The 60,319-nt window shown below is 37.6% G+C and overlaps 2 protein-coding genes across 2 annotated transcripts in view; one reads left to right on the top strand and one right to left on the bottom strand.

Annotated features, from left to right (window-relative positions):
• Window positions 1-10,439: 10,439 nt before the first annotated feature.
• On the bottom strand, window positions 10,440-50,230 carry LOC138306636 (serine-rich adhesin for platelets-like). Its single transcript, XM_069247077.1, has 3 exons — window positions 50,057-50,230; window positions 43,588-43,897; window positions 10,440-28,108 (listed from the first exon to the last, which is right to left on the bottom strand). The coding sequence occupies exons 1-3, from the start codon at window positions 50,228-50,230 to the stop codon at window positions 10,440-10,442; spliced, it is 18,153 nt and encodes a 6,050-aa protein (XP_069103178.1).
• Window positions 50,231-57,854: 7,624 nt separating this feature from the next.
• LOC138306635 (putative deoxyribonuclease TATDN2) overlaps window positions 57,855-60,319 on the top strand; it is a 7,399-nt gene continuing 4,934 nt past the window's right edge. Inside the window, exon 1 of the mRNA XM_069247076.1 lies at window positions 57,855-58,353. Coding sequence (XP_069103177.1) covers window positions 57,855-58,353 — 499 coding nt within the window. The remainder of the gene's footprint in view (window positions 58,354-60,319) is intronic.

Below are 60,319 nucleotides of genomic sequence, written 5' to 3'. Positions count from 1 at the left end.
AGTAATCCATAGCATATGCCAAATCAGTAACTATATAAATAACATCTTCATGTATTATCATTGATATTAGCTAGACACCCGATACCTGTTTCATGACACAACAACGGACGCTCAACACAATATATTTACGTCGGTTAAGATCGGCAGGAGTCGGAAGTATCAGTAATCAGGGGTTAGATCAATTTGGTATGATAACAGACAGATGATCAGCGCCAATCACTTAATTATTGGCTAATATTCTCGTCTCAGCAGTAGTCCGGGTAATGTTAGGACAAAGGGACTCGATGTAAACCTGTGAATTGGTAAGAGAAACAAACATCCCTGATGTCTATTTTTGCCATAATGATTTTTCATATATTTAACGATTGGGTGGTAATTGTTTAGTATATCGATATAAAGACCACAAACAGCACGTGTTGATTGGTGTGTTGATTCCGCCTAGCTTGCTATTAAGGTACATGTATGTCTATACTTTTGAAAAACCGCACCGGTTCGCATAACACTACACCGGAAGCTGTGGATTTTTTTTCGGTTTTCAGCAACGTTTCCGATACACTACAACATCCCACTTGGAATTTGCTTTTCAACGATTGCTTACATGGACATACATGTTTAAAATCGAATGTCCAAAAATATTAAGTAAATCAGATAAGTTAATTAAGTGAAAATTAGATTAAAAGACCGGAAGTCACGCTAGAAATGATAAAATGAGAACTAAAAGAAGGATACTGATTTCTTTTAAACCAAAAAATATGGAGAAAGTCATCAAAAATCAATAGACATTAACTAGATATAACAATACAAAAAATATTAACCGATGTGGAATGGGTTTTTTGTGCAGGTCGTTTTAAAAAGAAGTCAAATATGACCAATCTCAATGAAATGAGGATAGGGTAATAAGTTATGAGCAGATTTCAAGCTTGCCAAATTGTGAAAGTTTTATCGAGGACATTACGTCACATACAAATATACCTCCTCGGATATATCAAATGCAATTGTGAAATGGACTAAGGTTTTCATGCGGAAACAAGATAAGTAATATTCTTTATTTTAGAAATGGCCATGGAAAATTAGTTAGTATTTGTAAAAATACAATAGGTTTGTATTTTGTTCTATTGTTGGAAGAACAGGACAGACCTAACAGCATTGAGACTATATTAAACATTATATAACAGAAAATGTAATTTTATCAATGTTTCTATTTTCGGTTTGTAAATTTGCATAGATGGCATAGTTCAAGCTCAAATATCTTAAAAAGAAGTTAAAGAACCCCAACGTTAACTTATATATTTGAAAAAGATTAAAACTAGATTCACTTAGGGACCCAACCCTGTTAAAATGTGTTGTGTGTGTAATGTCGGTGTGTTTTGGGAGGCTGCAGTGTTGTGTGTGTAATGTCGGTGTGTTTTGGGAGGCTGCAGTGTTGTGTGTGTAATGTCGGTGTGTTTTAGGAGGCTGCAGTGTTGTGTGTGTAATGTCGGTGTGTTTTGGGAGGCTGCAGTGTTGTGTGTGTAATGTCGGTGTGTTTTGGGAGGCTGCAGTGTTGTGTGTGTAATGTCGGTGTGTTTTGGGAGGCTGCAGTGTTGTGTGTGTAATGTCGGTGTGTTTTGGGAGGCTGCAGTGTTGTGTGTGTAATGTCGGTGTGTTTTGGGAGGCTGCAGTGTTGTGTGTGTAATGTCGGTGTGTTTTAGGAGGCTTGCAGTGTTGTGTGTGTAATGTCGGTGTGTTTTAGGAGGCTGCAGTGTTGTGTGTGTAATGTCGGTGTGTTTTGGGAGGCTGCAGTGTTGTGTGTGTAATGTCGGTGTGTTTTGGGAGGCTGCAGTGTTGTGTGTGTAATGTCGGTGTGTTTTAGGAGGCTGCAGTGTTGTGTGTGTAATGTCGGTGTGTTTTAGGAGGCTGCAGTGTTGTGTGTGTAATGTCGGTGTGTTTTGGAGGCTGCAGTGTTGTGTGTGTAATGTCGGTGTGTTTTAGGAGGCTGCAGTGTTGTGTGTGTGTAATGTCGGTGTGTTTTGGGAGGCTGCAGTGTTGTGTGTGTAATGTCGGTGTGTTTTGGGAGGCTGCAGTGTTGTGTGTGTAATGTCGGTGTGTTTTGGGAGGCTGCAGTGTTGTGTGTGTAATGTCGGTAGTGTTTTGGGAGGCTGCAGTGTTGTGTGTGTAATGTCGGTGTGTTTTGGGAGGCTGCAGTGTTGTGTGTGTAATGTCGGTGTGTTTTGGGAGGCTGCAGTGTTGTGTGTGTAATGTCGGTGTGTTTTGGGAGGCTGCAGTGTTGTGTGTGTAATGTCGGTATGTTTAAGGAGGCTGCAGTGTTGTGTGTGTAATGTCGGTGTGTTTTGGGAGGCTGCAGTGTTGTGTGTGTAATGTCGGTGTGTTTTGGGAGGCTGCAGTGTTGTGTGTGTAATGTCGGTGTGTTTTGGGAGACTGCAGTGTTGTGGCTCCTAGTTGTATCAATGAAGCATGAAGCCAGCAGTGCACGTCTGTTTAGAGTTGATAAATCGATAAATCAATTTTTTATTTTGTAATTTAATTTCAAAACACCAATACAGCAACAAGAGAATATCTTTTACTTGTGGAATATCACTGTGCGATAATTATAACGTCAACATAAATGTTTCAAAAATAGAAATTATAATAAGTGTATCTCTATAAATCATCTCTTTCTTTCTTCTTTTCTATTTTTTCTGCTCGAAAATATCATCGCAATACTTTAGATTCTGAGTATAGTATCTGATAATAGTACACTCATTTTTATGTATTATATCTCCATAACAAAAAACTTATTTAAAAATTAATCCTTATTAACCAATTTATTAAATTTATTCTCTTCAATAGTCTTTGAAATCATTACGTCAATCAGAAGCGGCATTACAAATGGCGACGCCATTGTTTTCCTTTATAGGCTGATAAAGTAAAATTTTAAGCCAATGAGCATGCTCGTTACAAGCAAAGTATACTGGCATAATTTTTCACTTTTACAGTGAAACTCTTGTCCGTTTTATAGTGCTATTTCACGGAATCATGTCGCCAGAGACTGGTTGTAGGAACATTTTTTTAAGTTATAATATCTACTGAAGATTTTACCCCTCCTTCTGACAGGGGACTTGAGAGAAAAATGCGCGCATCCAATTGATAAATGAAGCATAATACAACTTATTATGTGTATGCTTGGTTTTACGATTTACCAACAAAATTATTTCTTTTCTTTTAGTTGTAGGTTTTAATCATACCCTCACGTACATGGAAAACAACAGCTATCGATTTGGATCTGTCGGAGATGCGAGATATTTAAATAAATAAAAGAAATATTGATATCAACTGTTTTCTTCTGATATGCACATTAATCAGTAAACCGCTTTGACTGAAAACCAGATATTTTAATTCTCGTGATTATATGAAGATGGGTGAAAATATATTATTTTCTTTATTACATGTACATAATTTTACATATAAATAAAAAAAAAAACATTTGTGCAAAATTACCCTTGTGTTTAAAAAATGGGAAACAGGTATTTTGAAAACGCTTTGAAGTCAACATTTCTTTTATAATTACATGTCATCGGTTTAAAACATTAAGCCGATCCCGTCCACAGATCACCGCGCCCCCAGTCGGCCTGTCAGGAGATTGATGTTGATAGATCCCGTGACAGAGCCTCGTTATGGTTTAACAAGGAATTTCGTAACCAGGCGAGAGAGGAGATTCACACTTCCGGTGAACGTAAATCACAGAATTTGTCGCGATTAACAAACACGTAAATATGACATCAAGTGGGTGACGTAGCAGAACCGCAATGGTGTATTGTAAGGAATGAATGTGGCCCAATAAAATATTGTGTTTTTGATATGAAATAAGTATGAGTTTAACTAATTCAAAATTTGTAATTATGAATAAGTTTATCTCAAAACACGTGTAAAGAGTTCTGGCTCCGATTTCTCGAAACAAAAGTACAGACTTAAGTAAAAACTTAAGGTTTTCTCCTAATGTAACTTATGTGAATAAAATTGACTTAAGTCAGTTTTTGACTTTAGTTTGTTTCGAGAAATCGGGGCCTGGTATGTGCACAAAATTGGTATAGACAATGGTTACGTAGTTTCAGCTTTGAAACTGTGACAATATTTTGACGCTCAAAAGATCCCTTGACACTTGTCCTCATATGACCCTTGGCTCTAAATGACCTTAGTTGTCGATGGGCCGTAAAACTAAAACTCAAACAAACACATGACCCTGGTGTTCGTTTGCCCTGACAACAGACACTACATACTAACTAGATGGCAAGCTTAGCACATACAAACTTTCCACTAATCCGTGATGAAAATGCCAAGCATTCATTCATTCGTTTTATTCCGTAGGCCTTTCGACCTATAGGTTCATTATACCAACACTTGATAAACAATCATTGTGTCCACTTTTATCTACGTAAATCTATTAACGTCAAATACAAACATGTAATAACCAAATTTAGATTATCATGTCACAACTTAAATATTGAGGTTGGTAGACACCATAACATTTTACGTAGAAATAGAATATGTATTAAGTGTAACCTAAGAGATGTAGAAGATGAATTTCATTTTATTCTGATGTGTCCTTTTTATAATGATTTAAGGTTGAAATACATAAAAAAATACTATTATAAAAGACCATCTGTTTTCAAATTAATACAGCTCCTAAGTATTAATAATGTAAGAGAATTATCCAATCTAGGTAAATATCTATATTTAGCATGCAAAAGGAGGAATTGAAAGCCTTATTAATATATATTTAGTATATAACAAATGTAATATATATATATAAGTGTCCTTGTTAATTATCTTTCATTTATTAGATTTGAGTTTGAAATCTGTCAACTGTCTCGCATTGAATTCATAATATATTATTTTACTATATGAATATTATTATTACTATTATGAATCTATGTAATATTCCAATATTTGTTGATCACTCTCCTTATATGGATTGGTACGTTGCAATTAATAAATACATGTTGTTATTTTCACCTATAGGTCGAAAGGCCTACGGAATAAAACGAATGAATGAGTGATGAAAATGCCAAGCAAATTTTCACAAAAAATATTTGAAATAGGCTAAATACTCCATTGCCTCGTTCACTTATTCTAATCAAGTCTAATAAAAACCACTCCGAATTTATAGATAACAAACTTTCCTTTTTTATACAACGAAATATTGTCATTTCAATACCGAATACTAAAATCCAGTTTTTGTTCAGCTAGACAATAGGATACACTGGGAAAGCAATATAAATGAACAATATTTACAACACACAAATCGGATAATTTTCAGTGGCGGTTAAAGCTTTACCAGGATATAAAGTTGGACTTTTTAACTGACATCACATCTTCCGTTCTGCCGTGTGATTTCTCTGGTACAAATAAACGCATCATACAGCGTTTACCTGACGTTTGCAGAAGGGAGGTTATTTGTACAGAAATTGTATCAGACTTAGATAGACCACGACTGAGGGACCTATATCGGTTAAAATCATAAATCATAACTCAAACCTATACAGAAGTGTAAGTATATGTTCCTGACAAAAATGACATGTACATGTATATGTACTTAATCGATAAGTTGATGAATGAATTAATTCTAGTTTTATTCTCTTCATACTCTTGATTTATTATACCTTTGCTGCTATTTCACAATATAAAGAGTAGAGAATAAAAATGCTGTTAAAATCTGCTCGTTTAAATCCGCTTTTTACGAGGTAAAAATGAGCTGTTACCTGCATTCAATTTTTTTCGGACTTTTGCTTAATCATGAATTCGATTTGATAACGCATTGTATTGACTTCATTCGTAACCTCTCTGCCTGTATATTAACTTCCATCGCAAAACACAATGTGCTTAGGTGATCCAGGTTTGACGCTGCATCCAGGGGATCACACTTCAGTTAATCCCATATATCCATGAAAACGTAACTTTCAACGAAAGCATAGGTATACGCGTACAGTGTCGTAGGAAGATGAAACGTAATGGCACGGGGGGTGGAGGAGGTGGCAAAGGTCCTCAATATTTCGTAACACCCCCCCCCCCTCGCGCGCCCCGCACCCACAGGAGATACTATATCATTACACATAGTCATTGTACACATCTATAGACAGTGGCGTCGCTAACAGAAAATTAATTTGGTGTTTAGGGGGTCCGAGGGTCTCCACCGGGAAAATATTTGACTATTTAGAATGGCTGAGATGAGTTTTACGATGCATTTTGTTGAATTTGCGAGCGCCTTAGGCGCGAGATTTTCGTGTTTGGGGGGGTCCGAGGGTTTCCCCCGGGAAATAAATTACGATTTAGAATGGGTGAGATGATTTTTACGGTGTATTGTGTTGAATTTGCGGTGAGATTTTTTTTTTTTTTTTTTTTTTTTGGGGGGGGGGGTCTCCCCAGGGAATTTTTTTTTTACGATTTTGTATTTTGATGATTTTTAAGCGTTCTTAACATGGTAATTTTTCGATTTAAAGTTGCCTGCATTTATAAATGATAAGTGTGAGTGTCGTCTTACCATTATGCAACCTAGCTCGATCAGAACATACCGGATTCACACCATCGGCACATTGTTGTGTAACTCAAAATGATAATTAACTGAGTGCCCTCCTGCCCCCGCTTCCTACGCCCCTAGGCCTGGTGTACATGTATGTGTGGGACAATCCTCGCTTGTGGGACAAAATGGCAGCCGAGTAGCCGACTAAGATGACTGAAGTGCAGATAATTATTTGATTGGTCGATTGATCAGTTTGATTGACAGGTCGGATCTATGTATTTGTTTACATATACAAGCAACATGGCTATTTCTCTCATAACGATTCAATAACTGTATATTATACTGTGTTTATCTCATTATGGGTGTTTTTTCAGAAGAACTATTACATAAATACTCGTTTAAACATAGAAAACATGTATTTGATTCTCCCACACATTATAAGAGGAATCATCAGGCCAATATTGTAAGGTTTTTAAAGACGCTCCACAGCCGACAGAGCATTAACGATACTCATCATTTGAACAATAATTAGTGTTTAATCGTGTTTATGTATGTGTAATGGACACAAAAAATGATATAAAATAATTCATTTTTCTTTTCGTGTAATGCTTTCTAGTATTATTAGTATCAGTGTATAATGATAGCACAACACGTGCGGTGATTCTATTGTTACGGAAATAGTCGATGGCGTAGCAACGTGGGGTCATGACCCCACTTTTGGTGGGAACATTCCACGTAGGACATAGTGCCACGGATTTTTTTTTCGGGACGCAATTAATTATTTTGAATAGTTATACCTTTACTTGTAAGTGAAATAAGAAGCACAAACTTTTAAATGGTGGTAAGGGGTTGAGTAAGTAACTATCATTGAAGAAAAATACAAATCCGTCTATCCCTACTTTTTGATAGAGTGAATAATACGATCTGTCATAGATGGAGCATCTTTATATAAAGTAGATATTTTGAGTTAAGACATTACATGAAACTATTGAATAAAACCTTAACAGAGTGCTGAAGAAAGAATAAAAACATGTCAAAATTTTCGCTCAGCTTTGACAAATATAACTTTAAGACTGCTAGAGTTATCCTTCTTTAATTGCTTTCGATCAATACCCACTTCCTAACAAGAGCAGCTCCCTTCCTTCGTCTTGCAGTCTGTAACGATACTACACTATATTCTCGTTGTAATTTGGTAAATCTGGAACCAAAAATCGAGTTACTACAGTGGAATGTTGGGTATTTGGAAAGCATTCCTCTATATACACGAGCCCTGTCAGGTTGTTAACGAGACAAGGCCTAGTTTCATCAGTATTTTAAGTTATCCATTACCTCAAAATTCTCCATAGATAAGCATTACAGTACAGTTGGTCAACAGATTGATTTCCCTTAACTTAAACAATACTTTGAAATAGAGACTTTTCAGTAAGAAAACAATCCTTAAAATTAAGAAATGACACGAGTCTTAACATCAGAAAATATTTAAACGAAATTCTTCGAAATTTGTATACATGTGTGTTGTAGGGATAATTTTTATCCCAATGTTGGTCATCGGCAGACCAATCAGTCCATTTTACCACTGATACTTGTGGCAAGTTTATCAATACATAATTGCTTATATCTAAATAATCTTATATTTCTGTCTGCTAATCTAGCGTATTTGAATATATATAAAGCAGAGTTTTCAGTTTACATTCTAAATTAACAATAACTGTCCTGAATAAAAATTAAGGTGCTTATAGTAACTGTGAGATTTTTTTTCAGATTCTTCCTTGTTGCTTAATGAACTTGTGAAAAAATCAGGGAAACGACGTCGTGCGACAACCCTAAAAACCATATATTTTAAAACACGGAATTCCATTGTTGAATGAGATATTTTGACAAATATGTGACTTTTTTATAATGAATTCAAACATCTTTTATAGTTTCTAAACTCTTATTTATCAAATCCAATTTAGGTGTACCATTTTGGGTACTCGCACCTTCTAAAACACAGTGCTGGACCGGGCATGCTTCAAAACTCCCTATTCATAAATACATGTAATGCTAGCAGTAAACAAATCATGAAATTAGAATTGCAGACATCTATTTGTTGAATGTTCAAAGAAAAACCTGGGTTCGAGCATACGTTAGAAAATTTTAACAATTATCTTCAAAAAGTGTACCAATTTATGCAGCGTCACGATATACAGCTTACGTGTACAAGAACAAATAAAGGAGGGGGACAATTACCAAATTCTTTGGCAATTAGTTTGAGTTAAGACCAAAAATAATGGCGTGAAAGTATTACTCAGCAATTAAGAATGTAAGAGTTGTCATTCTTTAACTGTTTTCGACCAATACCCAATTTGTAACAAGAGTTGTCTGTCTTCCTTCGGTTTATAACGATAATATAATGGAAGTATACTTAAGGAATGATTTTTATTGTTTGTTGTTTACTGGTGTGTAAACTTCATTTTTTGTACAGATATTTTAAATGACGCGCGTTAGCGCGTCATGTTGAAATATCTGTACAAAAAATGCAGTTTACACACCAGTAAACAACAAACAATAACAATCATTCCTTATATTTACATTTCGACCGACCATTTTATTAATAATTAAGTGTTCAAATAGATAAAACTCTGTTTTTTCAATGGTATACGATTGTGGGAACAGCCGGTCAATTGATGGAATCCCGGAACAGCTGCCTTCAATTTGGCGGGAAATGTTGTCAAATTCAGAGAGTACACAAAATATAGTTACACATTAACTTTATATTTTTTCATCCCATTTATACAATATTTGCTTAATATTTCATTTGCTGATATATAATTAAAGATTAACATTACATTCATACATGCAGTATATTGAATATTTTTCATACAGATACAATAGGCATAATCGGATGCGCATTCACACTACTTGCGGAAGTCAGTGTTATGGTGTGTGTATTCTTGCGCGGCAACCACTGCGTTTACGCAAGTGTAAACGATTTCGGAGTTGGTAAGGTTATATAGCAAAGAGAAAACGGAAATGTAAATATCTAACAATAACATGTGTTGTTTTGTTTTAAAGACATTTTTTTTTAATCTATCTTTATGTTCTAAAATACCCTAAATCACACAACGACTGTGTTTCGTGTATTAGAAAATTTACAAAAACACTTTATATGGAAAATAAATCATTTTAATGTAATAATATATGAAATATATATGTACATGTAGACATGTTAGTCAGAGTATATAATGTAAGAGGACAAAGTTAAAGGCATCTCTGGCATCAACTGTCTATAATAATATTAATGTTCGAATTTCCTCAAACACAAAATGCAACCTACACGACGAAAGGAAGGCAGCAGAAAAATTACAAAATGAAAAGTTTATGTGTCGTCTATCAAAAGTTCTCTTCTGTCCTTCATCGAACGCACATAACCTTCACGAAATAAGACGATATAACATGTTTATGATCCGTCTATCAAAAGTATATATTTTCTGTCTTTAATTGAACACACAACATGACTTTCACGAAATAAGGCCATATAAAATGTTCTTGACTCGTCTATTTTACACCTTCAATGTAGCAGACAACACACTATCTGATATTATCAGAGTTATTTTGTTATAGTAATATTTACAATCGCGCTGATATAAACAATGTAGTGATAATGGAAATTGTCCTTATTTCGAACATGTTAGCTCGTTTCAAACGTGACCAGATGGAGGCATAACTTCAATATCTTAGTTTCGCTGTCCTATCGTTCCGACACATACTGTTACGAAGCTTATGGTCATGTCGTTTTGGGCTCTAAATGACTTGAATAGTCGACGTCTCATTACACACATTTAACATTAACTAATCACAATAATATGTACTAGTATAATTTGATTTACGGCACCACTATAGGTACGAATGTCTTTTAATCGCAACAATAATAGGATGACATTTAAAGGCGTTGTAACGTCACTCAAGTCACATACGAACATTTACACGTGCTAGGATGGCATTTAACGTTCCCACTCATGGAACATTCAGTCTCGCACCAGGCCACCATGCCTGCTACCATCTCGAACGCGCCTCTGCCCCTACACACCATTTTCCTTCCAGTCGATGTCATTACTCCAGAGGATTTCTGATCTGTTATTACTGACGATGACGAGCCTACAAGCCGCGAGCCACTACTCGATCCACGTGAAGACGAACTTAGGACATTACTCCCGCTGAAGCCACTGTTGCTCCCGCCGAAGCCGTTACTTCTCCCACTAAAGCCGGTACTACTCCCGCTAAACCTATTACTCCCGCTGAAACCACTGTTACTCCCGCTCAACCCATTACTACTCCCGCTGAATCCGTTACTACTTCCACTGAAGCCGTTACTAAATCCAGTCTGTAGACCTGGGGATGTTTGGGTATTTCCTAAAGAATTGGTTGTCCTAATCGTCTTTGTCGTTCGCACAGAATTAACAGAATTAGAATTAGAGGTTCCCAAAGGAACAGCGGTACTGACGAATGTTCTTAGCGAATTAGTGTTCTGAAGTGGACTTAGAGTCTGGATTGTACCCGAAGATTGAAGTACTCTATTTCCGGTATTAAACAATCCATTTCCACCGGAAATGCCACCAATCTGCTGCAAGTATCTCATTGTAGGGGTGCAACTGCACTCACATTTAGCACTTCTACACATGCGGCGGTCGATGAGACAACTATTTATACACCAAAGATTAGACCCAATGGTGTTACTGAATTCACCTTTAGCGCCGCACATCAGACTTTGACCTGGACAAACAGACTGCGACTCCTGACCGGAAATGACCGTCGTGGAAGATGTTGTGAACCGGAAGCTGCTAGAGTCCAGACCTGCACTTGCTAGCGTGCCTCCCTTATGGAATGCAGCAGACCCTGGGACGCTATTTGTTCTAGTAGTAACAGTCGTTGTAGAACTGCTCCTACCCCCGGAGTTTCCGCCTCCAGTCTGTCGAGTAGTGGTCGTTGTTGTGGTTCCACCGACAGTTTCCTGTTTTGTAGTTTCTGTTAGTTTGTTGTTGCCAACTGTTAACACGTTTGTTTTAGTACCACCGGAGTTTTTGTTTGCTCCACTGAAGCCTTCCGCAGAATTCCAACTACCCCAAGCACTGGACTCCATTCCATTGCCTCTAGTAGTTTTACTACCACTGCTACTACTTGCAGTTTGTTGATTGACGGCATCAACCTTAGCCTTATTGATATCTGACAGCAACGAGTTCACCACATTTCTGACACTTTCAGATCTAGATGAAAGGCTAGCGCCGCTGATCTTGCTACCAGATCCAGATTGTCCTATCACACTTCCGCGGTGACCTTGGGCCGGGATTCCGGGACTGTTTGTCATCAGTGCTGTCATTAGAGAATTCACCCCGGACGTAATCGGGGGAAGGGTTGATTTTGTGAATCTGGATACAGTCTCTGAGGTTCTTACGACTGGAGATGGCGTCATAGTCTTGGTATATATTGAAGGAATGTTTGTTGTCATTCTTCCATTTAAGATACTTTCAAGTCGTTTCCTTTCGGCTGCAGATCTTGCTGCGCTGTTAAAGTTGTTGGTTGTTCTATGGGTTGTTACAAGTGATTTTACGGACCTTGGAGAATCAAGAGTCACAGCAGTAGATGCTGGATTTCGTCCAGACAGAAGTGTATTCGAGGTCCCAGCATCAGTAACACTTTTCAGGATGCTGTTTATATCGGCCGTGTTTCCTCGTAAGACGCCAATCTTTGCAAGAGTTCGGGCGTTAGATAGTAGCTGTCGACGGCTAATGAAATCCCTCAATAAGTCCGAGTTTGCACTTCCTATTGTATTATCTAGCCAGCTAGACCGTGAAGATGATGGCGATGACGTTTTAGTAATCTGGGTATTAATTTTCGATATTTTTTCAATATTTGACTGTTTTGATGCAGTTCCTGGATTATTATATATGTTATTTACATTATTGCTGCCGGAAGACGGATTGGAAGACGAAGAAGAGAAGGACGAAGATGAAGTGGAGGGTGAAGATGATCGGGTAGATGTTTTCTGAGTTTTTACCAATATGTGGTGTACTGGATCGGGAATCAGGAAACTATGTGGAGGAGGTGGCAGGTTTACAAATGGATCTGGCTCTGATGTCCTGGACGAAATGGTCCTTGTAACCACCCGACGGTCACCAGGTTGCGAGTCGCGCAGACTATTGCCTTGCACAGAATTCCATGCATTCGAAATAGGACCAGTAACTGGAAGGACATTGTTTCTTACAACCACATTGTCACTCGAGGAAATCTTTTGATTCACATTTGATGGATAAGACAGAGTGTTTCCGACTCCATTATTCAAACTGTTAGATGATCCAAAATTGGCATCGAGATATTTTAAAGTGTTACTTGGGAGAGATTCCTTTTGTGAGCTAGATTTAATTGTTTGACTTGTGAATGATGTCTTTATACTAGTCGCATCCGTACTTCCAGTGCTCCCGCCAAGCCTGTTTTTATCTTTAACCTGAGAACCAATTCCTTTCACGGTCTTTGTAATGATCTGGCCCGAAGACTTGCTCGCTGTTTCCCCATGCAATTGGCCTACGTCCATTTTACCTAGTGAACTATCAGAAATTCTACCCGATATAACTTCTGCTAATCGCGAATTACTTCCACCTGTGAATCCTAAGTTTCCAGATGTATCCACCTTTGCTCTCCCACTTGCCTGATTGCTAAGCTCCGATGATATCGACGTTTTTGAGAAGTGACTTGTTGTTTCACTTGGTGATGTACCTACTGCTGATTTACCTGTGATCTGATTTCCGAATTCTGTCAATGTTGAACCGCCGATTAGTTGATTTCCAATTTCTGCTTGTTTTGATTCGCCAATCGTTTGTGCTCTTGTTTCTGTCACAGCTGATTTTGTATTAAAATGACTCTCACCTCCAACTAATCCCCCCATGTCATGTCTTCCACTTTCTGTAATTGTTGATCCGCTGAAACCATTTCCATATTCTGTTTTTGACGTTCCACCTATTCCATGAATTATAGTTTCGCTATGAATTTTGCCTCCTGTTTTGCCGTTTGTTGTTCCGCCTGTTAATTGTCTTAAGGATTCCGTGATGGTTGATCCTCCCATAGATTTACTGTCGGTACCACCAAGACTCTGGCCTCCGAATTCCAGTTGTTTTGATCCACCTAATATACGATTTACAGATTCCGCAATCGATGATCTGTCTGTAAAATGAACTCCCGCTTCCGTCAATGTCGGGTCTCCCGAGGTATCACCACGATATTCTGTACGCGTTGATGTGCCTGTAATATGATTTCCTGTTCCCATCTGTGTTGACCCCGTGTTTGACAGACTTCCAGTTCCTGTTAATTCTGATCCTCCCACTTTGGTGTTAGAAAGCTGTCCAACGCCTATGATAGATCCAGACGGAACCGTTTCCAGCATACTAGTGTGTATATCACCGCCAGCTACAGTCTGATATCCGTTACTATTGTGACCGGGCATTAACGATCCACCGGCAGGACCAGTACTCATTGTTTTCGTTGATACGGTTTTGGATGATGTAAATGAGTTGTCTCGTGGTACAAACTCTAACATATTGGTGTTCATATCTGCGTTTCCACCTGCATTTCCAGTAAAGAAAGTATGGTCCTGCATCAGAGCATTACCGTTGGCCAATGTGTCATGAACTGTTACGCCAAGACCAGAAGACGTTTGTGAGTCAACAGTATTCAGAGTACCACTGTTTCCAGTCGCACTAATTTTGCGTGTCTCTATTAATACTTTTGTTGAACCACTGTGTGTCTGTGCTCCTCCCTGGGTTGTACCCCCTGTCAGTATTGATTCGCTGTGCGGTGGACTCTCTGTATTTGTCCATACTGAGCCAGTATGTAGCACGTTTGATCCAGTATGTTGCTGATTGAGGGGTTTTACTACTACCGAATGTGCGGTTTCACTGGGTTGTTGACTGCTGCTTTCTACCACCAGTGAGCCCTTCGTATCTACAAGAGGCGCACTCACTGGCTGCAAAATACCACTATCTTGCACACTTGCAGATTCGACCAAGATTGAACCGGTACCAGCACCTCCGGCTACATTACTTGATCGCTCTGTATAAGTAACAGCGCCGAGGGACTCTGGTGATTGCACTGTTTCAACATTGGAGGTTGTAGAATGTATAGTTTTAGTTGACGTCTTCCCTCCTCCCACATTTTCTTGATTTCTTCCTGTATTAACATAAGATGGTTCACCAGCACTTCCAATTTTCGATTTTGTTGACGACAACTCCCGAGAGTGTATATTATTCAGTTCATGTTCGTTACCGGACAAAAGGGTGTTCACTCCAGCATTAATTTCTTCCAACATTAAATTTGATAGTCCAGCTTGACCACCGATGACGGAACCAGTATTCCCTGATGTAGATACACCTAAAGCTCTATCTACTAATGCCGATCCCGTGTTTAACCCATAATCTAGAGAATTAATTTCTTTTTGCGTTTCTAGAAGAGTATCCACTACTGATCTCAAAGATGTCTCTGGTCCACCAGGCAACATGCTGTTTCCTTCATTACCTGTATTTTCGAAAGCGACGAATCCGCTACCCTGTGACATATCATGCTTAACGTTACCTGTGGTAGTCGACTCCAAAATGCCCATAGAATCAGTAACTGCACCACCCAAGGTGCCATGCTTGTGAAGGACGAAATTGTTCTGCTCCGATACCGAGGCTGTATTAACATTTCCTGCACTGCTCTCCACATTGAAACTAGACGGGGTTGTGTCCAAAGTTGTTGATCCTAAGGTTATTTGAGAAGTACTTTGATGACTTTCTGTAGTTGAGGTCAGTGGATTTGCATGTTCTTGCGTAGTGCTTGTTACTGAGACATAAGTAGTTTTACCGGTTTCACCAGATCGTGCTATACTGCTTCCAGAAATGACAGGCGACTCTCCTGGAGACAGACTGCTGCCAGATGATGTTGATTCGAAAGTTGTGACAGAATTAGATGACATCCCATTGCTGCCGACAGTCCCGAAATCTACAGTGTCAGTCGGTTTGGATCTGTCGGAGCCTGAAGACATGGATGAATGGAACCTGTTAAGAGTCGCCAACGAAACAGCGTTAACCTTTCCGTTAGTCGTGTTGGAAGGAAGGGAATCATAAACAAAAGTACCCGCATCATGCCCAGTAACTGGCAAATTACTTCGTTCAGCGTTCGTTGTCGAATATTCAATTATCGATGATGTCTGCGTACCAGAGCTTTGCAAATTGCCTGTGTCAAAATGTCCCTGTGCTGACTGGTCTATAACAGTAGGCACATGTCCTTCAGTTGCCAATGTGTAGGATGTTTCGTGTATTTGAGTGTTAGCAGAGGAATGTTTAGAATCTGAGGCACCACTACCGTGGCTACCAGATACGGTATTTTGGTCGATGCCTGTATTTGAGTTCTGACCACGTAAGCTTTGAGTAGTGACAGTCTCAACCACAGATCCGGATGATCCTCCGGTGTAACCAACGGGATCAATTACTGTTTGATCTCCAGTAGAGTGTATTCTTGCTGTATCAGTGATCAAGGTACCAGTATCAGTATGGACATTGGTGTCTGCGGAAGTGTTTTCTAACACGCTGTTTCCCGCACTACCAGCCGACGACATCAAACTACTAAGTTGAAGAAGTTGACTTTTGTTCATTAATCCACTTATAATACGCAGGAACGACATAAGTCTGGAGCGTGCGATGGCTTTGTCACTGCTTATAATGGAGTCGAGGACAGGAAGTAAGTCGGTCCGACCAGACCGCGTGATTAGCTGTCTGATCAGCGTGTAAATAGTCACTGCATCATGGTCACTCATTTGTATCGTTTCTGAGGCTGCACCTGTCGTATGATCTGTGAAAGGTTCGGTGGGATAGTTAGTAGTCTCTGATTGAACTCTTTGCGACTCGGACGTGACCTGTGTTTGACTACTTCCCGTGTGTTTAGGCTGACCTTTATTTGAACCGATGGCAACTGTTTCAGTTTGAACTGACTGCAGGGTATTTCCTAAATCGACGGGTGCAGAATGACCATTCCTTAATTGCTCGTCTACACCGGGAATTCTGTAATGATGAAGATTAATCTGAGGTGTTGCTTCCCCTGTACTACTTACGCTGGACAAATGTGTTTGATGATGTGTATTTAATCCTCCGGACTGAATGGCTTGTGTGCCAGTTGCGTCAGGATTATTGTTGGGAGGTTTGGCCGTTTCAAACTGATTACTTGATACTCCTGTTTCAACAAATCCATGAACATTTCCGGCATTACCGAATTCACCTGCCAGCGTCCCGTGGCCTTCAACGTGAGTTATTTCCGAATGACTCAACCTTGGATTTAAGGTATTATCAATCGATCCACTACTTCCAAATGTGTTCTTGAGAGTACTTGTTGACTCAACTGTATTGAAGTGTGTCGTTTGGCCACCTGGTAGTTCGGTGTTTGTATCATAGCCGTGTTGACCTACAGTATTCTGGAATGGACTTTCTGTCGGCACGCCAGTGCCAGATTCCCCAGTGGTACTGCGAACCTCGGTCAACGCATTAAGAGAGGCAATATCAACGACCTGTCTTTGTGGGTTATCTGATACTGGTAAAATATCAGACCCGTAATCGACACCCGACCGTGTATTTGTAACAGATGAAGACGTTGTTTTTCCTCCCTCTACATTGACATTCCTCTCGCTGGTAGTTAAACCGTCGGTATATGTCACGGCTGTATCTACACCACTTACATCCCTATTAGCATTTTGACTGTAACCAGACGTCATGACGTTTTCATGCTGTGCTGTGTCTACTGGTCTGACTTCAACATTGTTCCCTGAGGACAGTTCGGTCTGGTATTGAGATACGTCTGCATGGCCTGGATCGACTCCCTTCGGTGACGTCATGGCATGTTCATAGTGTGATGAATCTATAGGTTCTGTCCTAACAGTGTTACTAGACACCACGACACTGTGACGGTTTGTTGACCCTGTCGTGCTGCTACCCTGACCTGATTCCAAACTGCTTGTGTGTTTAGATGAATCTACGAGACCGGCATCATGGCCTGTGGTACTTCCGTGTTGAGAGGTTGTCTGTGAGAATTCTGTACCTGCTCTGTTGATAGATTCTGTGTGGTACTGGTTAGACTCTACAGGGCCCGATTCAGTTCCCTGCACCGATGTGACGATTGTTTGTTGATATGTAGAATCAGTGTTACCGGCACCAAGGTTAGCAGAATCAAGTCCTGTCTGGAAACCTGATTGATCGGCAAGTCCACTTTGTTGGTATGTTGAATCGCCGAGGCCTTGTGTCGTAGACGTTGAACTATGGACCCTTGTTGTGTGTGTGTTTTCGGTAGACCAAGTATGTGGGCTCGAGTTCTCGTTATTCGGAAAGTTATGGGAATCAGCGAGATTGGCGTTAAGATGGGAAGTCTCTACATTATTATTTGAAATATGAGAGGATGTTGAACTTGGATCATGGACAGATGCTCCATCGTGTGTTTCAGTTATGCTTATTCCATGGAGTGCCTCACCTGTGCCTATACCCTGAGTAGAGTGTGCGCTATCAGAAGTAGTGCCGTCGGTAACTGTATCATAATTTTGCGCACTCGAGGACTGAACAGTAGTGTAACCATCTATTACAGTTGAAGCTGTCCCTACACCGGCTATTTCTGTATTCATGTGTGTGTCGCTCGCTGTTGCATCGTGGTACTCTATATTGTTAGGTTGATCAGGAGGTACGTAGTCAGACTGTGATCCCGTATTAGAAGTCAGGTGTAAATCGGCTGTTTCGACATTCGTATTAGAGCCACGTGAGGATCCTTGAAACTCTACAAAGGTTTGTTGATTTGCAAACGAATGATCACCTGGTAATCCATTATTTATGTCCATTGTCAAATCGGCGTTACCAGCGTTTACATCGGCATGTGTTTGTTGATTAGAAGATGATTGATCGAAAGACGAATCTGTAGTCGTATCAATATATTGTTCAGTCGTACGTTGATCCGTGAACTCTCGTTTACCTGAGTTAATAGTCGTTTGAGATCCAGAAGTACCGGTCTCCATACCGACGCTAGAACCGCCACTGCTTACACTATGATAATCAACGACAGCATGCTGATTTGTAGATAGTTGGTCTATCGTACTACCGGCGTCTATATTATTATAGTATGCAGTCTTGGTGTGAATATTTGCCGTTGTTCCAAGATCTCTAACCAACGGGTATTCGGTTGTTTCCGCAATGCCATGTGTATTTATGTTGTTGTTTAAGTGATATTCTGATGATTTGGTTTTTAGGCTCACATCAACTGTGCCGGTGTTGGTGTTGCCATGGTGATCAGTCGGGTAAACATCCCGAGAACTTACAAAAGCATCATGAGATGTATTCAATTGATTGACACCTGTATTATGGCCTGTTGCTTGATCGGGTGTCTCCATTACGCTACGAACCTCTGTCAGGGCTTCTAGTGACGTCATGTCAACTTTGTGTTGCTTTCCTTGACTGCTTGTCACCACAGGTTCATTGTAATTGATATGGTTGTCTCTGATTGCGCCCATACCAGCTAGAGGGTTGGGTGAAGATTGCATATCAAGCGAAGTCGTTGAGTGATACTCCCCGCCTCTATGTACATTATACATATTATCTACAGTACTACCCGTAGTTTCAGTCAGATCACTACCAGACGAGATGCTCTTAGTTGTGCCCATATGCTGATTCGTGTCTGCAGTACTCTGTAGTTCAGATAAAGCTATCAATTTCGTCATATCGGAGTTGATATATTTACCGCGGTGTAACAGTGCTCCGGATGTAGTCGGCTGATTCAAGTCGGGTGGGTTGGCCATATCCAGAGGTTCCTGAACAAAGCTGGGTACATCCAAAATTCTAACTACTTGTGTCGACACCTTGCCCGATTCCCCTTTCGTAACATTTGCAGTATTTTCAACTGTTGTTTTATCAGCTGAAGCTGATGTGCTAGTTTCATGAAAACCATACACGTTATCTGACCGACTGGTACTGTCTGCGCTGCTGAAGTGCTGTGAAGTTGAACTTGATTGTTCGAAACCGAAACTTGATTTTGTGAAGCTGGATGTTGGTACTGTTGGCTGCACTGTAACGTATTCTGGTAGTGTACCATCACTAACTGGAGGGCTGGTATTTCCAGAAGAAACATAAGACGTAGATTGGTGAGAAGATGAATGTTGCCATCCACTTTGACCTGAGTTCATAGTCGGAGTGACATCGGGAATGTTGACCTTCTGTGTGTGGCCGGTTGACGAGGAGATGTGTGTTACTGTCGTTACCACATTACCCGTGTGATGAGTTGCAGAATCGTTAGGTCTGATGTCAGTTGAAATGGACTGGTGGCTTGCTGAGTTTGAAATGACGATTTTGTTTTCTTTATCCCTGATCATATGTCCATCAGGGCTCAATGTTGCATCAACCCTCACATTAGCGGTCACGCTTCCGTTGACGACATTGCTCAAGTCAGGTCCAAGATTAAGCGCTCCTGCTTCACCTGCTGTGTGAGAAACTTCATGATTCTTGATGATGATATTTTCCTCGTGTAACCCGGATATCTTTCCATCGGATTGAAGGTTGGTCCTAGGTTCTTTGTTATTTAGTATGTAGCTGTTTTCTATAAGATGATTTGCCGCGCCAGACCTATCAACATTTCCTGATATTTCATTGTTCGATAGGACATTGTACCCTGTATTTATATCCGATACTGGTGTGCCAGATTCGCCAACGTTACTGGATATTACATTATTTGATGTGATGCTATTTCCAGAAAACGATTCCGATACCATAGTTCCGGATTCGCCAGTATTTCCATCTATACCTTGGTATTCCGTTGACATGCCATCAATAGGTTGTATATCTGCTACGCCACTGCTTGCTACATTCTGTGTTCCGCTGCTTCTGGACCAGTTGATATCAAGACTGCTTGGGCTTTGGATAGACTTATTTTCACCAGCCATAGTCCCATGTAAGGCCGTTGGGACTGGTGGTATAAACTCGGATGCCGCGTCTTGTCCACCGACGACAGTAGTGACATATGATTCTCGGAAGGTTGTGGATGTATTTGGATCACCACTACTGACATGAGAAATAGAAGTTTTTGTTTCATTGCGAGTAATGGTAGATACATCTGGATTGTGATATTGGTCACCTCCTGTATGTGAGGCCATCCATTCCGTTGTATTCATCAACGTACTCTGACCGTGTGTAGACTCTGTCATTGTTGAACCACCTGTACTATATCCTTGGTCTGATGTTGATAAGTCTTGATGACTTGATGACACATCTGGAGTTGTATAAGACGAGGATTGCTCGTATTTCACAGAGTGTGTAACGGTTCCTGCCGTTTCAGAACCATTAGTCTGATTCTGTCTACTATAGGTTACAGAAGAACTGTCCGTTGTTTTTCCACCAGTAGAAATATCAAAGTTTTGTCCCATATTTGTACCAACAGACATTTCTGCGTTTTTGCCGATATCGGCAGCAGTCATATGGTCTATATTGTGTGTGTCTATAACAGTATCCGAACTTTGCCCCGTGATATCGCCAGAAGTGTATCCCGTTGTTTCTACATATCCAGGACCAGATTTTATATCAGGTCCCAGATTGATATCAGCTGGGTGATCCATAATATGAACAGAGGATGTACTAGACGAATAATCTACCCTTCCGTTCATTGTATTTGAACCAGATATTTGGTCAACTGATTTCCCGGATTTTGCTTCATAAATGCTTCCTTGTTGTTCCGTATTCACGCTAGAAGTATGATCGACCGTTGTTCCAGTACTCTCGGTGTATAAATTATCTGCTGTGTGTCCGGTACCGGCGTTAGCGGAATGATCCGTTCCCGGATGTGTTCCAGTATCAGAAACGTAATCGGTCTGTTGTCCCACGGTTGTAGTTAACGTTTGGTCGATATTTTGTCCAGTGCTGACAGTAGCCATTTGATCTGTCCTATGTTCCAGATTTGTGTCAGAAGTATGTCCATAGGATTGATCTATAGCGGCGTTGCCAGCTGTGTATGACGGATTTTGATCAATATTCGAAACAGATTCTCCCGTAATGGAGCTAGATGAGTATTCAATCCTCTGCCCATTGTTGTTACCTGACGTGTGAACAGGACCATGTGTCAGTTCAACATTTCTAGATTCAGTACGATGATCTATGACTTGAGCTGTATCAGAACCGGTATGGTGATCCTGTATAAGCCCGATATTGGAGACAGGCAAGAGATCGGATGAAGTCCCGGTAGTAACACTTGACAGGTAGTCCATCTGTTGTCCTCCGATATCGCCGGATGTCTGGCCAGTTATTTGTACGGTATCGGAACCTAATCTATGATGTTGACCTTGATCTATACCTGTGTCTGACGTATACGTTTGACCTGTTGTTTGTTCCATTTTTACGCTCGTTGAATAGTCCATTATTCCCCCTCCCTTACTCGACCTGGTAGTAAGATCTGTTGACGGATCTGTATAAGAGTTAACGCCATGTACCTCTGATTGCCCGGCGCCTGAGGCCGACGTGTACTCCGTCCTATGACCAATACCATCGCCAGAGGTGTGATCTAGTGCCTGTGCACCAACAACTTGATCATGTGTTTGTCCCATTTTATCTCCAGACTGACGAGATGACGAATGTCCGGAAATAGAACTAGAGGAATATTCCACACTCGTACTCTGTCCTGTAGAACCATCTGGAATATAACCTCTATCCAGTCCCCGGTCGGTATTCCCAGCTACAGTTGTATACGTTTTTGTCAGTACAGTATTAGAGTCAGGGCCACGAGTCCCTGTCTGCTCTGCATTAAAAACCGACGAATGTTCTAACGTTTGTCCGGTATTAGGGTTTGATGAGTAATCTACCATTCCATCTACTGACGGGTAGTCTGTCGAATGTCTGGTAATGGAGGTAGATGAGTACGTTATAGTCCCTCCTACATTGGTACCAGCCGTACCGGTATGTCCCAGATTGTCTCCAACATTCCCGTATGCACTGTTACTATCTATCACTTCCATATTATTGGATCCGACTCCATGATTTTGTGTTTGTGCGACAGATATACGTTCTATTGCATGTTCTGTGTTTAAAGTATGATCTATTGTTTGTCCCATGCCAGTGGTATGATCCATCGTTCCCATGCCTGAGGTATGATCCATCGTTTGTCCCAATCCAGCGATATGATCCATCGTTTGTCCCATGCCAGCGGTATGATCCATCGTTTGTCCCATGCCAGCGGTATGATCCATCGTTTGTCCCATGCTAGCGGTATGATCCATCGTTTGTCCCATGCCAGCGGTATGATCCATCGTTTGTCCCATGCCAGTGGTATGATCCATCGTTTGTCCCATGCCAGTGGTATGATCCATCATTTGTCCCATGCCAGTGGTATGATCCATCGTTTGTCCCATGCCAGTGGTATGAACCATCGTTTGTCCCATTCCTGAGGTATAATCCATCGTTTGTCCCATGCCAGCAGTATGATCCATCGTTTGTCCCATGCCAGTGGTATGATCCATCGTTTGTCCGATGCCAGTGGTATGATCCATCGTTTGTCCCATGTCAGTGGTATGATCCATCGTTTGTCCCATGCCAGCGGTATGATCCATCATTTGTCCCATGCCAGTGGTATGATCCATCGTTTGTCCCATATTAGCGGAATGATCCATTGTTTGTTCCGTACCGGCAGAGTGATCCATATTTTGTCTTGTGCTGGCGGTATGATCCGTATTTTGTCCCTTACTACTGGTATGATCCGTATTGTGTTGCCTATTGAAGGTATGATCCATTGTTTGCCCCATATTAGCGGTTTGACTCATTGTTTGTCCTGCACTGACTGCATGATCGATTGTTTGTCCCGTACTAGTAGTATAATCTATATTTTGTCCTGGTCTGCTAGTATGATCCGTATTGTGTCCCATAATGACGGTATGATCCATTGTTTGTCCCATGTTGGAAGTATGAGCCGTATTTTGTCCCATATTAGCAGAATGATCCATCGTTTGTTCCATGCCAGCGGTATGATCCATCGTTTGTTTCATACTTTCATTGTACGTATGATCAATCGTATGATCTGAAACCTTGCCAATACTGACGTCTCGTGTATAATCTAACGGCTGTACTGTATGAGCGCCATGAGATAAATCTTGCTGTCCGCCTTCACTACTCACAGAAGTATGAATCACCGTGTTTGTTGTACCAGAGATAAATCCACCATCCATCGCCTGCCCAGTACCGGATCCTGTGCTGTGATCCACAGCCATTTTCCCAGATGACTGGTTAATAATCTCTCCCGTACTGGTACTATGATCTATGTTTTGCCCCGTGTTCGTATTATATGTTTGACCCAGTGACTGTCCTGAATGTGTTAATGAGGTTTGATATGTTGAATGGTCCGCCCCAGTGTTACTCATTGCCTGAATTTCACTGGTACCAACGTTTCCATCCCCAAAAGAAGATTGTCCACTCATGACACCAGAATCATGACTGCTCCTTTGTGTTCCTGATTCGGAATATTCGTTATTGGATGACGATAATGTTGTATAGCTGCTACTTGGCCCCTGTTGTACTGCCGGAGTTGTCGACCCCTGACCGTTATATGATGTAGACGTAGTACTACTCTTTGTGACGTCTCCAGTAGACCAAGTATTATCAGCACCACCGGGAACTGGCTCTCCACCAGATCCACTGCCTACATAGTTATTTTGATTGCTTGTATGAGTATTGTACATGACTTGACTAGTAACTGTGTTTTGCCCGGTTAAGTCCTGTCCTTCTGCTCCAGCGTTAGTATCGGTATTATCACCATTGTTTGCTTGAGAGTCATATGTAACTCTAGTCACTGATGTTTGTCCTTCTATATTCGATCCTTCCAGACCAGCATTCATATGAGCATTCTTACTAAACTCACTAGTTCCAGAATTTAATAAGACATCATTAGTTGGTATTCCGTTAACATTGTCCTGAAGATCAGACATGAGACTATCTGGAACAGGAGGAATAAAACCTGTGTCAAAGGATGACGATGCGGGATGACTTTCAGACACAACAGCGTTGTGTGTTCCTTGTCCTTCTGTTAGACTCTGGTCGCTATATGTTGACCCGCTTTGCGATAACATAACATTCTGTCTGGAAACATGTTCACCTGTGTTACCAGATGTGTATTCAACGCCGACTCCCTGACTATCCACTGCACTACCGTGATTAATAACTTCTGTTTCGCCAGCAGGCTGATAATCTGAACTAGTTGTCGTGGTAGTAATATCACTCTGTCCAATCGTCAGGCCATTCATGCCAGCGTTTGACATAAATCCTCCGACTGAGACTCCGTTAGGATCATGAATGTTTTCCTGTGCATTTCCTGCGGTACTAGACACTTTGTGGTCAGCTAAGACTAAGGCGTCTTTTGAGAAATCTCCCAGCATAGCTACACCGTCACCAGATATACCGTCTCCAGTGACTGGATTATTATTTCGCATCGTCGAAATACCGGATGAGACTGTGCTGTGGGATGTCGAAGAGATATATCCTGTTTCTGTATTCAAAGTTGGCCCTAAGGACTCTGATTGCGTATGCATATCTCCGTTCATTTGTCCTACTGGTTCATATCCAGCTTGGTGGTCAACTGGAGTAGGGTAATTTTCAATCACACCAGACACTGCACCGATAGTTTCTCCATCTGTGTTGTCTAATTTTGATGTAGAGTGAGTGGTTGTCACAATTGAATGGTTCAGCGTAGTATTATCAGACGTCGTTGGTTCCGCATTACTTCCAAAATTCATTTCACTTGAAAATCTCTCCATAGTAGGTATGTTATATGTGATCCCGTTTAGATCTCTTTGACTAGACACCTCACTTGTTGTCATTCCTTTACTACCAACACCCGCTTCATGGTGTGAAGCAGATGATGAACTACTTGATGACGACTCGCCGACTTCACCATTAATATGGTCGGTGCTAACGGTCCCAGCAGACATTGCCTCCCCCTCATGAACATTAAGGGAGTTAGTGTTAACCGTCCTAGCCTCAGCGAACGATGCTACATCTCTACTAGGTCCTTCATTTACTGCGAGTGTAATCCCAGATGGTGGTTCAGTTACTGCATTTTGGTTATAAACCCCTGCATCGGTTGCATAAGCAGTGTCAGTGTAAATTGTAGTCTCATTCTCTCCTCCAATACGTAATACATTAACGGTTCCCGTTCTGTTGTTCATAGCCTCTTGTGACCTCCCTGGACCCTCGTTTACTGACAGTGTAATTGCCGGGGTCTCGGTGACTGTACTTTCACTATAAACCACAGCATCTGTCGAGTACAATGTATCACTGGTATTAGAAGTACCATTCTCTCCCCTTACATGTAACACATTCGTACTACTTGTTCTGTTATTGATTGGTTCCTGTGTCCTGTCCAGCCCTTCATTCATAGAAATCGTATATTCGGGTGCTGCTGATGTCAGGTACACATCTGTTCCACTGCCTGTTCCAGAACTCGCTGATGACAATACGTCAACATTGCTTGTTTCCGAAACAGATGATGCAAATGAGCTTGAGCTGTGTTCTGCGTTAGAAATCTTGTGTAAAGATGTTTCACTCGGAATGGTTTCTACATTATCCTTGTGAATTATGCTTGCCTCACTGTTTTTTGTATTTGTAGCCTCGGAAGCAAGATTGAAGACCGACTTACCGGCACCAACATCCACGTCACCAGTCGTTACTTGGTGCCCTGCAAATTGAGATGAGCTAGTATTAGGAGCGTAACCACCTGTTGCTTGGTCGGCCGAATGCCGAACTGATTCAGAGTTGCTCTGGATTTTACTGGTTAACACTTCGCCAGTTGAATATTGAATTGGTTCATAACTTTGTGTATAACCAGTTGAGGATAAAAACTGTGTTGATCCAGAGCTCTGATTAAAATCAGTTGACGCTTGGTCGGTTGAATGTTGACTTGACCCTGAGTTCTGAGTATAACTTGTTGACGCTTGACCGGTTGAATGTTGACTAGTAGACGCTTGACCGGTTGAATGTTGACTTGGGTTAGGACTTTGTGTATAACCAGCTGACGCTTTGCTGGATGTGTAGTGAGTTGACCACGCTTGTTGATTAGCTTCGGGGCTCATATGTGCTAATTGTCCATTAGAACCAAAACCCTGATCCTGTGTTTGTCCCAGACTAGATGTATATGTTGCTTGCCCTGTGTTGGCGTTAGATGAATAATCCATGCCTTGACTAAAACTACTCCCAGACACACCACTTGCGTGGTCGGTCTGTCCCATATTATTGCTAGAGAAACTACTCGGACCTGGTGTTGACCCAGCTTCAGTTCTATAACTTGAGATAACAAAAGTATTAGACGTGACAACAGGATCCTGCGTTTGTCCGGCATTCATGGTAGACATATGATCTGATGATTGACTCATATGAGCGTTTGACGAATATATTACACTTTCTCCAGTCGAACCAGCTGCTGTAGTATGACTCTGTCCCTGTGCGATATTTTGGTCTGGTATTGTTTCGACAATATTTGTAGATTGACCGGTATTTGATGTCGACGAATGCTCAGTTTTCTGTCTATAGCTACTGCCAGACGTGTGTTCCATGGCGTGACCAGTCGAGTCGCTTGCGTGTGGGTTTGTGGACACAGACGAATAATGGAAAAGAGTCCCCGTGTCCGGGTTGTGAGTTGGGGTGTTTTCAGGAGTGAAATGGTAAACGCCCTTCCCTGTTTCTTTAAATGTCTGAGATGACTGCGTTGTCGGGAATACGTTGTTGACACTTAGACCTGAAGGTTGTGAACCCGACATTGCCCCATGTTTATGCCCAGTTCCTGAGCTTACAGACAGATCTGCCTGACTTTCAGTTGATCTGCCAGATATGTCACCGCTAAAAAATAAATTCCCTGTTTTCCCTTGTGTAGTAGGCCGTGTGGGCTGGTATTCTGAGAGGGACTCCTCTGTTTTATAATCTATCTTGCCAAGGTTTGCTGCATTATCTGCATTATTCGATGAGGTATAAAAGGAGCTAACTTTCGAGTTCGTATAACGGTATGTATGCGTGTTTCCAGTCTGTTTGCCTGTATTTGTGTTGGCAGACTGTCCCGACTTGGTGCTGTCGGTCATGTTCCCAGTCGATGACACGAAAGCATGGGTGGAATAACTTGCTGACACTCCGTTATATGATGGTGTATCGCCTGTTGCATTGGCTGAGGATGAGTTATCAGCAGACACCTCAGTATATATCGTTTCATTCGATGAAGTGACGTTATTGGGTGAGGAGGTATAGGCCGACCAGTTGACAGTTGACGAGGTGACACCTGATGACATCTCGGAACCGGCTGCAGCTGTTCCCGAGTAATAGACATTTCCATTAGAGGACGATGCTGTACTAGACGCTAGGTCAGAGTAGGTATTCCCAGTCGTCATTTCAGTGTTAAAAGAGCTACCTAGTGGTATGTCAGTTGGTAGTGTCATAGTTTCACCCAGCCCTCTATTTAGTATAGTGGTATCAACAGACTGTCGTTTCCTGCGGTTAAGAACTTTTATGCTGTTTGTGTCCCGTAGAGGATCCAGAATCGCCACATCGGCACAGCCGACATGCATGTAGGTACCATCATCTGAAAATACAAAGGAAAATATTACTTCTCATCATCATATAAAACATTTTACAGACGATTTACTTTCCTATTATAGTCTACAATTCTAAAGTTTTATTCGCGTACAATAAATAACTAGGCGAAGTAGGTATTAAGTAACATGACTATCACACAAATTGTCAAATGATAAAGCCATATTTTCATGCGCGTGACTAGGTAAAATATAATTTACAAATGCTTAGGGACAAATTTGCTGTAACTTTATTCTAATATAAAATGATTTATATTTTATAGCATTTTATTATACGAGTTTTCATAAATTAAATCTATCTCCATATATTACGATTATATTTGCAAATAAAGGCACGATTACCTATACAACAAACAAAAAAGAATAATAGTTAGGATTTAAAAAATCGTTATTTTTGACGTTTCCTTTGATAAATACTATATAGTTAACCCTGGTCAGGATAAAAATCATTATTTTGTCGTTTTGTTTGGTAAATACTATACGGATCGTCATTTTGTCGTTTTGTTTTGTAAATACTATACAATCTATCCCGGATAGGATTAAAAAAAACTTTATTTTGTCGTTTTGTTTGATAAATACTATAAAGTTAACCCCGGATAGGATTTAAAAATCATTATTTTGTCTTTTGTTTGGTAAATACTATACAATCTATCCCGGATAGGATTAAAAAAACGTTATTTTGCCGTTTTGTTTAATAAATACTAAAAAGTCAACCCCGGATAGGATTAAAAAATCGTTATTTTACCGTTTTGTTTGATAAATACTAAAAAGTCAACCCCGGATAGGATTAAAAAATCGTTATTTTACCGTTTTGTTTGATAAATACTAAAAAGTCAACCCCGGATAGGATTTTAAAAAATCGTTATTTTGCCGTTTTGTTTGATAAATACTAAAAAGTCAACCCCGGATAGGATTAAAAAATCGTTATTTTACCGTTTTGTTTGATAAATACTAAAAAGTCAACCCGGATAGATTTTAAAAACGGATAGGATTAAAAAATCCTTATTTTACCGTTTTTTGTTTTGTTTGATAAATACTACACAGTCAACCCCGGATAGGATTAAAAAAATCGTTATTTTGTCGTTTTGTTTGATAAATACTATATAGTCAACCCCGGATAGGATTTTAAAAATCGTTATTTTGTCGTTTTGTTTGATAAATACTACACAGTAAACCCCGGATAGGATTTAAAAATCGTTATTTTGTCGTTTTGTTTGATAAATACTATATAGTCAACCCCGGATAGGATTAAATAATCGTTATTTTGCCGTTTTGTTTGATAAATACTATAAAGTTAACCCCTTATAGGATTTAAAAATCTGTTATTTTACCGTTTTGTTTGATAAATACTAAAAATTCAACCCCGGATAGGATTAAAAAATCCTTATTTTACCGTTTTGTTTGATAAATACTAAAAAGTAAACCCGGTATAGGATTTTAAAAAATCGTTATTTTGCCGTTTTGTTTGATATATACTGTAAAGGAAACGAAACGTCACTCATCCCGATATATACTTTGACAATAACACGGTTCATACAGCTAGCACACATAGACATTTAGGAGTTCTACTTTCTGACGACTGTAAATGGACTCACCACATAGATTATGTATACCAGAAAGCATTTAAAAGGATAAATATTTTAAAAACATTAAAAAAGAGTGTCACGTAAAACTCTTTTAAACATTTATAAAAGTTATATTTTACCTATTTTAGAATATGCTGATGTTTTATGGGATAACTGTACTGAACAATGTAAACTTCTGTTAGAGTCTGTCCACTTAGAAGCCGCTAGGATTATAACGGGATTGCGCAGAGGTACCTCCCATGATATACTTTATAAAGAACTAGCTTGGGAATCTCTTTCTGATCGGCGTCAAAAACACAAACGTATTCTTATGTTTAAGATACTCCGTGGATTTGCTCCACAGCATTTGATTGAAATTGTACAACCATTTTTATATCAGCCTGAAAATGAGAGATATCCACTAAGGATGACAAGATATTTTAATATTCCTATGTGCAGAACTGCAAGTTACTATACTAGTTTTTTTCCAAGTACCTTTACAGAATTTAATTCTTTCGCTTTAAACTTTGACTTATCGAATGTTAAAACTGTTGCACAATTTAAAACACTCCTTTTTAACATTAATAAAATGGAACCTGATATAACAAATACCTTTATAAACAAAGGTTCTCGAATTATAAATATTACTCTGTGCCAGCTCAGAAATTCCTCTAGCAATCTAAATTCTGACCTATTTCGCGATCATTTGAGAGATTCTCCAATTTGTTCTTGTGGCCTTGGTAATGAAACAGCCGAACACTATCTTTTCATATGTCCTTTATTTAATGAACAAAGATCGTCACTGAGAACCAAAATACATAACTCTAATATCCCCCACTCGCATTTTAACGCAAAAACTCTACTGCATGGCTATGACAATTGTGATGAAGAAAAAAATACATATTTATTGCAATGCATATCAGAATATATATCTGAAACTAAAAGATTTTTTTAGATTTTTCTACTATGATAGGTTGGGGAGATACACTAATAATAATATTCATTCATAATGTAATGTTAAATGTTAAAATATTTTGTTGATAATTGTACTATACCGGATTTGTTTGGAGATGGCTAATATAGGCTTTGCCTGTTGCCAAATCCATTTGCATATTATTTGCAATAAAATTTGTTGAAATGAAAAATATACTATAAAGTAAACCCCGTATAGGATTAAAAATCGTTACTTTGTCGTTTTGTTCAGTAAATACTATACAATAAACCTCGGTTAGGATTTTTTTTTTAAATCGCTATTTTTTCCGTTTTGTTATGTTGATACTATACAGTAAAACACTGAAAAAACGAACCTCTGGGTACAGAATCACTTCGTTATAAGCATTGCTCGTTTTTCACTACACATTATAGGAACCTTGACTGGTAATGTAAATCACTACGTTATAGGCATTAAATTCGTTTTTACTTTCGTCGCATTTCAATGAAAATGTTTGTATATGCTAAATTTTTCAGCTGTTTATAATATATATTTGATTCTGATATATTTCGTTGTTGGTGTTTTTAATGTTTTCATAATTTCCATAACGTTCAACACATTTTTCCCGCTCATGTGTTCCATGCATTACCCTCTGTTCAAACACGTTACACGCTTAAAATTAGATTTTGATGGATTACCTTCCCTGATCAGTGAATAAAGACTGCGGTGTTATGCTGCATCAATGGAATTTATTGATAATCTCTGTTAAATATGTGTTTAGTATGGCGACCTTCGTCACTGAGGTAATTGATATCGTTGTTATTTATAAATTGACATCTCGATACATCATCACCGAGTTATATAGACATTAAACATCCATATATCAATGCATCATTTACATACGACATATTTGTCTAAGCAACGACAAAAAATGGGAAAAATATTCTGATGATCTATAAAGATGCCTTTATTAAATTTGAAATCTTGAGTCATGATAAAGAAAGTCATTAGTCTTCAAATTAACAATGAAATATATATCCATTTTTTTAAATTCAATTTTAAGTGATATACGGAAGTGATGGGAATTAATTCGTCTTAAATCTCTAGATTAAGCATGACTAATGAAAATGAAATAATCATTTATCATTTTTTCGATAAGTCATTGTAAAGCAAAATTAACATACTACGTAACAGCAACTGCGTAGATTATGTTTTTTATTAATGACGTATTTAGATAATCTTATCATGAATATCTGCTGCAAAATGCTTATACTTATCCCAAAATTAAGTAATTATCATAACCTGTCATTGAACAAAGCACAATTAAGATATTCATTTGATTGGTAATGTATACCCTACAAGCCCTTAGTTTCATATTGATATCCGTCGATTTTATTATCTAAGTTGAAATTAATGCTATCCTATTGTATATACGTATCTTACATAAACATACTACATAAAAAATATAGATAATACAACATTAATTTGTTCCCAATGCATGTAGAAACTTTAAACATACCGTTTTTGAAGGTTTTTTATGGCGGAAGATGAGTTAAACTAACGGAACATCTCGTGTTTCCATGACATTTATTATCTTATGTAGTCTTTTTAAAAGCTTTTTATTGACACATTAATTTGTACTATTTCAATGTAAACAGTATTTCTGTGTGCATATGAAATGAAGGATATCATTTGATATACATTTCGATATCGTAAGCTTTTCCTACCGAGTCTACTTATTAAACTTTTGCCAGGGATAGCGTGGTCACCACTAATAATGCACGAAATAGACGTCGTTTCCTCAGATGATGATAACAATGAAATTCAATAAAAATGAATTATTCAATAAACTGACGCTGATGCCACTCGATGTGTATTAGAAGTGTTACCGTGTAATGCTGTATCGAGCACGTATTAATGCAATATCAACGTACATATATGTAACATGTCTTTCTAGATAACAAAAACTGACATCGAATAAGCCATGTTAGTCTTTACACACCATTCTGATTTCAATGACAATTTGCTATTACGATTACATGACGTTATTACGTTATCTGCGATGATGATCAAGATGTTTAACTGGTTTTTTTTAAATAATCAACTCTATGTGTACACATCGGATGGGCATAATCTGATATCATATTTTCAGCGGCTAGCGTGATCGGCCGAGCAACGCCTTAATATACCAGACATATTAAGTTGACAAGGCTTGGACTGACGGAGCACGCGTGTCGCTGACCGTCCCCCAGACACCTCTGACACTAATAGTCATTATACACGTGTGTTATGCATCATAGAGTTGATTATAACAAACATCAAGGGGGCATCACTACCTACTAAAACAGACAAATAACACCTGTCAAACCTGATAGGTCACTGTTGATCTACTGTTTACATACTGGATATTCGGTATACATATTTACCACCAGTCCAGGCATAGGATATTTCCGTCAATAAGAATGTTTGTTGCTATTTTCCTATGTCCTGCTTGTTTGCACGCATATGTATGCATGAATAATATTTGGCAAGCGGGTAATTAAAATCGTATAAACAAAATATTGGTAGTTTTTTGTAGCGAATAATAATAATAATTTTTTTATTTTCTGAGGATTACATGCTTATCCAACGGCTAAACCATGAAAGGTTTTTGAAATGGCACCATTTAATCACCGTCGTATCCACATTTCTTCATATTTAAAAGCATATTGATGTTTTGTTTTATTTTGCCATCTTAACCTATGTAACAGACTATATAAAGTCAATTTAAAATAATAACTCTATTTTCATTAACAATACATGTTTCTTTGAACCAGATTATCAATAAAATTACTTAATAGATATATAAATATAGGTGGATTATGTTCATATCTTTGTTTCATTTTTTGTATATCTTTACGACTCGTTATGATGATTGTTTTATTTGGAACATTTCATAGATGCAGTATATTCTAATCCAATACCTGTACAATATGTTAAACTGTTTGGTATCTACATGTCCTATCGTAAATCACACAGAAAGAATGTCAAACTAATAACATGGAGAAAAAAACCTTTATCATAGACAGGTCAGAGGCAGGCGAATGATCTATCGTATACAGACATAAATACAAATTACGTACATACGTAAATAGTTTATGTAAGACTGACTTCTGACGTGCCTATCCTATCTTAAATGTGTATTTACAAATAAAGAATCAGAGTGTGGTTTAATTAATATCGCTTTATTTGATGACAGTTGTTCTTTGCTCATTTCGATTACTGGTGTCTTGGATGTCTTTGTAGTGGAAAGTAAGGGTATAATACATATGTTGGATCAATGATTAAATTCTCGATGACGTATAAATTTTTAGATTTGTAATGAATCAAGGACAGCGTTTTATGTCTTGTTAAGTTTGTGATATTGATTATCGAGCACATGTTGGTTTAATTCACTTACTTAATATATAATAATAATGATAAAAATACTGTTAGAGGTATCTTCAAAATTACAACTGTTCCTAAATCAGAATGATTTTTTTAAGTGTTCCAGCAAAATTAACGTATTTTAAGTTTTTCTTACTTTTTGAGAAAATGAACTTTTTATGTCCCTGTTCCCCCGATGCAAAAATTCACTTGGAAGGTCTTTATCACTACGGTGTTGATTCCGATTGAAAACAAGCGTTCTGAAGCCCTTCGAATTTGCGAATTCAAACTCAACAAAAGTAGTGGAACAATATCAATAAAACGAGATATTTTCAGCACTGATATCGAGATTAATCAGGCATAGAAGTCGATAACAGGTAATAAGAATTTCCTGTAACAGTTGCGATAGGAAAATATTGCAATATGAGTTAATAAATATTTAATTTCTTTATTCTGATTACCATTTCTAAATTTGACGATTTTATCCCGAACATTGATTGGGAGGTCCGGGGGTCTCCCCGGAAAAAAATACGATTTGGAATGGCTGAGATGAGTTTTACGATGTATTTTGATGAATTTGCGAGGACCGAAAGCGCGAGATTTTGTCGTTTGGGGGTTCCAGGGGTTTCCCCCGAGAAAAAAATTACGATTTGGAATGGCTGAGATGAGTTTCACAATGTATTCTGGTGATTTTAAAACGTTCTTAATACGGTAATTTTTCGATTTAAAGTTACCTCCATTTAGAAATGATAATTGTGAGTGTCGTCATACCATTATGCAACCCAGCTCGATCTGAACATACTGGAATCACACCATCGGCACATTGTTGTATAACTCAGAATAATAATGAATTGATTTTCTTGCTAAGACATATAAACTGCCCCCTGCTTCCTACGCCCCTGAAAGTTAACTGAAAACCAAAATATTACGAAAATTTGTTTTTTACAGTTTGATCTTAGACCTTTCTACAATTCTACAGCCATTTTTGTTTGTATGTAGATGTATATCCTCTATATATCTTGACCAAAAGTTGCCTTTTCAAAGGACCAGCTACACGGAAAAAAAAATAATTCCGAACGCTGGTTCGTCCGTATCAACGGATCACGAGCCTGTGCTTCATTCGTCTCGGCGCAATCTAACTCCTTTAAGGCTCTCAGGGGTGTCTTCACCGACATTCGAGCATTTCGGCAATAAATAAAATCAATAAAATAACAAACGAACAAAAATTATCGTATACAGGTATATTAAAGAACAACAAAAAACTTTGTGATTTGTGATCAATGTGTTATCATCATTTTTTCACTTTTCTTCATGTTGAAACAACAGCTACATGCACATTACATTTACAAAAGATTTTTTTCCTTTTAGGAAATTATAAATTATACATCATCAAATATTTGCTTTTAAAGATAGGTGATTAAAATAACAATGTTATCTGCTTCTTATAGAAAAAAACCCCACTGTATATAAAAAAGCAGAAATCTGGCTTAGTGTTAACGTGCATATACCGCCTGCAAGGAGACGAACTAGGCCTATCGCTACCAACAATGCACTCGATCGTGGTCTTATACATATGTTTTATGTAACTTTTCATCGACAATTTGATCCAGATATATCTGTCTTCGACAGTTATACTTAGAATTATGAATATGTGGAAGAAACGAGTGTACAAGATAAAAACAACCCATCTCAACTGCTATTCCGGGACCGTGAAATGCAATATTGGTCACCTCAGCCCAAGCACAGGGGCACGCAAATTATTCATCGTGTAAAATAATTGCTATGTACGTCATGTCCACATGACTGAAAATTGCGATAAATGAATTATATATCATGCAAATATCGGTTAGCTTGTAACCGAAATAATTATTATAATACATTAGTTGACTAGTTGGTTGAATATGTAAACGTTCTATTAATCACTATTGTCATTGTAGAACGGTTTCCAGTTAGTGTTTTGTGTGTGAAGTATGAGAACTACGAACGATTTCCATTTTCGTATTGCTATCTCACTGACGTAAGCCGTCAAAAACACAAAATAAGTACACCCCAACATTATATTGACAACGGACAAATCAGTCGTTTCATTCCTTTGATGATAAGCGCTAAGCAGGAGAAGAAACTACTTTAGTAGTGTCTCTCGACCTAAGTAAATTGAACATATACCGCTGTATGGGTGTGTGGTTTACTTGGTATAATGTTAAATTCATCATTTAATGATTGTGAAATGCGTACATTTATTACATTTAGTTAGCGGTCACACATTTACCTAGGCAATAATAATTGCGTTTACGCTGAAATATTCAATTTTATACTGGATATATTCGTATTTAGGTTCACTGATCAGACATTTCTAAAATTCAAGAAAACTTTGTGACAGATTATATTAAGATATCTACATTGATCAATACATTGATCACGCCGGATAATGTGATTTGAATATATACATTCTTTAGCCTAAATGACACATCGTAGTTACTTTCATATTTGAAATAACGCGTTAACACTATAAATACTTGACAAACAGCGATCAATTTTATGGTCTTGTTATATTTCATGTAGTTCAAGGGGTTTTGTTCTTATATGAATTGATATTCCGCTACCGCAAAACGACACAGCAATACATCTCCATTAGTGTATCTCACGACTTTTTACAATGTCCCGTTATATAGTATAACATATTTCTTACAACTCCAAACAAGATTAATAATGACTTATAGGCCTAGGATTTTACGACAATGAACTAGTACTTTGTTACATGTACTTGTTACCATTGTACCAGTCCAAGCAATACAAAGGAAGACACTGAATGGAATTATTAACTTAAACATGTTTTATAGATAGTGTTAGATACTATACTAGTATACCGATATCATACAGTATAAGTTTACATATATCTATAATATTACGATTAATTATGTGGTTTAGCGTCTACGAAACAAATGTAATTATTCTTCTCAACTTAGTCCTCCGACAGAACCACAAGAAAGTTATTTCAATTCTTATATTCATAACTGTTATTTTTACAGCTAAATATTTACCCCATTTAGTGTTTATAATATGTATAATTATGAATTATATCGTTGAACTCCTACCAATCTGATTAAAATGCAGACCCTTATTCCTCTTATCAAACATAGTGATACTAAGGATCTGTGTTTTAATTTTTAATTAGATTGGGCTCCTACACTCATTAAGAAAAGCCATTAAATTTTAGCTAAATTCCCGCCAATTTATCAATAAACATTATAAAAATTAGTTCCGTCTGATGAAGTATATATGTATCTTGGGGTTTTATCGATACGAAACTATAAATCGTTAGCTGATGCTGAAAACTCCAAAATGGAAATCATTTTGATTTTAGGTGCGGCATCGGATTCAAAGCAATAGCCTTAGTGTCTTCACTTGAGTTAAATTTTGAACAGTTAACGTATGCAGTATGTAGCGTGTGTGAAGTGCGAGGTGCGTGTTTTGGGAGACTGTGGTATGTTCGTGTTGTGTCTTCTTTTGTAGTGGAAACAAATACTTTCAGAAATGGATGTTACAGTGGTTCCGTATTGAAACATGACATTATCGGACGCGGAACATATATACAAGCATAGGTAGGCCTACTGTGCTGTGACTGTGCTGCTAAATAAATTGCAAATGTGGAACCTAGAAAATGTAGCCTGTAAGGGATTACTAAAGTATACTTTTTAAGCAATTGGAATATATCATGCCAACAGAAGTTTTTGTTTTTGTACTAGGATAATAGGATATCGAAACTAATCATAAAATTGTTATCCTCAAATTTTATGTTTTATGCATTTGTTTGTTACATATTCATTGATATAAAATGTCTTTAATACTCCATTAGCGTGTACATGTTGGCCTAGTTTTACTGGTATGGTATGACCGTTATGCTACCTAAATACATTCATTAAAATGAGTGATGATCGTGGTTTGGCTGATACTAAAGAACAATGCGATATAATGAATAAACGGTTGTTTTATCTCACGTGTCTTTATTATGGTCTAATTAGGTTAATGATCGAGTAATACATGATCCATAACTACTAGAAAACACGGACGATTAACAATGACTTGATTATTCCTTCAATGCATATTACAGAGTTAGCTCCCTTGCGGGAATGTATCCATTGTGAAGTCATTATGTTTTGAACGAAATTCACGTCATTTTCTCTGAAAAGCATGGCATTATGGTCGCATATGATGTCACAATCAACACCTATCCGCAAGAACAAATATCTCTGTTTTATGCAAATATAGTTTTAAACGTTGATATTTACATTACTGATTGGAGCAGCTCACCTAATTCCACTATGTATTGAGGGGGTTCATTAAAAAAACTATTACAAAATATTCTATATAAACCCAAATCACTGACTTACGCCAGATTTTTTTCCATATCAGTTTTGTCTGTATCAATTTGCTTGTAACGAGCATTTTGATTGGCTTAAAAATTACTCTATTAGCCCATAAAGAAAAAATGGCGTCGCCGTTTGTAATGTCGTTTCTGATTGGTTGGAATAAGAGTAAGAGACCCAAAATGAATTTTGAATATTGAAGAGATTATCTTTATTATAAGGACTAATTTAAATAGTTCTTTGTTCAATGTTACAAAAATCGTGAGTGTACTCTAATCATAAACCGTGAAGCGGTTAATTTAGAGTACACTCAGATCTTCATAACATGAACATTCTATTCAAGTTAATCCTTAAACAGTTGTGTGAGTAAACGGAGTTTTTTTTTATTTTAATGCAAGTCTGCATGTGCAGGTTACTAAATTCTATCAATGAATTTTTGGATAGTGTAACTTTTTTTCCACTACAAGCTTAAATTACACTATGTATATTTTTGTAGTCATTGCTGGTGCAAGATATATTGTTATACGGACAGGGTTTATTTTTTTAAATTTTGATATAGAACTTCTATATCGAGTTAAAGACCATTGTGACCTTGCGGTGGAAAATGATGGCATTGCTGTACGGAGTCAAAAAATCAGAGTAACACCTGTACATTTATTACGCTATCAAAATTCAAAAGAACGAGACAAAAATTAACTAAACGCATAAATATCGACATAATGAACCTTTGAGTGATCATGATAGATAATTTCAAATAAACGTCATTGATGATATTTGATGTAACTTATTACGAGTTTATACGCCAAATTATACAGAAACTCTTAATTACCGACAGGTGCAATCGTCTTTGTCGTTATTAATTGTTTCAATATCATCGTCAATCTTGGTTCAATATCATCGTCATTCTTGGTTCAATATCATCGTCAATCTTGGTTCAATATCATCGTCAATCCTGGTTCAATATCATCGTCAATCTTGGTTCAATATCATCGTCAATCCTGGTTCAATATCATCGTCAATCTTGGTTCAAATCGTCAATCTTGGTTCAATATCATCGTCAATCTTGGTTCAATATCATCGTCAATCCTGGTTCAATATCATCGTCAATCCTGGTTCAATATCATCGTCAATCCTGGTTCAATATCATCGTCAATCTAGGTTCAATATCATCGTCAATCTAGGTTCAATATCATCGTCAATCCTGGTTCAATATCATCGTCAATCCTGGTTCAATATCATCGTCAATCCTGGTTCAATATCATCGTCAATCTTGGTTCAATATCATCGTCAATCTTGGTTCAATATCATCGTCAATCCTGGTTCAATATCATCGTCAATCCTGGTTCAATATCATCGTCATCATCGTCAATCTTTCTATGGCAACAAAAGTTAACGAAAACATAATGTTAAAAGGGTGGGGCAGTAGTTAAAATGCCAGGTAGGCGGTTTCCGAACCAAACTACTGTCACTGACATTTAGGTTCATATAGGTGATGTATAGTGTGTAATATAAAATCAATGATGATAGTTATTTTCAGCACCAATGAATCAATTTTAATTAATGTTGTAAAAATTTTATACTGCGAATGTGTCGATATTTAAATATAAATTAAAAGTCAAATATTTAAATGCTATCTCGGATTTATCTAAAACGCTCGTAATGTTTTTTGTCGAGTAAATCGGTAAAACGACTTTTTGTCTATAATAAACCTTTGTTGCATACAGTGATAATCAATCTTTTTTAACGAAAACATAATGTTAAAAGGGTGGGGCGGTACTTAAAATGCCAGGTAGGCGGTCTCCGAACCAAACCTCTATCACTGACATCTAGGTTCATATAGGTGATGTATAGTGTGTAATATAAAATCAATAATGATAGTTATTTTCAGTACCATTGAATCAATTTTAATTAATTTGATAAACATTTTATACTGCGAATGTGCCGATATTTAAATATAAATTAAAAGTCAAATAAATTTAGAGTCAAATATTTAAATGCTATCTGGGATTTACCTAAAAACGCTCGTAATGTTTTTTGTCGAGTAAATCGGTAAAACGACTTTTTTTCTATACTATACCTTTGCTGCATACAGCGATAGTTATTTTTTTGTATATCAATCCATTCAGACTTGTGCATTAATTGTGTATTATGACTCTTTTATCGATTTTGAACCTTTTTGGAGGTTAATACGATGTTTTCTTTCATACCTACACGTGTAATACTGGCTGGTCTAGGGCAATACACTCATGCCGCCTGAGGCTGTATTGCATGGCTACCCATGCAATAAAGCCTCGTGACGTCACGGCGTCAACAAAATCTCTATTTCCTCGGTAAAATTTTAACATTTTTTTCACAAAATTGACTGGTTTTACTATAAAAGATGCAAGCAACGGAATTTGTGTTGAAAATATCACGTAATTTTTCATGTATGGAAATTGACTTCCAGTCGTGGATTTCTTCGAATTTATTTCAAAATGGCGGGATATTATAGTTGTAAAATTGCAGTAAAACGTCGTGGTATGAAAGAAAAATACTCTTTCATAAGTGGATATGAAGGATAGGGATATTCTACCCTCGGGATCACAAAATGTTGCAAAACCCTCGGCAAGCCTCGGGTTTTACTACATTTTGTGACCCTCGGGTAGAATATCCCTATCCTTCATATCCACATATGAAAGAGTCTTATATTACTAACCTGGTAGAATCAATAATAGCAGAGAATGAACACAAAACCTAATGTACCAAATCAGTATACATCATTCAGGCTTTTACATTAATTGTGTATTATAACTCATGCATCGATTTTGAATCGTTTTGAGGTCAATATGATGTTCTACTAACCTGGTAGAATTAAATAACAAGAGGCCCAGAGGGCCTGTATCGCTCACCTGGTTTGTAATGCCAAGTAATGTTCTGAATACAGGTTCATTGTTTCTTTTCTGAAGGAATTTTAATATTAACCTCTAAATCCCCTATTGGGCCCCACCCCTCCTGCCCCCTGGGGACCAGAGCCAAAATTTATACAAGTTCTGTTCCCCTTCCCCAAGGATGTTTGTGGCAGAATTTGGTTACAATTCATGTAGAACTCTATTACAAGTAGCGATTTAAAGGATTTACTTTTATTTCCCCTATTGGGCCCCTCCCCTCCTGCCCCTGGGGGACCAGAGCCAAAATTTATACAAGTTATGTTCCCCTTCCCCTAAGGATGTTTGTGGCCAAATTTGGTTACATTCCATTCAGAACTCTATGACTAGTAGCGATTTAAAGGATTTACATCTATTTCCCCTATTGGGCCCCGCCCCTCCTGCCCCCTGGGGTCAGAGCCAAAATTTATACAAGTTCTGTTCCCCTTTTCCCAAGGATGTTTGTGGCCAAATTTTGTTACATTCCATTCAGAACTCTATGACTAGTAGCGATTTAAAGGATTTACCTCTATTACCCCTATTGGGCCCCCGCCCCTCCTGCCCCCGGGGGACCAGAGTCAAAATTTATACAAGTTCTGGTCCCCTTCCCCCAAGGATGTTTGTAGCAAAATTTGGTTACAATTCATGTAGAACTCTATGACTAGTAGCGATTTAAAGGATTTACCTCTATTTCCCCTATTGGGCCCCGCCCCTCCTGCCCCCGGGGGACCAGAGCCAAAATTTATACAAGTTCTGTTCCCCTTCCCCCAAGGATGTTTGTGGCAGAATTTGGTTACAATTCATGTAGAACTCTATTACAAGTAGCGATTTAAAGGATTTACTTTTATTTCCCCTATTGGGCCCCTCCCCTCCTGCCCCTGGGGGACCAGAGCCAAAATTTATACAAGTTATGTTCCCCTTCCCCTAAGGATGTTTGTGGCCAAATTTAGTTACATTCCATTCAGAACTCTATGACTAGTAGCGATTTAAAGGATTTACCTCTATTTCCCCTATTAGGCCCTGCCCCTCCCGCCCCCAGGGGGTCAGAGCCAAAATTTATACAAGGTCTGTTCCCCCTCCCCCAAGGATGTTTGTGGCCAAATTTGGTTACATTCCATTCAGAACTCTATGACTAGTAGCGATTTAAAGGATTTACATCTATTTCCCCTATTGGGCCCCGCCCCTCCTGCCCCCTGGGGTCAGAGCCAAAATTTATACAAGTTCTGTTCCCCTTTTCCCAAGGATGTTTGTGGCCAAATTTTGTTACATTCCATTCAGAACTCTATGACTAGTAGCGATTTAAAGGATTTACCTCTATGTCCCCTATTGGGCCCCGCCCCTCCTGCCCCCGGGGGACCAGAGCCAAAATTTATACAAGTTCTGTTCCCCTTCCCCCAAGGATGTTTGTAGCAAAATTTGGTTACAATTCATGTAGAACTCTATGACTAGTAGCGATTTAAAGGATTTACCTCTATTTCCCCTATTGGGCCCCGCCCCTCCTGCCCCCGGGGGACCAGAGCCAAAATTTATACAAGTTCTGTTCCCCTTCCCCCAAGGATGTTTGTGGCCAAATTTGGTTACAATTCCATGCAGAACTCTATGACAAGTAGCGATTTAAAGGATTTACCTCTATTACCCCTATTGGGCCCCGCCCCTCCTGCCCCCGGGGGGTCAGAGCCAAAATTTATACAAGTTCTGTTCCCCTTCCCCCAAGGATGTTTGTGGCCAAATTTAGTTACATTCCATTCAGAACTCTAGGACAAGTAGCGATTTAAAGGATTTACCTCTATCACCCCTATTGGGCCCCGCCCCTCCTGCCCCCGGGGGACCAGAGCCAAAATTTATACAAGTTCTGTTCCCCCTCCCCCAAGGATGTTTTTGGTCCAATTTGGTTACAATCCATGCAGAACTCTAGGACAAGTAGCGATTTATAGGATTTACCTCTATTTCCCCTATTGGGCCCCGCCCCTCCTGCCCCGGGGGGGACAGAGCCAAAATTTATACAAGTTCTGTTTCCCCCTCCCCCAAGGATGTTTGTGGCCAAATTTGGTTACAATCCATGCAGAACTCTATGACTAGTAGCGATTTAAAGGAAATGTTGACGGACGGACGGACGGACGGACGGACGGACGGACGGACGGACGGACGACGGACGCCGCGCCATGACATAAGCTCACCGGTCCTTCGGGCCAGGTTAAATAAAAACCAAAGGTAAAGCAAAAAGCATTCCTTTATATTCTAAAAAAACATTTAAATCAAGATTGAGGTAATCATTGTAATAATGTTTACTATACTGACCTGAAGTAAAACGCCAGCGTAAAACACAGTGTATACAGGTGGACGTGGATGGAGCAAGTGTCACGTGATCGATCTCCTCGGCGTCAGTGGTTATCGTTTTGGTATCGAGTACATCCAGAATATTATAACTGAAACATTCCTCGGTGACGTCATCAGCGGATTCACATACACTAAACTCGAAATGGCCTTTATGATTTAGTGACCGTGTAACTTCGATATCGATCGGTTGACCTTTGACGAACTGTTTAACAATAAAGCTCCCTGTCTGTGAACCTTCCCCGCACACCAAACAATTCGAGAAATCGGGATTCTGGAAAAGAAAAGAAAACATATCATCGCATTATTCCTTATAAATTTTTCATTGGTTTCATAATTTGATTATCAGCCCAGTAAGACAAAAGAAGATGCCGCCATTACATATGTCGATTACGTTCGGGTTATACAACGGCATAAGGATTTGGATTTCTGAAAAAAAATAAATTGTCGATTGAATTTTGAGGGTTAATTTGGTCAGATGTTTATGATATGGTAATATAACACAATGATATCGCAGTCTTTTAGAGAACATCTGAGTAATAATACGTATTACATCAAACATCGCAGTTTATTCAGAGAACATCTGAATAATGATACGTAGGACATCAAATATCGTAGTTTATATAGACTTTATTCGAGTAATAATACGTAGGACATCAAATATCGCAGTTTATTTAGACTACATCCGAGTAATAATACGTAGGACATCAAATATCGCAGTTTATTTAGACTACATCCGAGTAATAATACGTAGGACATCAATTATAGCAGTTTATTTAGAGTTTGTCTGAGTAATAATACGTAGGATATCAAATATCACAGTTTATTTAGAGTACATCTGAATAATGATACGTAGGATATCAAATATCGCAGTTTATTTAGAGTATGTCTGAGTTATAATACGTAGGACATTAAATATCGCATTTTATTTAGAGTGCATCGAAGTAATGATACGTAGGACATCAAATATCGCAGTTTATTTAGAGTATATGTAAGTAATGATACATAGGGCATCAAATATCGCAGTTTATTTAGAGTACATCGAAGAAGTGCTACGTAAGACATCAAATATCGCAGTTTATTTAGACTACATTCGAGTAATAATACGTAGGATATCAAATATCGCAGTTAATATAGAGTACATCTGAATAATGACACGTAGGACATCAAATATCGCAGTTTATTTAGAGTATATCTGAGTAATAACAAGTAGGACATCAAATATCGCAGTTAAGTAAGAGTATATCTGAGTAATGACACGTAGGACATCAAATATCGCAGTTTATTTAGAGTATATCTGAGTAATGACACGTAGGACATCAAATATCGCAGTTTATTTAGAGTATATCTGAGTAATGACACGTAGGACATCAAATATCGCAGTTTATTTAGAGTATATCTGAGTAATGACACGTAGGACATCAAATATCGCAGTTTATTTATAGTACATCTGAGTAATGACATGTAGGACATCAAATATTACAGTTTATTTAGAGTATATCTGAGTAATGACAAATAGGACATCAAATATCGCAGTTTATTTAGAGTATATCTGAGTAATGACATGTAGGACATCAAATATCACAGTTTATTTAGAGTATATCTGAGTAATGACATGTAGGACATCAAATATCACAGTTTATTTAGAGTATATCTGAGTAATGACATGTAGGACATCAAATATCACAGTTTATTTAGAGTATATCTGAGTAATGACACGTAGGACATCAAATATCACAGTTTATTTAGAGTATATCTGAGTAATGATAAACTGTTTCAGGGTGGGACTATGATCATTCACATTTTAATATAACAGTGAGATTTTGAGCAAACATACCTCTTATTCCCAATGAAAATTTCGTACTAGTAAGAAATATGCACGAAAGGTTAAAACACTCGAATACATCTAATGAAATCCGGGACAATGTTTTAAAATGTTATCATTGTTTATCATGACAAAATGTTCATCATGATTACTTAAGCTATTTTCGGTATTAATGCAAAAGTATGTATACCTTTAAATTTCCTTTATTTGTTAAAGTGATATGGAATGGTCTACATTGAGTATCGATCGCTATGATGATATTTATTTTTAATATTAAAAATATGTATACCTAAAACTCACTAAGTTGTTTACGTCAGCAGGTATTGTTTTAGTTGTGTATTGATTGGTGATAAGACTATGAATACCTAACACGGTTATCCATTACGATGATAATTAGTTTCCTTTCTATACAATAAATCGGGACAGGCAGTGACGAAGGCTAAACATAATTAAACAGCAGTGTTACATAAACATGAAATTGACAGTTTTAATTTATGAGTGGAAAATTCATTCATTTGAGGTAATTCTTGAATAAATTATACTAGATATGACATGTGCAGCACAGATTAACGTTCTTTATGTTTTATCAAGCCGAGAAGGTGATAGTTACATCTACATCAATTTATGTGTTAAGTTTGTTGTATGAAAACAGGGTAAACTGGTAAAGGTCAACACAGTTAAATTTAACTAACATCGTTCAAACATCATAAGTAAAACACTTCGACGCACTGACGATAACTACGCTGATTTGAGCACGTGTTGAATATGTAATTCAAATATTTTCTGAAATAACATAATACATAAATGCCCATACCGTTAGGAAATGAGAATAATGATATGTTGATCTTATTTACAGACTGTTGTAATAGTTCATTATAAGTTTATCCTCTCATTTTGTATTTTTGAATGTTCAATTAAGATAATTGTGTTCACCTGAAACGAAACACTGAGGGTATAGTGGTCCAAGGTCATACCAGTGCAGCGCCAAACAACAGATACTTGTGCATACTCCTCGTGCATAATTGATGCTTTTTGGTTATACATTGAAGTTTTAAATACAGTAAATACATTGATTATTGTTGTTTTCTATACTTTATACTTTGACGCCTTGCCATTATGTATTCTTCATTATATGCAATATCGTGATGGTTCATACACTACAAAACTGGTGTCATAGAATGTCATGTTAGGCTATAATTCATATAGAGTATTTTAGTCTTAGTCACTGGTTCCCGTGCAATAGTGTGATAAATTGATTCAAAATTAAGATAAAACGAAATTATTAAATTGGAACAGCTTTATAAATTTCTTGAACGGACACTACTGTCGCTTAAGTAGTGACAACTGATTACTAATACGAGGTGACAGTTTTCTATTACGATGGTACATTTAACAAATCCTAAAGGACCGAAGCCGTGAAAAATCTACTAATGACAAATGAAAAAACTTCCCATACGCTCCTAAAATCTGACATTTTAATATAACGAATGTAGGTCATCACAAAATGCAACTTACAGTGTCCTCCTCCGTAGTGCTAATTAATGCTAAGAGCTGTTTGACAACATTAATCGACTTTAAATGATTTTTGTGTTATTAGTCTAACAAAATGATTTAACATTGGAGTGTGTCTCCGCGTTATGGGCACACAAACGCATCACTGGTACATACATGTACACTATACCGACGTTAAGTAGGGGCGGGTGTTGAAATATAAATAAACCACAACGCGGCAGGTCAAACGCGGACAACAGTGGTCAGGTAAGGTCAATTTATGTACGTATTTATAAGGACGCCAGTTTTATGACTAGTTATATAGACGATGTATGGCCTTGGTACATTCCACGTTATCATTGTTCAAGGCTGACAATATGATTGTTTTATATAAACACATGATAGACATATTTCATTTTCATCAGGTGGGAAAGTAGAAGGTTTGTGTAATGATATTGTTACACAGTTAGTACAAATTAAGCTTTCTGGATATGTGATGATACCATTACGTTACAATCAAAAGAGATACATGTTAACTACATCTAATTATACTACTTAGTATGCATCAACGAAATTTCAAATTGAGCAGTTCGGAATTGGTTATTATAAGGACGCCAGTTTGATGACTAATTATATAGACGATGTATGGCCTTGGTACATTCCACGTTATCATTGTTCAAGGCTGACAATATGATTGTTTTATATTAACACATGATAGACATATTTCATTTTCACCATGTATTTTGTTTATATGAAGAACCAATGTATCTTACTTGTTTTCAGTCTATCCAACGACCGCGAACTGTAAAGCTGAATCTTACGAATTGCACTGATATATCTGTAAATCATATTGATATTTAAATAGCGTGATATAGGCATTTCTACCATTATACGTCGTGTCATACCACTCTCAGGACATTGTATAAATGTGCTGGGTTGGATAAATCTATTGGTTCAGGTCTGAGTTTTCCTGTATAAAACTATATTTTGTTCATGTGAGAGGTTTCCAATTAGAATGTATAGCACGTTATACATGTTGATTATGTATTTCACTTGTGTATATTTAGATACGTAAACACATCGGGGAAAACCAATCAAATATCATTAAACAATTTATGACAAAATCACGATTTCCTGATAGACTAGTTTAGCATTTTATGTAAAATATTGAAAAATGAGAAATCGCCCGAGAAAGGTTGATCAATTTAGATATAATTGATACATTTACGGATTCATAAACTACACAGTGATGGATTGGTGACAGAGTGAAACACGCAATAAAGGGATTGTTATGTCACATTGAGAATCAATGAATACTCTAATAAGAAGAATTTTTCCGACGACAAACGCAGGGTTAATTCTAAAGTTTGATATAAGGCGGAATGATTTGCATTTTTAGTGTTATTATTATTTACGTAATGCGAGTTTTTTTTTCTTCTGTGATATCAATAAATGCGACAATTACAGGGTAAATTATGATATTTGAAATATCGTGGCTTGATTAAATTGTTACTTTTGTTTATTTGTTTGTTAAATAACGTCCTATTAACAGCAAGGGTCATGTAAGGAAGACCTCCCGTGTATGAGGTGTGTAGCGCGTATCAAGTGGGTGGTGCGTGTTTTGGGAGACTGCGGTATATTCATGTTGTGTCTTCTTGTATAGTGGAACTGTTGCCCTTTTTATAGTGCTATATCACTGAAGCATGCCACCGAAGACACCAACCAACACACCCCACCAGGTCACATTATACCGACAACGGGCGAATCAGTCGCCCCACTTTAAGCTGAGCTCTAAGCAAGAATAGAAACTACCACTTGTTAAAGAAAATGGTGTCTCGGCACACTTCATCCGATCACATTATACTGACAACGGGCATACCAGCCGTATTGTAATTCATTCCCCTGATATATAAGTTGATTAGAACAATATGACATTACAAGTATTATTAAAAGAAGTAAAAAGTCCTAAATGCTGAATAGCCGACATATGATTTTATATTGATATCATGATAAATAGAAAATGAAATTTCCCTTTTAGTAATTATGCACTTTTTACACTTGCACAATATTTGATCTGTCTCTGGTCACCGGGGTGTTTTTATTTTACTGACACATCATTATTTCCAGATTATGCTAGCGACTGTATAACTCTGCTTGACAGACAGAGGTAATGTTACGATAATAAACGACAAGTTAAACTTTTATCTGTATGCATTATCCATTAGTGGTTCTGGTGGTCATGTGTTATTTATTAGACAATAATTTTTATGAGAAACAGATAACAAACGACACGGACTGGAAAACTGTCACACTCATTTTAAACGTACGTTTAATATGAATCAATCAGATAAAATTTTATTTCACCGAAAATCCTTAAATTATGATCCGATTTGAAAACGAATAAACTATAATGAACTTTACTGTATAAACGTCTTTGATAAAACTTGAATTCCTAGTACATTATCTTTGATAAAACTTGAATTCCTAGTACATTATCTTTGATAAAACTTGAATTCCTAGTACATTATCTTTGATAAAACTTGAATTCCTAGTACATTATCTTTGATAAAACTTGAATTCTTAGTACATTATCTTTGATAAAACTTGAATTCCTAGTACATTAAAGCGTAGATAGCGATATTATAAAACAATTGTTATATGTGTTTAATGCAAAGAGAGATCATAAATGAGAAACATATTGTATCTTCAACATCATCACCGCAATCGTAGAAACCATCGAGTTGAAGATAAAAAGTACGTTATCATTCAATCTGAACATTAATATTTAATATCTTGCTTGCTTTATTTTTTATTTGGATCAGCTGTACTAAAATCGTCTATTTCATAATCACTTTTTTAAAAACCGAGTGAAGCATCAAATATATACATACTTGAATGTGACTGAAACATATGTGCACCATACCCAGGTTATGAAAAAAAGGGAGGAAAACGAGAGAGAATCCATTGAAAAATACACTTTTATTGATATGAAAATTACAAATTTCGAATTTTCATTATATGTTAAGTATATATTATTATTTTCCGCAAAGCCACTCAACCTTCAAAAGAGTCGGACTTTCATTATTTATATTATTTGTATTATCGTTTCATACATACCGTTCTGTTTGAGCATGGAGCTCCATCGTTATGGTCGGGTGGTGTTGGGTAGCCATGTCGCCATAAACTTCTCCTCGTCGGAGGATCCGTTAAACGAGCAAATGGTGGCTTATCACAGAGTATGGAAGTCACATAAAGTGTTAATAAAGTCACGATTACACACAGGGAATGCATAGTTGAAAATATGTAACGAAAAAGCATTTGATGTAATAAAAATGGAATTTCTTAATCCAATCACATTGGCAGTACTGTTAGCGTCGATGACTTCTCTCTTGGTGCATTTTAAGTTATTTTTGCAACATGATTATATCAAAGCTCATCAATTCAGCATAACGAAATACCGGAGGATGGCATCATGAAATATCTTGTGTCATACTTATTTCCTTGAAATAATGTCCAGTTCACTATTTTGTAACTCCGAAAAGTATTAAGATTATAACATTACTGCTATAAAATGCTCCATATTTCCTATATGACTTTGTTCTAAGTGACAACAATATTCCTTAAGACTTTGTTCTTAGTGACACACACTGCTCCGAGGTGTTGATTATAGATACTGAATTATTAGTCTCGTTAATGCGCTATATATCGATAAGGTTAGGAGACTATAACTGACAATCAAGACACCGCCCAGTAGATGTATGTATATAGACTGATAGCCGTGACGCTAAATCTGACGCTCTGATGCTAATGATTTGAATAATCACTTGTATAATTAACTATTGTTAGATACTTACCTGTAATAACTACCTATTGTTTCTTTACTCACCTGCAATTAACACCTTTGATTATTAAGGAATAAGGAATGCGTTATAACAGTGACATTTAACTTTTTTTTATAAAATGTTTCCTTCACAAAAAACAGCATTGAAGATATATGTAAAATATAAACAATATTACAATGATTTATATATCATAGGGTTTATTTTGATTGAACACAGGTAATACAATAATATAGATATTAAAATATTCAACATCAAATACACAGCATTGAAAAATATGTGTATATTTAAATATCTATTGTCAATTGTGAAACTTGCTTATTAATCAAAGAATAATTTCTCAATAATCTAAGGGTTACTATCACTGTCGTTATATCCATCCCTGTGAAGGTTATTACTATCTACCTTTATTTCTAATTACGATATCATCATATTATAACAATTGAATGCATTGATTTAAGAGTTTTAATTATCAGAAATTTGAATCTTAATACCAAAATGCATGAATAATTTTAAATTCTGATCAACCATGTAAAATCAAAATCAACATACATATCAGACACACAGCGAATTACAGAGATATGAATAATCAAATATATTGTCACGAGAAATGTCGGTATACCACTAGAGTTATATATGGCAAGAGGACAGATTTCAGTGCATAGTGTGATCTACCACAAACGAGAATAGATATATGTGTGAAAACGTTATTTTATAATTATATTGATGTTCTAAGTTATTCAGGATAAAACAAATCCTTCTTAAATCGAGTAATTTCATGCATTATATGGTAACATACGCACATTTTTTTTTTCAAAATCGATATGTTCATGAATGTCCACTTTATTCATATATTTTGTTTACAGTGTTTAACTTTTAATGTATTTGTGGATGGCACCACTTGTATGTTATGTGTTGCCATGCGGTATGAACGAGTGCAGTGTCATGTCGAGAAAAGTGTATGTTGTTGAGATTGTGCATTTTTTTATTAAACGTCCCATCAAAAGCCATGTATGTGGTGTGTTGCGTGAATGAAGTGCGTAGTGCGTATTTTGTAAGACCTTTGCCCTTTTAATAGAAGCATGCCGCAAAAGACACCAAGCAACACATCCCTACCGGTCACATTATGTTGACAACGAGCAAACCAGTCTTCCCACTTTCCTTATTGCTGAGCGTTAAGTAGGAGCAGAGATTGTTTAACCCGCATTCGAATAAATTAAAATGAAATGTACAAACTATTTTTTGTGACATACAAATTTTCGTGGTATTTGTTCGAGGTAGTTTGAACATGAGTGCAGTGCGTGATTGTCATCGAGGTCATTTGATCGTGAATTCATGTTTTATCGACCGTTGAAAATAACCAATGCGCGAAAATCAGTAGATTACAGTACATGTATAAATATTTACAGTGGAACTTGGTTGATACGAACTCTGATAATTCGAATTCGGAAAACTTGAAGAACTCGGATAATAGGAAATAAATTTTGGGTCCGAATGACAAAAATCATACATGAAATGTTCTTATAACTCGAAATAAGATTTTTTGGACAACGCGATCGCCGAAAATGTCTATTTCTTTTTCATAAATCTGCCGTAGAATGACATTTCAAAATATATATCTAGGTTTTCTTGCTATAATTTTGCAACTTCCATCAGCTATTTTGACATTTGTCTTGTTCACATCGTTTTACGACATGGAACTTGTCTATTTATACCAAGGAAAGAGATCGTCAGTAGACATGATAGATAACTCGCTTAATTCGAACACTCGGATAACTCGAAGTTTTATCTCGGTCCCTTCGAGTTCGAATTAACCGAGTTCCACTGTAGTATTTAGTTTCTGGAAAAAATGTTAAAATTGTACTGACCAAATAGTGATTTTGTTGACGCTCTGATGTCACGAGGCTTTATTGCATGGGTTGTCATGCAATTATTCTATTATTGTGAAGTCCAATCTAATTACACTACAAATCCATATATTCACTCCATCAATGATAATAAGGATCTGCATTTTAATCAGATTGTGTGAGCTGTGAGCCATAATGAAGATATATTTAATTTGAGGATAAGAATTACTATGTTATTAACACTAAAACTTGTTTAATTGTAAGGCAGCTTTGAAAATTAATTGAACATCAAATTGACTATATTTTATTTGATATTGAGATATAACACATAAGTTTATACTACATGCAAACATACCGATAACACATGTTAAATCCCCATAAACTGAGAGAGAAAAAAACACTAATTCAAATAAATTCTTATAATTCAACCTTCAATAGATACTTACTTTCAAATTCCAAATTCATTTTAATATTGTAAAGCCGTTATATTAGTCAGAACCGACGTGACAAAAGGCGACGTCTTAAAAGTAAATTTATTTGTTAGCATTTATCTAACACTTATTATAATTTCATCGGTGTATTTAAAATAAAAAAAACAATGTTTGCAAATTATAGTGATAATCAACTATGCGGGCAGTTTGCAAATATCTTACCCAGAGAAAGTAAAATACATCGATATTTTAATAATCAGTAAGCAATTACGAATTATGGGACGCCCTATTCAAAATAACAAGGTGGAGAATCCGACCATGTCCACTCGAACTACATCTACAACAGCTCCTACAGTTAAGATTAATGACTAAATGGTAAAGACTAGTCTGATTTGCTGTCAATATTTTACTGTCTCTGTCATCCATTTAAAAGGATCAATTACTATGACAAAAACGTGACACATGCGTAGTACTTACGAACTCGACTGTTAATTTCTGATAGACAAACAAAAACGAAAAAAATGTGCTGAACCCTTTGTGTAACATGTGAAATATTTGTGTTATAAGTGATGAATCAGTGAAAGGTAGAGGGTATGGGGCGTACACACATATCCATGTCTCCGAATATATTTACTGTATATAAATCACACGTTAATTACAATTTAATGAGGAAAAAAACCCCATTCACTTGTTAAGTAAACAATGTCAATGTAACATGTTCCATATCGTTGATTTTATTCCGATACGCATTTACAAACCCAAAATTCTCAATTTTATGTTACTCATTTCTTCTCAGAGACCATAGAATCACACGATTTTCATTATTTTTTCAATTAAATATCATTATGTTTTTGATAAATTTTCTGCAAACTAAATATCGGTATTTCTTTTTAATTTTCTTTATTAATTTTATCTATTGTTATCAAAATATTCGACAAAACCGCAGATTGAAATACAACAAGCTTACAGTAAGCGTTGCAAGCAACACACGTCTTCTGTCGAAAATTACATTTTCTAATGTATGGCAAGTTATTATTACTTAAATTTGTTGATGTGTTCTCAAGTTATCGCCCGGAAACTTGTGAAACAACCTATTCGACCATGTGTTGTTGACCTTTTGACCCCAAATCCATTCCCAAGCTGTATTTTCTCATATGCTGCCAGAATGTGAAGTTGGATCAAAATCCGTTTATGTTTTTTTTCTCCAAGTTATCGTCTGGCAACGAATATTCTGTGCAACAATCTATTTTTAGCAGTGACCTTCCTTTTTGGCCTTTTGACCCCAAATTTAATACCAAGCTATTTTCCTATGTTACCATTGTATGAAGTTTGAACAAATCCCGTTGATGTGTTCAAGTAATCATCTGGAAACTAAAATTTGCGAAAAGTTCTTTTTTTAATACCAGTGACCTTTGTAGTTGGCGTTTTGACCCCAAATTCAATCCCAATCTGTATTTTCTTATATGCTACCATTGTGTGAAGTTTAATTAACATATGTTGATGTTTTTTTCATGTTATCATCCGGAAACTAAACTTTGCGAAACGATCTATTTTTAGTAACAGTGACCTTTGTAGTAGACCTTTTGACCCCATATTCCTATATGCTACAATTGTGTGAATTCTGCATAAAATCCATTTATTGGCTTTCAAGTTATCATCTGGAAACCAAATCCGGACAGACAGACAGACAGACGGACACAAACACTATAGTCCACTGCGGTTTCACTGGCAAGGGAATTATAAAGTAGAACACATACGTAAGTTTGTATACAAGTATTGCAACGAGATTAAAATACAGATCCTTATAATCACTCAATTCAATAGAGGGTCCGATTACATCCCAATATTACGTCCTAACTATTAGGCATCTTGCATGAATACGAGCGTAGGGCCCCTTCATCATTCTTGATATTACCTGAAGATGTTGGTTTTTAAGAAATAAACTATCAAAATGGTAAAGTAGTAATCTCAATAATATTTCGATAAAACGAAATAGTATTTCGTTAAAACAACATAATTTTTTCGTTAAAACAATATAATTATTTCGATAAAACGAGAAAATATTTCCATAACACGAAATAACATTTAGATAAAAGTAAATGGTCTTTCGATAAAACGGAATTACATTTCGTTAAAACGAAATGATATTTCGATAAAACGAAAAAGTATTTCAATAAAACGAAATAGTATTTCAATAAAACGAAATATTATTTCGTTAAAACGAAATAACATTTAGATAAAGCTTAATAGTATTTCGATAAAACGAAATAAGATAATTGTGCGGCATGTTTGTCACGGGTCTCCGTAGTATTGTGCATTTTCAGGTTTTACAAGACGCCATTTAATTAAAGTTACGGGTATATGTGCCGTAACTGGTTGGATATTTTGACATGCTATTTTGTCTTCGGCAATCTATTGAACACTGCCAAATTTGATTAATTGAATTGAGAAAATCATTGAAATGGTCAGACAAACATCTGTTATGCCTTATAAAAATTAGACACAACACCTACTTTATGCAGAGTAAAATACTTGTATTTATGACCTATGTATGATCAGATGGAAACACCTGCATAAATCACTTTCCAATTAAGGATTAAATCTTACCTTGGTCGATTTCATTTGGCGATGAATTGAGTTCCTTTTGAAACAAAGGGGGCAGCCATATGTTTCAGTTATCATTAAATAATTAATTTTCTCTTTGTTTCTGGCTTTCTGATTGGCCTATTCATTTTTTTTTATTCCACGATGAAAAAAAATATCCGAGAATGGCGCAGAAACCCGACGTTATCGTGACGTCACAATAAAAACATTGACGTTGCGTATTGATTTGGAAAAAAATAATCCCTTGGAAAAAATCAATGGAATCACGTGTAAACGTATTTCATTTTATAAGGTAGCCTGGAAAATTAATTATAAGCATTGAAGTCACTATTTTTAAATTTCATCGGGGTATGAAATAAATTTTATCTGCAAACTTTTGTGAGAATCCGCGAATCCCCCATTTGAGAAGTAAACCCCCTTTAGAGAAGGAAGAAATTTTATTTCCGTAACAGATATTCTGTTTTTGGTCAGCTGGTTATATTGGAAGGTTGTGTAAATCACTTGACCGCTTACAAGCAAAGTGTCATTTCATCAATACAGTAAAAAAATATATAATAATTACACGCAATCATACATACTCCCTCACCAACATTTTTAATTCTGTGATCATTACTAATTCAACTTACTCACTGTGACTTACTCTCTCTCAATCATACTGGGTTTAAGATAAAAACAAAAACAGAAAAAAGACCATAGAAGATATCTATATAAAATAGTTTGAAAAATATTTGGGGACAAATGAAAAAAAAAACATATAAAGAGTTGTATTTATAAATATATATATATATACGTACATGTATTTTTTTTTTAGTGACAATGATATATACAAAAAGAGCATCCATTCAAAGACACATACATACATTTCATGACAAACTTTCATCATCACACACACACCTAACACAACATAAACACTGAGATGAAGCAGAAGAAGGAAAAGAAGTGGAAAAGAAAGATGAGAGATAAAAGCATGTTTCAATTAGTTCTTTCCTTAAACTGTAACTTTCATTGGACCGGATTAGCTATAAAGGCACGGTTTATCACTTCTATTTCATTAGTCTGGAGAAGCTTCTCCAGAGCTGTGTCAGACTCGTTCCTCTCTCTTTCCTTCTATCCTGCTGTCTATGTTGGTAGAACGTTTGTGTGTGTTTATGTTCTCGGTTAGGTAGCTATGTATTAGCCAGGATCGTTGAGATGGTGTGTTGTCCCCTGTGTCTTACCTGTAATGTGTCCAATTCTAGTACGTGTATTGTTTATGACAGGCGAAGCCGCGGGCTGACCTGCCGTGTGTGAGCACTGTACATGTGAACCTTGTTATATTTGTTAATAAACTCTTTAACTGCATTAAATGTGTTGTTTCTTTGTCAATACGGAACCCCAAACAGAACCTGGGTATATGAGGCGGACGTAGGTTCAGTCCTACTACATATGTATGTTGGGACGAAATATCGTTTACAATGGATGTGACAAGGTGTAGAAAATGTATCCGATATGAAGACCGCGTGGTATAAAGCTCATCTGGACGTGACCCTTTGTTTGTTTGTTTGATTAATTAACGTCCTATTAACAGCTATGGTCATGTAAGGACGGCCTCCCATGTATGCGGCGTGTTGCATGTATGTTGTGCGAGGTGCGTGTTTTGGGAGACTGCGGTATATTCATGTTGTGTCTTCTTGTATAGTGGAACTCTTGCCCTTTTTATAGTGCTATATCACTGAAGCATGCCGCCGAAGACACCGATCAACACACCCCACCCGGTCACATTATACTGACAACGGGCGAACCAGTCGTCCCACTCCCCGTTTGCTGAGCGCTAAGCAGGAGCAGAAACTACCACTTTTATAGACTTTGGTGTGTCTCGGCCAGGGGACAGAACCCAGAGCCTTCCTCACAGGGACGAACGCTCAACTCAAGGCCAAAAGTGAGGCAATGCCAAGGAAGGCATTAGGAAAGATAAAATCAGTTAGGAAGAAGAGAAAAGATAAGATCCTAAATTTAGTCGCCTTTTACGATCATGCAATAGGGGCAGCAGGTACAATTCTAATGCCCTACCTGCAGGGCCAACGTTCAGTAGCATTTTGGAGGGTACGGCGGTAAACACACTGGGAAGGAGGTGAGGCTGGTCGGGACATGCGCATCCTTTTGTGACCCGGTCACTTATCCTTCCGGGCGGAGTCTTCTTGACCTTCCAGAGGATATGGTTGTGGCTGTAGGACTTCATCCGAAGCATCATCCCCGGGATCAGAGAGAGGAAGATGAGTGGGTTAGAGCGCTCAAGGAACTCTCCTGGTTGGCAAGGGTGAAGGCTTTGGGTGAAGTTGGACTGGATCACTCGGAGCCACGAGGACGATGGCCAGGCCAAATGGACCGATTGGAGAGAGGACTGAGGCTGGTGCGAAAACGTCATGCCTTGGTACTCCATTGTAGAGGGATGTCCGGCGACAGTGGGACGGATGCCTATATGTTATTATTGCATATAGTAAGGAATGAGGTATCTGCTGATCAGAGGGTGTATTTACATTGCTTCTCTGGAGATGAATATGTCCTCAGCCAGTGGTCAGCAGCGTTCCCCAACTTTTACCTCGGGTTTACTCGAATGGTAAGGTCATGCACCGGCGCACAGACTCGTGCCCTGAAGGCTGTCGAGGATGACAGGATTGTCTTGGAAACAGATACGCCATATTTTGAGGGGTCAGGTCAGTGATGGTCGGCCCCAAACCAGCTGTACTCTATGGCTGATATCATCGCTCCAATACGACACATCAGGGTGGAGAAGTTGCTGGAAACTTCTACTGAGAACGCAAGAAGGTTGTTCCAGTGAAACAGTCGCATGATGGGGACCCTCAGACCAGGACCAGGTATGAGATGAATTGGATGAGCCAGAGCAGGAGGCTTCTTGCCCAAGTATAGCACTGAGTGATGTGTCTCGGTGGCTTCTGGCTATGGAGAAGACACAACAAAAGGTAAGAGCTATCCAGTCTCTTTGCAAAGCATTACAGTGGCTTCTGGCCCAGATTGTATGCAAAGCCCAGACATCCGATGTCAATTTTACCGGGGTAAGTATTTGCCTCTAGTGAGTGAGGGGTGTTTGTATTGCCGGATGTAGCGCATGCGCAGTGTGTGAAGCGCGCCAGATGACTGGAGCCAACTGTCATCGGTAAATAAGTAAATATTACCCGTATATCCTGACCTAGAATTCATCAGAGTGCGAGGAAACACCTCAACCATGAGGCGACGGAGAAAAGATGCGAGATGTTGACGTAGTCTTGGTTCTGTTTCGGGGTCATTGGGCAAACAAATGTGACATTTCATTTTTTGCTTTTTGATGCAGGATTTTACTTGGCAAACTGGTCGTTACTTGAATCAGGTGCAACTCTGAAAGACGAAATACCCCAGTATCATGTTGGAATTCTCCTCTTGTGCTTACGAAGTCAAATCCAGGATATCCTGGTTTTCTGTTGACATCAAGTGCAAACCAAAAACGGACCTCATGACAATTTATTTCACAAGTTTCTTTATCACACACCATCTGCCTGATAAGATCCTCAGAATCAAAGGCCTCAAGAATCCTTGCATCTGTGTATTTGTCCAAATGATAGGGGCCGGGTAACAGTCCACAGTTTTCTATTTCACAAGAAAGGCGTATCAATAATTCAAAGCATTGGCCTTTTAAACTTCCTTCAGATTTTTGCGCATTTTGAAACAGGTTCAAAACACCATTATAGATTTCTTTCTTGCTACGTGGCATGTAAGAACAAAAATCATAGAAATGTTTGTCTTGGCCGATGTAAAATAACACTTCTTGCATGTCAAAATTCTTGAAAGCCGGCTGCACTTTTTGGGGGTCTAGGGAATGGGACTTTGGTGGATAATGTTTTTGTTTGTTCCGTTGCCAAAAGTCACTGTCACACAGCGGTCAGTAACTCTTTGAACCCGCAAGTTTTTGTGGTATGTGGGACATCTTGATACTTAAATCTCGTCAAGTCCGCTTGACTTCTCGAAGTCCGCGACAGTCATGGTGAACATGCTGTTCGCCTTCGCATCTTCAAATGAGTTGCACATTTTGGAGTTCAAAAAATTCTTGAAAACAGTACTTTTGGTAAGTCCATATTGATTTTGTTGTAGTCCACCATGATATGTTGTGTCACACTCGCAAGGTTCCTCTTTGACTTAAACACCCAAGCCATCATAAGTACTTGTCCGCAAACTGATGAATGTTTCATCATTTCTGTCAAATGTTCAATGGCACATCCTGTCAGAGTGTATCCTTCTTCGTTGCAAATTGTCATGTGAATTCCTGTTATTTTAATTACTTTGTCCAATATTGTCCAGGTGTCAGTTGGCATATGATGTCCAGATGTGAGCATTATCAATGGGTACTCACGACCGCGACAAACGTTAAGTAATTCGTGAGGAGATATGATTCCAGGGCTGACCTGGTCTATGGTGTACACTTTACTGCATAGGGGTGCAGGTGCCTTGGTAGCTGTTGTGGTAAGCATAAACGAATGTACTATTGAATGATAGTCCACGGATGGGTTATGATGTAATCGAGCGTACCAAGTTGTTTCATGAATCATGCTGAAGTAATATTCCAATGTGAGTGATAGTGTTGATTTTCCTATGCCTGGAATTCCATAGTACATAAGAACTAATCTTCAT

Source organism: Argopecten irradians, chromosome 13, assembly GCF_041381155.1.
Source record: "Argopecten irradians isolate NY chromosome 13, Ai_NY, whole genome shotgun sequence".
Lineage (NCBI taxonomy): Eukaryota > Metazoa > Mollusca > Bivalvia > Pectinida > Pectinidae > Argopecten > Argopecten irradians.
This window is presented reverse-complemented; position numbering and strand designations above follow the sequence as displayed.

Excerpts from the sequence above, each read along its gene's own strand:
- LOC138306636 (XM_069247077.1), bottom strand. The coding sequence starts at position 50,230 with ATGCATTCCCTGTGTGTAATCGTGACTTTATTAACACTTTATGTGACT. Across the intron at positions 43,898-50,056 it reads CTCCATGCTCAAACAGAACG|AATCCCGATTTCTCGAATTG; the intron begins GTATGTATGAAA and ends TTTCTTTTCCAG. Across the intron at positions 28,109-43,587 it reads ACGCTGGCGTTTTACTTCAG|ATGATGGTACCTACATGCAT; the intron begins GTCAGTATAGTA and ends TTGTATTTTCAG.